The sequence below is a fragment of the Entelurus aequoreus genome, linkage group LG15, assembly GCF_033978785.1.
Source record: "Entelurus aequoreus isolate RoL-2023_Sb linkage group LG15, RoL_Eaeq_v1.1, whole genome shotgun sequence".
Lineage (NCBI taxonomy): Eukaryota > Metazoa > Chordata > Actinopteri > Syngnathiformes > Syngnathidae > Entelurus > Entelurus aequoreus.
In genome coordinates this window covers 7,924,574-7,996,662 of record NC_084745.1, presented here as the reverse complement: position 1 = coordinate 7,996,662, position 72,089 = coordinate 7,924,574, and the positions used below count along the sequence as shown (strand labels likewise).

At 36.3% G+C, this 72,089-nt stretch overlaps 2 protein-coding genes across 2 annotated transcripts in view; both read left to right on the top strand.

Annotated features, from left to right (window-relative positions):
• The window catches only part of LOC133630370 (uncharacterized), an 18,540-nt gene extending 10,894 nt beyond the window's left edge, over positions 1-7,646 (top strand). The window contains exons 6-8 of the mRNA XM_062021942.1: positions 2,429-2,577; positions 7,023-7,162; positions 7,234-7,646. Coding sequence (XP_061877926.1) covers positions 2,429-2,577; positions 7,023-7,162; positions 7,234-7,385 — 441 coding nt within the window. The 3' untranslated portion in view covers positions 7,386-7,646. The remainder of the gene's footprint in view (positions 1-2,428; positions 2,578-7,022; positions 7,163-7,233) is intronic.
• A 7,775-nt stretch (positions 7,647-15,421) lies between these two features.
• Positions 15,422-50,006, top strand: si:ch211-161h7.4 (muscle M-line assembly protein unc-89). The gene is made up of 16 exons (XM_062021941.1): positions 15,422-15,752; positions 15,946-15,989; positions 22,166-22,233; positions 22,307-22,434; positions 22,496-22,556; positions 22,637-22,805; positions 27,040-27,126; positions 30,280-30,414; positions 32,764-33,326; positions 33,389-33,829; positions 33,925-34,597; positions 37,137-37,198; positions 37,349-37,507; positions 43,337-43,497; positions 43,573-43,663; positions 49,837-50,006. Exons 1-16 carry the CDS (start codon positions 15,729-15,731, stop codon positions 49,917-49,919), a joined length of 2,949 nt encoding a protein of 982 aa, XP_061877925.1. The 5' UTR covers positions 15,422-15,728; the 3' UTR covers positions 49,920-50,006.
• The last annotated feature ends 22,083 nt before the right edge of the window (positions 50,007-72,089 follow it).

Sequence of the window (72,089 nt, the reverse complement as noted above, 5' to 3'; positions counted from 1 at the left end):
TTAGTATTATTAGTGGACCAGCAGCACGCACAATCATGTGTGCTTACGGACTGTATCCCTTGCAGACTGTATTGATATATAATGTAGGAACCAGAATATTAATAACAGAAAGAAACAACCCTTTTGTGTGAATGAGTGTGAATGGGGGAGGGAGGTTTTTTGGGTTGGTGCACTAATTGTAAGTGTATCTTGTGTTTTTTATGTGGATTTAATAAAAAACAAAAAAAAACAAAAAAAAAACGATACTGATAATAAAAAAAACGATACCGATAATTTCCGATATTACATTTTAACGCATTTATCGGCCGATAATATCGGCAGACCGATATTATCGGACATCTCTACAAAAAATATGAAATATCTTCCCCCCCAAAAAAAAATGTAAAAGTGGAATATTTGGTTTGAAATAATTGGATGTCAATAATTCACAACAACGTTGATTTTGATTCATTATTATTTTTTGAGCAATGACAATTTTAAAAAAAACGCCTGCATGGCAACTTTGTATTATTAGAACATTGCAACTTTTTCTTGTAACATTTCACTTGTTTGCTCTTTTATTACACTTTTTTATGTTTTACCTATAATTAGGGATGTCCGATAGTGGCTTTTTACCGATATCCGATATGCCGATATTGTCCAACTCTTTAATTACCGATACCGATATCAACCGATACAGATATCAACCGATATATACAGTCGTGGAATTAACACATTATTATGCCTAATTTGGACTACCAGGTATGGTGAAGATAAGGTACTTTTTTAAAAAATGAATCAAATAAAATAAGATAAATAAATTCAAAACATTTTCTTGAATAAAAAAGAAAGTAAAACAATATAAAAACAGTTACATAGAAACTAGTAATTAATGAAAATTTGTAAAATTAACTGTTAAAGTGTTAGTATTATTAGTGGACCAGCAGCACGCACAATCATGTGTGCTTACGGACTGTATCCCTTGCAGACTGTATTGATATATATTGATATATAATGTAGGAACCAGAATATTAATAACAGAAAGAAACAACCCTTTTGTATGAATGAGTGTGAATGGGGGAGGGAGGTTTTTTGGGTTGGTGCACTAATTGTAAGTGTATCTTGTGTTTTTTATGTGGATTTAATAAAAAAACAAACAAAAAAAACAAAACGATACTGATAATAAAAAAACCCGATACCGATAAATTCCAATATTACATTTTAACGCATTTATCGGCCGATAATATCGGCAGACCGATATTATCGGACATCTCTACAAAAAATATGAAATATCTTCCCCCCCCCAAAAAAAATGTAAAAGTGGAATATTTGGTTTGAAATAATAGGAGGTCAATAATTCACAACCACGTTGATTTTGATTCATTATTATTTTTTGAGCAATGACAATTTAAAAAAAAACGCCTGCATGGCAGCTTTGTATTATTAGAACATTGCAACTTTTTCTTGTTACATTTCACTTGTTTGCTCTTTTATTACACGTTTTTATGTTTTACCTATAATTAGGGATGTCCGATAATGGCTTTTTGCTGATATCCGATATGCCGATATTGTCCAACTCTTTAATTACCGACACCGATATCAAACGATACCGATATCAACCGATATATACAGTCGTGGAATTAACACATTATTATGCCTAATTTGGACAACCAGGTATGGTGAAGATAAGGTACTTTTTAAAAAAATGAATCAAATAAAATAAGATAAATAAATTAAAAACATTTTCTTGAATAAAAAAGAAAGTAAAACAATATAAAAACAGTTACATAGAAACTAGTAATTAATGAAAATTTGTAAAATTAACTGTTAAAGGTTAGTATTATTAGTGGAACAGCAGCACGCACAATCATGTGTGCTTACGGACTGTATCCCTTGCAGACTGTATTGATATTTATTGATATATCATGTAGGAACCAGAATATTAATAACAGAAAGAAACAACCCTTTTGTGTGAATGAGTGTAAATGGGGGAGGGAGGTTTTTTGGGTTGGTGCACTAATTGTAAGTGTATCTTGTGTTTTTTATGTGGATTTAATAAAAAATAAAAAATAAAAAAAATAAAAACGATACTGATAATAAAAAACCGATACAGATAATTTCAGATATTACATTTTAACGCATTTATCGGCCGATAATATCGGCAGACCGATATTATCGGACATCTCTACCTATAATGTTATTTTTTGGAATGTGTTAAAAAAAATTTGCAGTGAGCCGCACTTTGGACACCCCTGCTTTAGGTCCTTTGACAGCTCTTTGGTCTTTCCATGGAGCTTAGGTTGTTTGAATACACAAAAGTACTTGCTTGCTGGCATCAAATACTTATTTCTCTTTTCTGGATTGTAGGAACATTCTATTTCTCTACCATGGAATCAAAAATCAAATACTTAATGCCCTGTATTTTCATTTGAAAATGTGGTTTTCCCAGGTCCAGAACGGTGTGATGATCTACACAACCTGGACCACCATCGCCACGCTCATCAACCTGACCATTGTGCTGACGTACGAAGCCAAGATGGCACCTGCTGACGCCGCCACCGTCTCGTATTGCGCCCTCACCCTCGTGCTGCTCGTGTGGTGAGCGAACCCGTGCCCAGTTCTAGCTCAGGTGTTCCGAAAATGCAACGCTGTCAGGTTTGTTCTGAAATTGTTCCTAAAGACAGGTCCAGAGAAAGCTGAGGTCTTTCAAGTATTCCTTTTAGATCTCAAGTCAAATCAGTTGGCAGAAAAGAAAGTTCTGAAGAGACACAGAAATCTTCTAAACCCGCCTGGTTGTGAGAAAAGAGGGTTTGGCAAAGTGTCCCTTTTTGGAAAGAAACCTTTTGACCAAATAAAAATGAAGGAGTGATCTTCCAACATCGCAGCCATCTGTCCTATACGTGCAGAAGGTGGGGGTTTGGAGACATCTCCACCGGACTTCAGGAATGCACGAGGGCCATAAAAGTGTCTTACACACTAAAAAATGCTGGGTTATTTTGCTAACCCAATTTATGAGTTAAATTTTGGAGTTATTTCTATTTAGAGCAATCCATTTTTTGGGTTATCAGGGTATTATTTTACCTCAATTCCTGGGTTTTCAAAACTATGAACCATTTTGGTGGTTTTTCAATGAGTAACGCATTTTTGGGTAAAAGTCTTTTTTTTTTTTTAATTAAAAAGGTCCTTTTTTCTTGAAGGGAATTTTATTAAAGATTAATCTCATTGACATTATTTACTATTAGGGATGTCCGATAATGGCTTTTTGCCGATATCCGATATGCCGATATTGTCCAACTCTTTAATTACCGATACCGATATAATATCAACCGATATATACAGTCGTGGAATTAACACATTATTATGCCTAATTTGGACAACCAGGTATGGTGAAGATAAGGTACTTTTTAGAAAAATGAATCAAATAAAATAAGATAAATAAATTCAAAACATTTTCTTGAATAAAAAAGAAAGTAAAACAATATAAAAACAGTTACATAGAAACTAGTAATTAATGAAAATTTGTAAAATTAACTGTTAAAGGTTAGTACTATTAGTGGAGCAGCAGCACGCACAATCATGTGTGCTTACGGACTGTATCCCTTGCAGACTGTATTGATATATATTGATATATAATGTAGGAACCAGAATATTGATAACAGAAAGAAACAACCCTTTTGTGTGAATGAGTGTGAATGGGGGAGGGAGGTTTTTTGGGTTGGTGCACTAATTGTAAGTGTATCTTGTGTTTTTTATGTGGATTTAATAAAAAAAAAAAAAAAAAAAAAAAACGATATTGATAATAAAAAAAACGATACCGATAATTTCCGCTATTACATTTTAACGCATTTATCGGCCGATAATATCGGACATCTCTATTTACTATCACACATCTTATGTACGTGAACATATTTGAGCATGCTGTATAGAACTACTATGACCATACACAGCAATTCTTGTAAAGAGAGTGTCACTCATATTTTGCTTTTGAGTATATTTTAATGGAATAAAAATAATTCTGATGAGTAGTTGTGAAGGAGTAGGACAAACCAGCAGTAAAATTTATAATTTTAAACAAACTATTGGGTCAAGGAGCGCTAAATTGCGCAACCCAATGGTTGGGTTTGGAATAACCCAACATTGTAGTGAACGTAACTCAGCTTTTGTGTTAAATAATTTCAACCCAATATTTGGGTTATGACTCAACCAACATTGAGTTAGCGTAACTCAACTTTTTGGGTTAAATAATTCAACCCAATATTTTGGTTGGGAATAACCCAACATTAAGTTCTCATAACTCAACTTTTTGGGTTAAATAATTCAACCCAATAATTTGGTTGGGAATAACCCAACATTAAGTTCTCATAACTCAACTTTTTGGGTTAAATAATTCAACCCAATATTTTGGTTGGGAATAACCCAACATTAAGTTCTCATAACTCAACTTTTTGGATTAAATAATTCAACCCAATATTTTGGTTGGGAATAACCCAACATTGAGTTATCATAACTCAACTTTTTGGGTTAAATAATTCAACCCAATATTTTGGTTGGGAATAACCCAACATTAAGTTCTCATAACTCAACTTTTTGGGTTAAATAATTCAACCCAATAATTTGGTTGAGAATAACCCAACATTGAGTTATTATAACTCAACTTTTTGGGTTAAATAATTCAAGCCAATAATTTGGTTGGGAATAACCCAACATTAAGTTCTCATAACTCAACTTTTTGGGTTAAATAATTCAACCCAATATTTTGGTTGGGAATAACCCAACATTAAGTTCTCATAACTCAACTTTTTGGGTTAAATAATTCAACCCAATAATTTGGTTGGGAATAACCCAACATTAAGTTCTCATAACTCAACTTTTTGGATTAAATAATTCAACCCAATAGTTTGGTTGGGAATAACCCAACATTAAGTTCTCATAACTCAACTTTTTGGGTTAAATAATTCAACCCAATAATTTGGTTGGGAATAACCCAACATTAAGTTCTCATAACTCAACTTTTTGGGTTAAATAATTCAACCCAATATTTTGGTTGGGAATAACCCAACATTAAGTTCTTATAACTCAACTTTTTGGGTTAAATAATTCAACCCAATAGTTTGGTTGGGAATAACCCAACATTAAGTTCTCATACCGGTAACTCAACTTTTTGGGTTAAATAATTCAACCCAATAGTTTGGTTGGGAATAACCCAACATTAAGTTCTCATAACTCAACTTTTTGGGTTAAATAATTCAACCCAATATTTTGGTTGGGAATAACCCAACATTAAGTTCTCATAACTCAACTTTTTGGGTTAAATAATTCAACCCAATAATTTGGTTGGGAATAACCCAACATTAAGTTCTCATAATTCAACTTTTTGGGTTAAATAATTCAACCCAATAATTTGGTTGGGAATAACCCAACATTAAGTTCTCATAACTCAACTTTTTGGGTTAAATAATTCAACCCAATAATTTGGTTGGGAATAACCCAACATTAAGTTCTCATAACTGAACTTTTTGGGTTAAATAATTCAACCCAATAATTTGGTTGGGAATAACCCAACATTAAGTTCTCATAACTCAACTTTTTGGGTTAAATAATTCAACCCAATAATTTGGTTGGGAATAACCCAACATTAAGTTCTCATAACTCAACTTTTTGGGTTAAATAATTCAACCCAATATTTTGGTTGGGAATAACCCAACATTAAATTCTCATAACTCAACTTTTTGGGTTAAAAAAATTCAACCCAATATTTTGGTTGGGAATAACCCAACATTAAGATCTCATAACTCAACTTTTTGGTTAAATAATTCAACGCAAAAGTTGGGTTGCAAAAATTAACCCGAAATGTTGAGTTAAAATAACTCAAATAAGGGGTTCGTCCTTTTCTGAACTAGCCGTTGGGTTAAAATTGGGTACACACATTTTTTAGTGTATACCTTTGCGAAACTTGTTATTGAGTTGAGTTGAGTTGAGTTGAGTTTGTGTTTATTTGGAACATGCATGCATCACAATTTCCAGTTCCTCTATTCAACATGTTCGAAAAGGAGCAGGAAGAAGCAGAGCTTATTCAATCCTACCCCGTTTCCTTTACATAGCAGTTGCTAAAACTTTTGTTCACTTCCTTTTCTCAATATATTCACAATATACTAACCCACCAGTGCCTCCGTGGAAATGCCCCCCCTCTACCTCAAAGAACTACTCACCCCCAAATCCTCCACACGACACCTCCGCTCCGGACAGGCTAACCTCCTCCAACCTCCGAGGACAAAGCTACGAACAATGGGAGACCGGGCTTTCTGCTCCGCCGCTCCCAGTCTGTGGAACGCTCTCCCTGACCACCTGAGGGCACCACAGACTGTGGATGCTTTTAAAAAAGGCTTAAAAGCCCTTCTTTTAAAAAAAGCCTTTTTATTTATATATATATATATATATATATATATATATATATATATATATATATATATATATATATATATATATATATATATATATATATATATATATATATATATATATATATATATGCATACTAGTTCTAGCTATCAGGTTGTTCTAGTTTTTATTTTTATTTTTATTTTATTTATTTATTTTTTTAATACACTGTAGCACTTTGAGGTTGTTTGCTCAATGTAAAGTGATTTTTACAAATAAAATCTATTATTATTATTATTATTATTATTACAATATACTCTATAACTAATAACATTAAAAATAAATAATAGTTAGTGAAGTAAGTTATATTTCATAGGATGAGATAAATAAGATTATGCAGAAAATTAATGGTTAGATGTAATAAATTCAGAATGTTTATCATGGTTCTTCTTCTTTGTACTTTATGAACACTTTTAAGTTTGAAGAGTTTCTTGAAGTGGATCATATTCAAACATTGTTTGATTTATTTGCTTAATCCATTCCAGCATTTAATTCCACATGCTGATATACTGAAGGTCTTAAGTGTTGTACGTGCGTACAAAAGTTTTAAATGGCATTTTTCTACAGACAAGAAAATGACCAAAAATACAAATTTTGCCCACCAGGTTCTTCGTGGAGAACGTGGTCCTGGACAAACACGTGCGCTACATCCTCATAAACTACCCGGTGGTGATCTGGGCGCTGGCGGGGAACTTTGACAAGAACTACGACGCGGCGGCACCAAGTCGCAGTGGCATCTTCATCGGTAAAGTCGGTCGTCATGGCAACCACGCGGCCGGACGTCGGTGACAAAACGCTTCTCTTCTCTCGTTGCAGTCGTGCTGCTGGCCGCGGCGTCCTTCATGTTTGCCGTACGCCTGGTTCTTGTGTTTTGGCGTCACTGCAAACAGCCGCTCTACGACAACGTCAGGCCCGAGGCCATGGAGCCCATGGAGGCCGCTCAGAACCAAAGGAAGGCACTTCGATAGGTTCTGATAGAAGTAGCTGGCTACTTCTGTTTCCTAAACTCTTAATCATTAACAGGATATGATTATCTTACATGATCATTTATTGTTCCTGGATGATCTCTGAACCTTTATGCAAGTCTTACATACTGATCATAAACACTGCATGCCTATTCAATCACGCTCCAATTCTCATGTCAATGTATTTTTTTTGGAAATAAACCATGTCCAAGATACTGTTCTAAAAGGAGTATTTGCTCCTTTGTTTACAATCAAATGTTTACATAGGACACTCTTTCATAAAAACATCTTGAAAATAGGAAGTCCGTTTCAATGTTTGTATTCAAGTTGTACGGTGAAGCAGTACTTATGAAGTACTGCGGTAATGAATCAAAAAAAGGTACTAAACTGCCTCGTAAAAAACACCAGTACTTTATTTATGGACCGTGGTGACATTGCTGGTCGTATGAGTACACACACGCAGAGCACTTACAAGCAGAAACAGTGTTGAGACAGAATTTAGACTTAGACAAACTTTAAAGGCCTACTGAAATGAAATGTTTTTATTCAAACGGGAATAGCAGATCCATTCTATGTGTCATACTTGATCATTTCGCGATATTGCCATATTTTTGCTGAAAGGATTTAGTAGAGAAAATCGACGATAAAGTTCGCAACTTTTGCTCGCTGATAAAAAAAAAGCCTTGCCTGTACCGGAAGTAGCGTGACGTCACAGGAGCTAGTATTCCTCACAATTCCCCGTTGTTTACAATGGAGCGAGAGAGATTCGGACCGAGAAAGTGACGATTACCCCATTAATCTGAGCGAGGATGAAAGATTCGTAGATGAGGAACGTTACAGTGAAGGACTTGAGAGGCAGTGATGGACGTATCTTTTTTCGCTCTGACCGTAACTTAGGTACAAGCTGGCTCATTGGATTCCACACTCTCTCCTTTTTTTATTGTAGATCACAGATTTGTATTTTAAACCACCTCGGATACTATATCCTCTTGAAAATGAGAGTCGAGAACGTGAAATGGACATTCACAGTGACTGAACATGTAAATACACGATTAATAATATTCAGCTTTGCGAAGCTAAAAAAAAATAGAACCTAACCTAGCAACGTAGCCAACGTGATAGCATCAGTCTCAAATGCAGATAGAAACTAAATTTAAAAAAAACCCTGACTGGATGGATAGACAGAAGATCAAAAATACTATTAAACCATAAACATGTAAATACACGAATAATAATATTCAGCTTTTCGAAGCTAAAAAAATAGAAGCTAACCTAGCAACGTAGCCAACGTGATAGCATCAGTCTCAAATGCAGATAGAAACTAAATTTAAAAAAAACCCTGACTGGATGGATAGACAGAAGATCAAAAATACTATTAAACCATGAACATGTAAATACACGATTAATAATATTCAGCTTTGCGAAGCTAAAAAAATAGAAGCTAACCTAGCAACGTAGCCAACGTGATAGCATCAGTCTCAAATGCAGATAAAAACTAAATAAAATAAAAACCCTGACTGGATGGATAGACAGAAGATCAAAAATACTATTAAACCATGAACATGTAAATACACGATTAATAATATTCAGCTTTGCGAAGCTAAAAAAAATAGAAGCTAACCTAGCAACGTAGCCAACGTGATAGCATCAGTCTCAAATGCAGATAGAAACTAAATTAAAAAAAAAACCCTGACTGGATGGATAGACAGAAGATCAAAAATACTATTAAACCATGAACATGTAAATACACGATTAATAATATTCAGCTTTGCGAAGCTAAAAAAAATAGAAGCTAACCTAGCAACGTAGCCAACGTGATAGCATAGCAGTCTCAAATGCAGATAGAAACTAAATTTAAAAAAAACCCTGACTGGATGGATAGACAGAAGATCAAAAATACTATTAAACCATGAACATGTAAATACACGATTAATAATATTCAGCTTTGCGAAGCTAAAAAAAATAAAAGCTAACCTAGCTACGTAGCCAACGTGATAGCATAGCAGTCTCAAATGCAGATAGAAACTAAATTTAAAAAAAACCCTGACTGGATGGATAGACAGAAGATCAAAAATACTATTAAACCATGAACATGTAAATACACGATTAATAATATTCAGCTTTGCGAAGCTAAAAAAAATAGAAGCTAACCTAGCAACGTAGCCAACGTGATAGCATCAGTCTCAAATGCAGATAAAAACTAAATAAAATAAAAACCCTGACTGGATGGATGGACAGAAGATCAAAAATACTATTAAACCATGAACATGTAAATACACGATTAATAATATTCAGATTTGCGAAGCTAAAAAAATAGAAGCTAACCTAGCAACGTAGCCAACGTGATAGCATAGCAGTCTCAAATGCGGATAGAAACTAAATTTAAAAAAAACCCTGACTGGATGGATAGACAGAAGATCAAAAATACTATTAAACCATGAACATGTAAATACACGATTAATAATATTCAGCTTGGCGAAGCTAAAAAAACAGAAGCTAACTTAGATGCGGCGGCGGGCTTACTCACTGTAGTGCGTCTGTTATCCTGCTCAAAACACAACACAACCTCCTGGTGTTGGTGTTGCTGTAGTCCGCCGCTCCACCGATCGCACCTACAACTTTCTTATTTGCAGTCTCCATTGTCCATTAAACAAATTGCAAAAGATTCACCAACACAGATGTCCAGAATACTGTGGAATTTTGTCAAAGAAAACAGAGGTATTTGAATTGAGTCCAAACACTTCCCTAGACCTCGTGACGTCACGCGCATACGTCATCATACCGCGACGTTTTCAAGCGGAAGTTTCCTGGGAAGTTTAAAATTGCACTTTATAAGTTAACCCGGCCGTATTGGCATGTGTTGCAATGTTAAGATTTCACCATTAATACATAAACTATCAGACTGCGTGGTCGGTAGTAGTGGCTTTCAGTAGGCCTTTAATAATCCACAAGAGAAATTGGGAGAATTTATGTATTTTGGCTTCAAAACGGACAATAATGGTGAAGCTATAAACTCTTTGCTAGCGGCTAACGTCTCTCCACAGTGTTTTAGGCGACAAATAAAGTATTCCTATTGTAACATGTTGTGTAACATGTTGAATATTTTGGAACACGTTGAATATTTTGCAACACATTAAATATTTTGGAACATGTTGAATATTTTGCAACACATTAAATATTTTGCAACATGTTGAATATTTTGGAACATGTTGAATATTTTGCAACATGTTGAATATTTTGGAACATGTTGCTTATTGGGTTGAGTTTTTTCTTGCCCTGTTGTGGGATCACAACAATAACAATAACAACAACAACGAGCCGAGGATGTCGTTGTGGTTTGTGCAGCCCTTGGAGACACGTGATTTAGGGCTATATAAATATACTTTGATTGATAGGAAATACAATAGAGAGGGAAATACTGGGAAATAAGTTAGCGAAAGATAAGGTTGGGTTTGTAGTAGATATTTTAGGTTTACACTCAACACGTAGGATACAAAGCATTATATACATTTTTAAAAAAGACTGAGTTTCCCACCTAGGCCTTCAGTGGTGTCCGACTTCAATGATTAATCATTGAAGCTACAGGCTAACATTATATTTTTAACATCATGCTAGGTTAGCAACAATAGCAAAGCAATGTGAGCTACAGGCTAACAACATATTTTCACATCATGCTGGGTTAGCGACAATAACATGGCTATGTTAGCTACATGCTAACATTATATTTCAACATCATGCCAGGTTAGTAACAATAACAAAGCCGTGTGAGCTACCTGCTAGCATTATATTTTAACATCATAATAGGTTAGCGACAATAACGTACCCATGCAAGCTACATGCTAACAACCTATTTTAACATCATGCTGGGTTATCAACAATAGAATAGCTATGTGAGCTACATTCTAACATTATATTTTAAACATCATGCTAGGTTAGCAACACTAGCATAGCTGTGTGAGCTACATGCTAACATTATATTTTAACATCATGCAAGGTTAGCAACACTAGCATAGCTATGTGAGCTACATGCTAACATTATATTTTAACATCATGGAAGATTAGCAACACTAGCATAGCTATGTGAGCTACAGGCTAACATTATATTTTTAACATCATGCTAGGTTAGCAACAATAGCAAAGCAATGTGAGCTACAGGCTAACAACATATTTTCACATCATGCTGGGTTAGCGACAATAACATGGCTATGTTAGCTACATGCTAACATTACATTTCAACATCATGCCAGGTTAGTAACAATAACAAAGCCGTGTGAGCTACCTGCTAGCATTATATTTTAACATCATAATAGGTTAGCGACAATAACGTACCCATGTAAGCTACATGCTAACAACCTATTTTAACATCATGCTGGGTTATCAACACTAGAATAGCTATGTGAGCTACATTTTAACATTATATTTTAAACATCATGCTAGGTTAGCAACACTAGCATAGCTATGTGAGCTACATGCTAACATTATATTTTAACATCATGCAAGGTTAGCAACACTAGCATAGCTATGTGAGCTACATGCTAACATTATATTTTAACATCATGGAAGGTTAGCAACACTAGCATAGCTATGTGAGCTACAGGCTAACATTATATTTTTAACATCATGCTAGGTTAGCAACAATAGCAAAGCAATGTGAGCTACAGGCTAACAACATATTTTAACATCATGCTGGGTTAGCGACAATAACATGGCTATGTTAGCTACGTGCTAACATTATATTTCAACATCATGCCAGGTTGGTAACAATAACACAGCCGTGTGAGCTACCTGCTAGCATTATATTTTAACATCATAATAGGTTAGCGACAATAACGTACTAATGTAAGCTACATGCTAACAACCTATTTTAACATCATGCTGGGTTATCAACACTAGAATAGCTATGTGAGCTACATTTGAACATTATATTTTTAACATCATGCTAGGTTAGCAACAATAGCAAAGCTATGTGAGCTACATGCTAACATTATATTTTAACATCACGCAAGGTTAGCAACACTAGCATAGCTATGTGAGCTACATGCTAACATTATATTTTAACATCATGGAAGGTTAGCAACACTAGCATAGCTATGTGAGCTACAGGCTAACATTATATTTTTAACATCATGCTAGGTTAGCAACAATAGCAAAGCAATGTGAGCTACAGGCTAACAACATATTTTCACATCATGCTGGGTTAGCGACAATAACATGGCTATGTTAGCTACATGCTAACATTATATTTCAACATCATGCCAGGTTGGTAACAATAACAAAGCCGTGTGAGCTACCTGCTAGCATTATATTTTAACATCATAATAGGTTAGCGACAATAACGTACCCATGTAAGCTACATGCTAACAACCTATTTTAACATCATGCTGGGTTATCAACACTAGAATAGCTATGTGAGCTACATTCTAACATTATATTTTAAACATCATGCTAGGTTAGCAACACTAGCATAGCTATGTGAGCTACATGCTAACATTATATTTTAACATCATGCAAGGTTAGCAACACTAGCATAGCTATGTGAACTACATGCTAACATTATATTTTAACATCATGGAAGGTTAGCAACACTAGCATAGCTATGTGAGCTACAGGCTAACATTATATTTTTAACATCATGCTAGGTTAGCAACAATAGCAAAGCAATGTGAGCTACAGGCTAACAACATATTTTCACATCATGCTGGGTTAGCGACAATAACATGGCTATGTTAGCTACATGCTAACATTATATTTCAACATCATGCCAGGCTAGTAACAATAAAAAAGCCGTGTGAGCTACCTGCTAGCATTATATTTTAACATCATAATAGGTTAGCGACAATAACGTACCCATGTAAGCTACATGCTAACAACCTATTTTAACATCATGCTGGGTTATCAACACTAGAATTGCTATGTGAGCTACATTTGAACATTATATTTTAAACATCATGCTAGGTTAGCAACACTAGCATAGCTATGTGAGCTACATGCTAACATTATATTTTAACATCATGCAAGGTTAGCAACACTAGCATAGCTATGTGAGCTACATGCTAACATTATATTTTAACATCATGGAAGGTTAGCAACACTAGCATAGCTATGTGAGCTACAGGCTAACATTATATTTTTAACATCATGCTAGGTTAGCAACAATAGCAAAGCAATGTGAGCTACAGGCTAACAACATATTTTCACATCATGCTGGGTTAGCGACAATAACATGGCTATGTTAGCTACATGCTAACATTATATTTCAACATCATGCCAGGTTAGTAACAATAACAAAGCCGTGTGAGCTACCTGCTAGCATTATATTTTAACATCATAATAGGTTAGCGACAATAACGTACCCATGTAAGCTACATGCTAACAACCTATTTTAACATCATGCTGGGTTATCAACAATAGAATAGCTATGTGAGCTACATTCTAACATTATATTTTAAACATCATGCTAGGTTAGCAACACTAGCATAGCTATGTGAGCTACATGCTAACATTATATTTTAACATCATGCAAGGTTAGCAACATTAGCATAGCTATGTGAGCTACATGCTAACATTATATTTTAACATCATGGAAGGTTAGCAACACTAGCATAGCTATGTGAGCTACAGGCTAACATTATATTTTTAACATCATGCTAGGTTAGCAACAATAGCAAAGCAATGTGAGCTACAGGCTAACAACATATTTTCACATCATGCTGGGTTAGCGACAATAACATGGCTATGTTAGCTACATGCTAACATTATATTTCAACATCATGCCAGGTTGGTAACAATAACAAAGCCGTTGGAGCTACCTGCTAGCATTATATTTTAACATCATAATAGGTTAGCGACAATAACGTACCCATGTAAGCTACATGCTAACAACCTATTTTAACATCATGCTGGGTTATCAACAATAGAATAGCTATGTGAGCTACATTCTAACATTATATTTTAAACATCATGCTAGGTTAGCAACACTAGCATAGCTATGTGAGCTACATGCTAACATTATATTTTAACATCATGCAAGGTTAGCAACATTAGCATAGCTATGTGAGCTACATGCTAACATTATATTTTAACATCATGGAAGGTTAGCAACACTAGCATAGCTATGTGAGCTACAGGCTAACATTATATTTTTAACATCATGCTAGGTTAGCAACAATAGCAAAGCAATGTGAGCTACAGGCTAACAACATATTTTCACATCATGCTGGGTTAGCGACAATAACATGGCTATGTTAGCTACATGCTAACATTATATTTCAACATCATGCCAGGTTGGTAACAATAACAAAGCCGTTGGAGCTACCTGCTAGCATTATATTTTAACATCATAATAGGTTAGCGACAATAACGTACCCATGTAAGCTACATGCTAACAACCTATTTTAACATCATGCTGGGTTATCAACACTAGAATAGCTATGTGAGCTACATTTTAACATTATATATATATATATATATATATATATAGAGAGAGAGAGAGAGAGAGAGAGAGAGAGAGAGAGAGAGAGAGAGAGAGAGAGAGAGAGAGAGAGAGAGAGAGAGATCAGTGCAATCTACTAATAAAAGTTTCAATCAATCAATCAAAGGCTGCTCCCCGGCTCCTCATCACCACTTCAAGATGGCGGCCGAATTTCTCGCGTCACAGCCACCAATGCTGCGTCTACTTATAAGATGTCTATGGTGCTGTCACGCCAAATTTCTTCCCCCTACAACCCCCCCCCCCCCCCCCCATTTACTTCCGGGGCTGCGTCCAATAAAATCACAAAGTTGCCGGGGGTCCTTAACCGGCACGCGACTGTCCTGTTTCGCGCCTGTACAAATTAAAACAATAATCGATTTCTTCAGATTCCAGCAGCTGTCAAAGACGAAGTATCCTTCCAGCGACGGGCAGTCAAAGCCGAAGTGCTATCGATCGCTGTCAATGACGTAAGAGGAAACATGACCACGGAAGTAAATGGGGGGGGTTGAGAGAAATTTGGCGTGACAGTTCCATCTCGGTCCACACTCCATGTCGGAAGGTGGCGGTAATGCACACCATTAAACCAAAGAAGAAGAAGAAGATCGAGCTCAGGGCCGGAAGTTGGAGTAAAGGCGGGCATTTCTAGTGAAGCGGACACATAGCCGTTGTTGTTGTTATTGTTATTGTTGTGATGCCGCCATCGAAACACCACTTTTGTCTGTGAAGACTTTGAACAAACGCACGCATGCCGGACACGCCTTTACTTCTCGACAATGCACGACGTACGTACAGTCTCGTGTTGGCGTTCAACACACGAACAAATGGCAGCCGGCAGCTAGCTCACGTCGTGTTAGCTTTGTGACAAAGTGGCTCAAATGGAGAGTAATCATCCAACTTTGGTAAGTCAACTCCTCTTTTTCCTTCGTCCTCGCGGCTTTTCTGTCCGCTTCCCGGATTGCGTGATGTGTCCAAATATATGCTGCCGTTAATCGTACTGTAGTTACAGCCTTGTTATCTTGTATCAACATGGTCAATCTGCAACTCCTCACTAATTCAGCCTCAGTGTTTAAATGTCGAACCGTCTGTCTGCAGAAGAGACCGAAGAGGAAGCTGCACTTCTTGACGAGCACACACAAGTAAGTTCAACCGCCTTCACTTCACTTTACCATGAATTGATTTACGTGGACCCCGACTTAAACAAGTTGGAAAACTTATTCGGGTGTTACCATTTGGTGGTCAATTGTACGGAATATGTACTGAACGGTGCAATCTACTAATAAAAGTTTCAATCAATCACTTGTCTGGAGACAACACTTAGTTGAAGTAGGGCTGGGCGATATGGCCTTTTATTATTATCTCGATATTGTTAGGCCATGTCACAATACACGATATATATCTCGATATTTTGCCTTAGCCTTGAATGAACACTTGATGCATATAATCACAGCAGTATGATGATTCTATGTGTCTACATTAAATCATTCTTGTTCATACTGCATTAATATATGCTAATTTTAAAGGCCTACCGACCACGCAGTCTGATAGTTTATATATCAATGATGAAATCTTAACATTGCAACACATGCCAATACGACCGGGTTAACTTATAAAGTGCAATTTTAAATTTCCCCCTAAACTTCCGGTTGAAAACGCCTTTGGATGATGACGTATGCGCGTGACGTAGCCAGTGAAACAGGAGTATCGGTAGCCCATTGAAGCCAATACAAAATAACTCTGTTTTCATTTCATAAATCATACGTATTCTGGACATCTGTGTTGGTGAATCTTTTGCAATTTGTTTAATGAACAATGGAGACTGCAAAGAAGAAAGTTGTAGGTGGGATCGGTGTATTAGCTGCTGGCTGTAGCAACACAACAAGGAGGACTTACTTGGATAGCGCTAGCCGCCAACCGCATCTGTGATCGGGTGAAGTCCTTCGTCGCGCCGTCGATCGCTGGAACACAGGTGAGCACGGGTGTTGATGAGCAGATGAGGGCTGGCTGGCGTAGGTGGAGCGCTGATGTTTTTATCATAGCTCTGTGAGGTCCGGTTGCTAAGTTAGCTTCAGCGTCGTTAGCAACAGCATTGTTAAGCTTTGCCAGGCTGAGAATTATTAACCGTGTAGTTACATGTACATGGTTTAATAGTATTGTTGATCTTCTGTCTATCCTTCCAGTCAGGGATTTATTTATTTTGTTTCTATCTGCATTTGAGCCAGATGCTATCACGTTAGCTCAGTAGCTAAAGAGCTTCGCCGATGTATTGTCGTGGAGATAAAAGTCACTGTGAATGTCCATTTCGCGTTCTCGACTCTCATTTTCAAGAGGATATAGTATCCGAGGTGGTTTAAAATACAAATCCGTGATCCACAATAGAAAAAGGAGAGAGTGTGGAATCCAATGAGCCAGCTTGTACCTAAGTTACGGTCAGAGCGAAAAAAGATATGTCTTGCACTGCATTCTAGTCCGTCACACTAACGTTCCTCATCCACGAATCTTTCATCCTCGCTCAAATTAATGGGGTAATCGTCGCTTTCTCGGTCCGAATCGCTCTAGCTGCGTTGAAAACAATAGGAAAATATGAGGAGACGAACAACTGACTACGTCACGCTACTTCTGGTAGGGGCAAGGCTTTTTTTTATCAGAGACCAAAAGTTGCGAACTTTATCGTCGTTGTTCTCTACTAAATCCTTTCAGCAAAAATATGGCAATATCGCGAAATGATCAAGTATGACACATAGAATGGATCAGCTATCCCCGTTTAAATAAAAAAAAATCATTTCAGTAGGCCTTTAAAGTTTCATGCAGAGAGGGAAACCACAACAGTCAATTCACCAAAAGTGTATTTATTAAACAGTTATTAAGCAGTGGCACAAACATTCATGTCATTTCCAAAACGGAAAGTGCAAGATTGTCAGAGACATTTTAAAACAAGCTATTAGTGCACTTTTTGTGCATGATGTCACTAAGATGACATATCAAAACAACACTAAATTAAAGTGCACTTTTTGTACAGAACGCCACTACAATAGTTTAAAACAAATAAAGTGCACTTTTGTGCATGATGTCACACAAGATATTTCAATAACTGTCAAATAAAAATGAGCTGCATAATAGGAAATCAAATAGTGCAGTGGTCCCCAACCACCGGGCTCCGCGGACCGATTGGTACCAGACCGCACAAGAAATTAAAAAAAATATATATATATTTTTATTTTTATGAAATCCTCATAAAAAACACAATATATACATTATGTATCAATATAGATCAATACAGTCTGCAGGGATACAGTCCGTAAGCACATATGATTGTATTTATTTATGTAAAAAAAAAAAAAAAAAAAAAACTTTTTTTTTTAAACCCCCCCACCGGTCCGTGGGACAAATTTTCAAGCGCTGACCGGTCCGCAGCTACAAAAAGGTTGGGGACCACTGAAATAGTGTATGTCCTTCGCTATGTGGTAGGTTCCTGCGGACATTATCTCCTGTTTTTGACTATTTGTTTCATACGGTGTTGATGTGGAAATGGTTGCTTGGGCATTTTGTGGGTGTGGCACCGAACGGAGATGTTGACATGCAGAGTTTCAAGCACTCTTCATTCTCTAGCGGGTGACTTTTCAAATGATGCTACACATTAGCAGTGCTGCTACTTTTTGTAGCAACGCTTTTGCCGCATACTTGTTCAACATATTCCCGCTTGAAGCCAAACTAACGCCATATTCCCTGCTGTTTTTCTTGGCAATTAATGATTCCTTCATTTGTTACCAGATTCGCACCTTCTCTCTCTCGTATTACCGCTAGCATCACAGCTAACGTTACTATGCCGCTACCTCTCTGCTCCGCGAGGGCGTATGACGTTGCACGCGCGACAGTATGTGACGTATGTAAGAAGGTGCGCTTCTTTTATGTCTCTGTGAGGAGAGACAAGAAAGAGTGAGAAGAGCCTGTAGTGTAATGCCCGCAGCTAAAAGCAACTGCGTGAGAACGTATACTCCAATATCACGATATACAGGTATTCATTTTCTATATCGCACAGAGACAAACCCGTGATATATCGAGTATATTCCATACATCGCCCAGCCCTAAGTTGAAGTTTAATTGGAACATGGAAACAGTATTAATATGATCATTCACATATTTTCATTTCTTTTTGCAACATGTCCGAAAAGGAGGAGGAAGAAGCAAAGCTTGATTAACCCTACCCCTTTTCTACTTCATAGCAGTTACATACCAAAGACTATAAAAATGGGACCCATTACTTCCCTGCTTGGCACTCAGCATCAAGGGTTGGAATTGGGGGTTAAATCACCAAAAATGACTCCCGGGCGCGGCCACCGCTGCTGCTCACTGTTCCCCTCACCTTCCAGGAGGGTGATGGGTCAAATGCAGAGGATAATTTCGCCACACCTAGTGTGTGTGTGACAATCATTGGTACTTTAACTTTAAGAGTGGATATAAAAAGTCTACACACCCCTGCTCAAATGCCAGGTTTTCTTGATGTAAACAAATGACCGCAGGACAATTGAATGTGACCTATAACCAGTACAATGCAATCAATAACAAACTGAAACCTTTGAAGGGGAATAATATAAAATACAAAACTTAAAATAGCCTGGTTGCATGAATATGCACACCCTTACATAGGGCTGGGCTGGACGATACATCAAAATCAGAAGCAGAAATACTTTAATAATCCCCGTGGGGAAATTAACATTTTCAGCACAATCCCATTCAAGAGCAGACAAACATTACAGGGAGACAGAACAGGATCGCTGACGGGTCTGCCAAATTCCGGCAGCCCTTACAAAAAAGGTAAACGCTGGGGACGTGGGGGGAAAGAAAAAAAAATTCTGCCTAAGCCTCCAGTCTCTCCAAACGGACTATGGTGTGGCCGCGACCCGGCAGCTGGTCTCTATGGCCAAAAGGCTCCCGGGAGGCAGATCCAGAAGTTCACAAAAAGCACCGCAGAAGTATATATCGAGTTTGTAAGATATATCGATATATTTTTAAACAAGATATGAATTAAGAAAATATCCATCCATCCATCCGTCCATTTTCTACCGCTTGTCCCTTATATCGTATATCAATATAACCTACTCAGTGGCCTAGTGGTTAGAGTGTCCGCCCTGAGATCGGTAGGTTGTGAGTTCAAACCCCGGCCGGGTCATACCAAAGACTATAAAAATGGGACCCATTACCTCCCTGCTTGGCACTCAGCATCAAGGGTTGGAATTGGGGGTTAAATCACCAAAAATGATTCCCGGGCGCGGCTACGCTGCTGCCCACTGCTCCCCTCACCTCCCAGGGGGTGATCAAGGGGATGGGTCAAATGCAGAGGACAAATTTCACCACACCTAGTGTGTGTGTGTGTGACAATCATTGGTACTTTAACTTTAACTTTAATTTATTTCACGCTGAAATGACGAAACGCGCTTATTTGTTGTGTTCCTTGTTCTCCCCACACCCTCTCATGGGCTACTAAACCCCTCCTCTTCCTCCTTCCAAGACTTGCTTGCATGTATAAGAACATCCATGATTGGTTGGTTGTTTAACTGTGATGAGTCACAATTGGTTGAGATTAGGCCAATCAGAGGAAAGATAGGGCGGGTCATCGAACCAGGAAGAGAAATCACAACAGACATCCCAAATTACTACGAGAGTCGTAGGAGAGAAGAGTGATTTATATATTAAACAACTAGTGGAAGATGGCAGAGGGATTCTCATCTTTAGATTTAGCGTTGTAGACCACGTCCAGGAAACCCACAATGCGTCTACTTGGCCACATTTGGACAAATGTGTGCGTCTGGATGAAACATTAATTTGAGTTGTTTACCATTAGAGATGTCCGATAATATCGGTCTGCCGATATTATCGGCCGATAAATGCGTTAAAATGTAATATCGGAAATTATCGGTATCTGTTTTTTTATTATCAGTATCGTTTTTTTTATAGTTTTTTTTTTATTAAATCCACATAAAAAACACAAGATACACTTACAATTAGTGCACCAACCCAAAAAACCTCCCTCCCCCATTTACACTCATTCACACTCATTCACACAAAAGGGTTGTTTCTTTCTGTTATTAATATTCTGGTTCCTACATTATATATCAATATATATCAATACAGTCTGCAAGGGATACAGTCCGTAAGCACACATGATTGTGCGTGCTGCTGGTCCACTAATAATACTAACCTTTAACAGTTAATTTTACAAATTTTCATTAATTACTAGTTTCTATGTAACTGTTTTTATATTGTTTTACTTTCTTTTTTATTCAAGAAAATGTTTTTAATTTATTTATCTTATTTTATTTGATTCATTTTTTTAAAAAGTACCTTATCTTCACCATACCTGGTTGTCCAAATTAGGCATAATAATGTGTTAATTCCACAACTGTATATATCGGTTGATATCGGTATCGGTTGATATCGGTATCGGTAATTAAAGAGTTGGACAATATCGGCATATCGGATATCGGCAAAAAGCCATTATCGGACATCCCTATTTACCATGTAAGCCCAAATCCAAACTGCTCCCGGGCATATTTGGCACGAGAAATTCTGCCAAAAATGTATTCTTTGCAAAGCTATGTTATTTATTTTACGTAGAAAGAATATTTTTCTATTTTATTTATGTTATGTAATTCTGTGCTACTTAAACAGTTTCTTTTCTGTGCTGTTAATACCTATCTTGATTGACTGGGTTAATAAAAGTGCCACTGACTGCTTACAGTACACTTGTCATTCACTTCAATTTCAGTGACTGTCACTCAAAAATGAATATCTTTATATGTATACTTTCACTGGAAAATATATCGAGATATATATCGAATATCTCCAGCAACCCCCGCGACCCGAAAGGGACAAGCGATAGAAAATGGATGGATGGATGGAGTTTAGGTAAAAATATATCGAAATATACTTTTTCGTCCATATCGCCCAGCCCTACCCTTAAACTGATACTTTGTTGCAGCATCTTTGGCTTTTATTACAATAGGCAGGAGCCTATCATTGGCACATCTTAATGTGGCAATATTTGCCCACTCTTCTTTGCAAAACCGTGCCAAATTTGACAGATTGTGAGGGCATCTCCTTTGCACCATCACCCCACATATGTTGCATCGGGTTCAGGTCTGAACTCTGGCTGGAAGAGCATTATTTTAGTTTAACTTAGATTCAAACAGTCTGTTTTGGCCCAGCCATCTTTTTAATGTATTTATTTTCTTCTGTTATTAATTGTATTCGCTTCTGTGTGTTCTCTCCTGCAGTCGTGTACCGCTAACTGAGAGTTTGAATTGTGTCATTTCAGTCCACTTAAAACAAAATGGACGGGCGACCTGTCATTAGAAGACGTCGACAGGATGTTTGATGACTTGGGTGAGTTTGTGTGGTGGATTTATTATTGTATTTTAGTATCAGTATGTTAATGTCTTCATGTTTTTATGCACAGAGCCTGACTCTAGCGTTGAGTTACCTTCCACATCCTCAATGCTGGAGGATAGCGAGGAAAGCCAGAAATCCGTAAGAGCTTCACCAATCTCACTGCGTCTGACACCAAGAACTGCTAAATGTCAAAATGTAAGTTCTGCTCAACAACTCTTGCTTTGGTGCACAACTTCACTTTTCTGTATCTCTTTAGCTTCCAAAAAAGGCTCAGTTCCGTCTTTCAGCACCGTCATCAAGTCCCCAGTTACGCCCCCGTAAGAGACGCGTTTACAATCCAATCTGAAGCGTTTCTGGCTTTCTTCGATAGCTACTGACTTGTTTCTACGTGCCTCAGATGCAGACACTCCTTTTCAAGGACATGGGCCGGTGACGACTTCCAGTCCCATCAAAGAGGGCAGGGATTTACCGCAGACGGACAGCAAAGCCAAAGACCGAGCAATGTCGCCGATCCTCTTTGACAACCGAGAAGAAGCGGGGAGGACACAGCCTTCATCCTCCATTCAGTAAGGATTGATCGACAAAATACTTCCTTATGCTACGTGTACAATACAGGTACTGCGTCGCTACACGGCAACGTTTAATCATTGAAATATACAGTGGTACTTCAACTTAGTCATTTGAGATACAAGCTGTACGATGTAACGATATGAACATTTCATACCACCGGTTATCCTCATTATCATGGCATTGTTGAATGTGCTCAAAAAGTAACTTATTACCAAGTTTTATGAAAACAATACATCGCAATAAATAAAAAGCCACACAATATATTTTTATGGCAAAAGAATTAGGGCTGTACGATTATGGCCAAAATAATGATCATGACTATTATCAATATTGATATCACAATTATTAATCCCGATTATTTACTATGTTATGTAAAAAAAAAAGATTGCCCTTTTTGGCAGAAGAAATAGGGCTCCACGATTATGGCCAAAATAATGATCACGACTATTATTATCAATATTGATATCACGATTATTTACTATGTTATGTAAAACATTTCTTGCCCTTTTTGGCAGAAGACATATAGGGTTGCACAATTATGGCCAAAATAATGATCATGATTATTTTTATCAATATTGAAATTACAATTATTAATCATGATTAATTACTATGTTATGTAAAACCATTTTTGTATTTCCTCTTTTGGCAGAAGAAATAATGATCATGACTATTATCAACATTGAAATCACGATTATTAAGCATGATTATTTACTATGTGATGTAAAATGTTTGATTGCCCTTTTTGGCAGAAGAAATAGGGCTGCACAAGTATGGTCAAAATAATCATCACAATTATTTTTATCAATATTGAAATCCTGATTATTTACTATGTTATGTAAAACATTTTTTTATTGCCCTTTTTGGCAGAAGACATAGGGCTGCACGGTTATGGCCAAAATAATAATCACAATTATTTTTATCAATATTGAAATCACATTTATTAATCACAATTATTTACTATGTTATGTAAAGCATTTTTTATTGCCATTTTTGGCAGAAGAAATAGGGCTGCACAATTATGGCCAAAATAATAATCACGATTATTTTTTATCAATATTGAAATCACGATTATTGATCATGATTATTTACTATGCTATGTAAAACCATTTTTGTATTTCCCTTTTTGTAAGAAGAAATAGGGCTACACGATTATGACCAAAATAATGATCACGATTCATTTTTTCAATGTTGATTATTAATCTAGATCAGGGGTCACCAACCTTTTTGAAACCAAGAGCTACTTCTTGGGTACTGATTAATGCGAAGGGCTACCAGTTTGATACACACTTAAATAAATTGCCAGAAATAGCCAATTTGCTCAATTTACCTTTAACTCTATGTTATGTTATTAAGTGATATTTACACTTCATTGAACGGTTTAAAAGAGGAGAAAACACGAAAAAAAATGACAATTAAATTTTGAAACATAGTTTATTTTCAATTTCGACTCTTTAAAATTCAACCGAAAAAAAGAAGAGAAAAACTTAAAAAAAGAATTTATGGAACATCATTAGTAATTTTTCCTGATTAAGATAATTTTAGAATTTTGATTAAATAGGTTAAAATCCAATCTACACTTTGTTAGAATATATAACAAATTAGACCAAGCTATATTTCTAACAAAGACAAATCATTATTTCTTATAGATTTTCCAGAACAAAAATTTTAAAAGAAATTCAAAAGACTGAAATAACATTCAAATTTGATTCTACAGATTTTCTAGATTTGCCAGAATAATTTTTTTGAATTTTAATCATAATAAGTTTGAAGAAATATTTCACAAATATTCTTCGTCGAAAAAACAGAAGCTAAAATGAAGAATTAAATTAAAATGTATTAATTATTCTTTACAATAAAAAAAAAAATTTACTTGAACATTTATTTAAATTGTCAGGAAAGAAAAGGAAGGAATTTAAAAGGTAAAAAGGTATATGTGTTTAAAAATCCTAAAATCATTTTTAAGGTTGTATTTTTTCTCTAAAATTGTCTTTCTGAAAGTTATAAGAAGCAAAGTAAAAAAATTAATTTATTTATTTAAACAAGTGAAGACCAAGTCTTTAAAATATTTTCTTGGATTTTCAAATTCTATTTGAGTTTTGTCTCTCTTAGAATTAAAAATGTCGGGCAAAGCGAGACCAGCTTGCTAGTAAATAAATAAAATTAAAAAAATAGAGGCAGCTCACTGGTAAGTGCTGCTATTTGAGCTATTTTTAGAACAGGCCGGCGGGCTACTCATCTGGTCCTTACGGGCTACCTGGTGCCCGCGGGCACCGCGTTGGTGACCCCTGATCTAGATTATTTACTATATTATGTAAAACATTTTTTATTGCCCTTTTTGGCAGAAGACATAGGGCTGCACGATAATGGCCAAAATAATGATCACGATTATTTTAATCAAGTTTGATATCACGATTATTAATCCCAATTATTTACTATGTTATGTAAAATATTTGATTGCCCTTTTTGGCAGAAGAAATAAGGCTGTGCGATTATGGCCAAAATAATGATCATGATTATTTTTATCAATATTGAAATCCCGATTATTAATCAGGATTATTTACTTTGCTATGTAGAAAAATTGATTGCCCTTTTTGGCAGAAGAAATAGAGCTGCGCGATTATGGCCAAAATAATGATCACTATTATTTTCATAAATATTGAAATCATGAATCTTAATCATGATAATTTATTATGTTATATATAAATAAATAAAAAATTGTCCTTTTTGGAACAAGAAATTGGGCTGCACAATTATGGCCAAAATAATAATCACAATTATTTTTATCAATATTGAAATCACAATTATTAATCACGATTATTTACTATGTTATGTAAAACATCTTTTATTGGCCTTTTTGGCAGAAGAAATAGGGCTGCACGATTATGGCCAAAATAATAATCACGATTATTTGTATCAATATTGAAATCACGATTGTTATTCACAATGATTTACTCTGTTATGTAAAACATTTTGTTGCCCTTTTTATTTCAAACAAACAGTACGTGAACAGGGCTTTCATTTCAAAATTAAACTTAAAAAAAGGAGCCCTTCGTTTGCTCACCCTATCACATTGTTGGGTCTCAAGCGCCCCCTGCAGGACTGCCAAAAATGTGTTTCTCAGCTGTGGTCAGGAAGGGCCGTAGTGGGAGTCAGTTATAATACACTTTTCCACCACTTGTGGCAGTAATGACAATATCAAAGAAAGTGAAGAAGTCTGGAGTTGAAGTCATAGAAACGTTTCTGAAGTGCAAAAATGATGACTAAAATGGTGAAGCTGTGTTTTCATTTGCACTTTAATATTATTGACAGTTTAGTTAAGAAACATATTAACTACTAACTAGTTTATTTCAGCACAACATAATTGTGAATGTGAGTGTGAATGTTGTCTATCTGTGTTGGCCCTGTGATGAGGTGGCGACTTGTCCAGGGTGTACCCCGCCCACCGCCCGAATGCAGCTGAGGTAGGCTCCAGCACCCTCCGCGACCCTGAAAGGGACAAGCGCTAGAAAATGGATGGATAGATAATTGTATGTAAATGTATTATTCCATCAGTTACAAAAGAGTCCCTTCTTATGTAGTATATTTGGTTAGTTGGTTAGTACTTATTTGTCTAATCAGCCTGACTTAAGCCTAAGGTTTATGTGTTTATAATAAATAATAACCTTTGTGATGAACACATGCTTTCATACAAACAAAAAACAATGAAAGTGTGAACTGTACATGGCTTGTATATATGCATTTTCATGAAAGGAATACAAAGAAATGATGATGATGATGATATCATTTGACAAAACTGTAAACCGTAAGTAGGTTAGATATCATTGAATATGATTCAAATCAAGATGACTAATTCTGCTGTACTATTTCATATTCATCCATCCTTGCACATTAATCATCCCTCCAGGACCCTTTTTTGTGATTGTTGCAGCCAAAAATGCTGGATTTGTGGCATCCTTTTTTTCACAAAGTTGCTGTGAAACTCGCGATGACAAGACTTTGAAGTAACATTGCAACTTTATCAACTTAGCCCGAAAAGCACAGGATGTCATCAAATCAAAGAAAATATGCTTTATTTGCAGTTTTTTGAACATTGCCAATCATTTACCAGCCATCTGTCTTGCTGTTCAGAGTGTCGTGTAAAAGCATGAAAAGTGCTATATGAATAAAGTTAGATTTGATGTAGATGCCAAGATGTTTGTTGTGACAGCTATGCACTTTTATTCCCTTTAGACATGGTGACTCTGACTTGGAGTCGCCACCCAGCCAGATCTTCCTCAGCAAGCGCATAGCCCCTCTCCAGAACAGAGCGGCACGAATGTAAGTTTTTATTTTATATGGATTTTTACCCCCCACCCCTAATTCCTTATATGGCAGTAAAACGCATTACATTTGATGTTTAGAGACATAAAATAGGCCTTGGCTAATAGTCAATGAGTCAATAAATGAAAGGGAAGGCTAACTTAGCCGTCTTCGTCTCTGGCTTTCAAATTGGATACAAGAGGGTTCACTCTGTGCATCGCTCTCAGCACCTAAGCAGGTTTATTCCACAGTAGAATTACATGAACAAAGTGAGATTCTTGTCAGTCATCCACAATCCTTTTCCACACATTTTCCTGTGTGGAAAATAATGACTTTATTGATCCACAAGGGAAATTGTTCCACGCAGTAGCTCACTTACAAAGGATGAAAAGGATAATGCACACAAGGGCACAAAAAGAGGGCAAAAACAAAAGGTTAGACTAAAAAGTAGACTAAAAATGTTCCCTTAGTAGTAGGGATGTCCGATAAATGCGTTAAAATGTAATATCGGAAATTATCGGTATCTGTTTTTTTATAATCTGTATCGTTTTTTTTGTTTGTTTTTTTTATTAAATCAACATAAAAAACACAAGATACACTTACAATTAGTGCACCAACCCAAAAAACCTCCCTCCCCCCATTTCTTTCTGTTATCAATATTCTGGTTCCTACATTATATATCAATATATATCAATACAGTCTGCAAGGGATACAGTCCGTAAGCACACATGATTGTCCGTGCTGCTGGTCCACTAATAGTACTAACCTTTAACAGTTAATTTAACTCATTTTCATTAATTACTAGTTTCTATGTAACTGTTTTTATATTGTTTTACTTTCTTTTTTATTCAAGAAAATGTTTTTGATTTAGTTACCTTATTTATTTTTATTTTTTTTTAAAAGTACCTTATCTTCACCATACATGGTTGTCCAAATTAGGCATAATAATGTGTTAATTCCACAACTGCATATATCGGTTGATATCGGTATCGGTTGATATCGGTATCGGTAATTAAAGAGTTGGACAATATCGGAATATCGGATATCGGCAAAAAGCCATTATCGGACATCCCTACTTAGTAGTAATATTAGAATATAACACATTTGTAATATTTACATATTATATATACAGTATATAATATATACTGATATATATTATATTACCTTGTTATATAATATATACAATATATAACAAATCCCAATTATCATGCACCGTATTTTTCGGATTATAAATCGCTGTTTTTTTCATAGTGCGACATATACTACGGAGCGACTTATGTGTGAAATGATTAACACATTACCGTAAAATATCATCTCATTCGCGTAAGAGACGAAGCAAATGTCAGCAATCGTCACACACACGTCAACCAATAAGAATTCGGCGGGGGGCGGGTCATGGCAGAGTGCATTGTGGGTCATGGCAGAAGTACATTGTGGGTCATGGGATGCTACATGCTACCATGTCCGTAGCTATTAAAATGGCTCATTCCAACATTGGCGGTAACTTATAAAAACTGAGAAGGGCTGAACAAAAATGGCACCGAAAAGGAAATCATATACTGCTGATTGCAAGCTGGACGTAGTGAAATATGCAGCAGAAAACGGCGATCGAGCAGCAGAAAGAACGGACGCTAGCGGCGCATACCAGGAGCGACAACGAGGAAGAAGATTTCATGGGATTTAGCGATCAGGAGTGACGGATTGGTAAACATATAGCATGTTCTATATGTTATAGTTATTTGAATGACTTACCATAATATATTACGTTAACATACCAGGCACGTTCTCAGTTGGTTATTTATGCCTCATATAACGTACACTTATTCAGCCTATTGTTCACTATTCTTTATTCATTTTAAATTGCCTTTCAAATGTCTATTCTTGGTGTTGGATTTTATCAAATACATTTCCCCCCAAAAATGCGACTTATACTCGAGTGTGACGTATACCGGTATATGTTTTTTTCCTTCTTTATTGTGCATTTTCGGCCGGTGCGACTTATAATCCGAAAAATACGGTACAATATTACAGTATATGTAACAGCTGCAGCAAAAAAAAAAGGGCAGCATAAAATAAAGAGTAGATCCAGTAGAAAATATACATTATAAACAAAGAGAGGTAGCTAACATAGAAGCGGTCAGGTAATAGACAGATATCATCTTTTGCTGTATGGCGAGTGATTATACAGCTGGATGGAGTGCGGAATGAAGGAGTTCCTGAATCGCACACTGTGGGAACAAAGCTGAAGGAGCCTGTTGGACTATGAGCCTCGCTGTCCCTCAATTGTCTTGTGGAGTGGGTGGGCAGGATTGTCCATGATGCGAGCAGTTTGTCCAGTGTCTTCCTGTCCCTCACTGACACAAACGCCTCATAAGTTTGTCAATCCGGTTTAAGTCCCTTTTGCTGGTGCTGCTCCCCCAACAAACCACTGCAAAGTACAGGGCACTGGCCACAACAGACTGATAAAAGGACCTAAGCTTTCTCAGGAAAAAGAGTCTGCTCATGCCCTTTTTTAATGTGTGAGCTGGCCTGGAACTAATCAATTCAATAATACGGTCACTTTTAAAGTACACCTCGCGAAGAGACGTTTGCAAAGGTGGGCTGTGTGAACCCCGGAAATTATGTTGTCATGAGCTGACTAATCACAGCTCCTTTGATTTCTAACTTTTTAAAATTCAAACATACAAGTAAACATGTCTCCATAGATTTTTTCAAAATATGTACATAGGAAAAATGAGTAACAATAATTAAGAAATGTAATCAAAACTACCATAAGGAAAAAATAAACAAAACAAACATGAATTATGTGCCAGGGATAAGAAAAGAAAATAGAAAAAAATAAACGCATATCCATCCCATCCATTTTATACCGCTTGTCCCTTTTGGGGTAGCGGGGGGTCGCATATGTACAATTCAAAACATTTTTGGTCTTTGGTGTAAATTGTATGTATACAAACATACATATTTAAGTGGCATTAAAAAGCATTACATTAGATGTGCTGGAAGCTGCAGAAACCCTGTCTCTGTATGATATGATAATGCTCACGCCAGTCATAACGAAAGCCTGCAAAATAAAGAACATGTCAAGATTGGTTGTGTTACCGCTTTGAGACGACAGGTGGCAGTGTTGCAACATCTGTAACTGCAGAACATATGCTGTTGTGATTTCAGCAAGTCAGGGCACAAGGAGCCCCAAGCGTCCTGTTCTGAGAGGGAGTCCACGGCCAAGATGTCGGGCGATGCAAGAAAAGATATGTTGGCGTTTCTGCAGAAGCTTCGAGCTGCCGGGCAGCCCAAAGCCTCAGCGTGAGTTTGCCTTTAAGGACGCGTTCAATTGTTTGTTTGCTCCCATGGTTACTAAGTGTCATGCACGTAAGAACCATCTGGATTATTATAGGTGCAAAGTGTAAAAGCCAGCATGTGTGATGGTATGGGGGTGTATTACTGCTCAAGACATGGGTAACTTACACATCTGTGAAGGCACCATTAATGCTGAAAGGTACATACAGGTTTTGGAGCAACATATGCTGCCATCCAAGCAATGTTACCATGGATGCCCCTGCTTATTTCAGCAAGACAATGCCAAGCCACGTGTTACATCAACGTGGCTTCATAGTAAAAGAGTGCGGGTACTAGACTGGCCTGCCTGTAGTCCAGACCTGTCTCCCATTGAAAATGTGTGGCGCATTATGAAGCCTAAAATACCACAACGGAGACCCCGGACTGTTGAACAACTTAAGCTGTACATCAAGCAAGAATGGGAAAAAATTTCACCTGAGAAGCTTAAAAAATGTGTCTCCTCAGTTCCCAAATGTTTACTGAGTGTTGTTAAAAGGAAAGGCCATGTAACACAGTGGTGAACATGCCCTTTCCCAACTACTTTGGCACGTGTTGCAGCCATGAAATTCTAAGTTAATTATTATTTGCAAAAAAAAAAGTTTGAGTTTGAACATCAAATATCTTGTCTTTGTAGTGCTGAAAAGTATTTGCAAATCATTGTATTCCATTTATATTTACATGTAACACAATTTCCCAACTCATATGGAAACAGGGTTTGTATATATATATATATATATATATATATATATATATATATATATATATATATATATATATATATATATATATATATATATATTTAACGGGTTATGTTTAAAAGCTCATACCAGCATTCTCCAACACGAACATGATTGTTTTTGCACTTTTTGGCATCTTATTAAATAACTTTTTTAAATAGATTCAATCTTGCACGTGGAAAGTTTAAGTGTGGGCTTTAGTTGATATAACACTCCCGTCAGGGGGTGCATTCTACGGCGGGAGTGCATTCTCTACCACCAGGAGGCGGGATTACTGCGAGCCTCAGCCAGTGCGTCTTCGCAGCAGTTTTATGATTGCTCAGCACAAGAAATACTTACACACATACAGTTGTTGACAAAATACACTGTACATTATATACTTTAGCTAACTAAACTATGGAAATGTATAATATAGTTCATATAGCAATACGGTCTCACTGCACAGCAGGCCAGCAGTTAGCCGAGTCCGCAATCCATGGTGAGGCACAACTGAGTTACGTGCCTCAACTGGCTGCTGATCACAGCAAGTCTCTTTTCAGTATTTGAACGGCAAATGTGAAAATTCAGCGATTTTTAATAAAAATAATCTAAAACTTGTGAAGTTAAATGGAAAATAACTTTATAGTATAATCACTGGATACATACAACAATTTAATTATTGTTTTTTCTTTTTACATTTTTTTTCTTTCCATGATGGCACGTGAGGCCCCGCCTCACCTGCCTCCACTGACTGCATGTCACTGATATATAATATATATATATATATATAATATATATAATATATATATATATATATATATATATATGTATATATATATATGTATATATATATAAATAAGTAAGTATATATATATATATATATATATATATATATATATATATATATATATATATATATATATATATATATATATATATATATATATATATATATATATATACCGGTATATATACATATATATATATACATATACATATACATATACATATACATACATACCGGTATGTATATATATATACTGGTATATATATTTATTTATTACAGGTAAAAAATTGAATTATTACTTACCGGTAAGTATTTCAAATAATACTTAATTATTGATAAGCCTATAACAATGTTTTTCCAATTTCCATTTCTTGTAATATTTTATCATTTAAGTATATCCATTTTGCCAGTCTCAAGTCATATTGAGACTTCTCCATGAGATAGGATTTAGAATTTTGTTGAATTAGGACACTGAAATATTTCCCAACGTTATTTTTTGATGCTGTAAGAATTTAATTTTTATTTTCGTTAAAAAACTTCTGTGAATTACTGTTGGTGTTGGCAAGTTTTGAATTCAGCCAAAAAATTTTTTTTTTTTTACAAATAAATGCTCCATGTGGGGAAAAAATAAAGTTATAAAATATTTCATTGGTATTTAGCGCTGGTTAGAACAGTGATGGGGATTAAAATTGAATTAATTGTGCAGGCTGACTCACATGACATACTTTAGACACACCTGGTTTACAATGTCAGCATCCGTCCACTTACCAGGTTCCACACAAGACAATGAGGCCCTCCATTTTTTCTTTTCAGGGTCAGGAAGTCCCTGACACCAGTCAAACATGTATCTTCTGAGAGTGAGGACGAGTTCCTCATTGTGGAGGAGGAAGTGCCCTTCTCCTTTTCTAAGAGGAGCAGGAAGTCCAAAAGCGATAAAGACGGCTCGACAGACAAAGGGTCAAAGGACGACGCCGCAAAACAGCCACAGGCAGATGTGGCCGGCAGGACTCCTCTCAAAGATCAGACTGTTAAGCAGAAAGCGTCAAAGAAAAGGAGGGAGAATAAGAAGAAAGCAGCAGAGACCAAAGGTGACCAGGCTTTAAGTCCTGATGACCTTGCAGATGCTGAGCGTGAGCCTCGTAAAATCAAGGGGAAAAAAGCGCCTCCACGGGAGAAAGTGCTGCCTGATGCCGCAGAGGAACAACTTGAAGAGACCCCCAGCAGACCAATATACAAGGAGAAAGGCCAGAAGTTGTCTGGAATCAGGAGGTTCAAGTTCATTAAAGACAAAACCAAGACCAGCGGGAAGGCATCAGAAGCAAAGAACCGTCAGAAGTCGAGCAGCAAGGAACATGCAGACCTGAGTTCTCCTTCAGGTAAGTGGAACTTGTCATCAAGGGTCACGGTGAAGACTAACACCCTTTCTGTCTTCACGCAGACTTGAAGAAACTCAACGTAGATTTAGCAGATGGAAAGCCGGAGCAAAACGAATCCTTCAGTTTCGGTGCCAGTTCCTCCGAGGAAAAGCAGGTGGTGGGGAAGAGGAAAAGAAATCCACCCGGTGAGTGGTGGGTGAGTTCCCCTCAGAACACCGAGCAGCCCGAGCTGAGAGACCGGCCGCCTGGCGTCAAGAAGTCCAAACAGATGGAACCCAGCACAGCTTCCCCTGTCAAGGCCCAGAAAGAGCGCATCCTCAAAAGAAAAACCAAGGAGTCTAAGAAGACCAAGGAAGCAAAAGTCAAGATAACGAAAAGATCTGGAGGAGGTGAGACTGACAACAGAGAGGATGCAGAGCTGAGGAGCCCTCAGGAGAAACAGGAAATACTGCAGCAGGACTTGGAGCCTCAGTTGTCCAGTCCTCTGGAATTCAACCCCTCAGGTACACGACACACCTAAAGCCTAATTTAAAGGCCTTTTTCCAGAATTACACCGTTGGACCTGGACCATCTCATTGTTGATTGTTGTGTCCTACAGAGCACCAACTTTTCCAGCGAGTCTATCAGAAACCGAGCAAGAAGGAAGAGTCCCGCAGCCTCGGAGGACCTTTGGAGCAGCTGAGTAGAGCACAAGTAGACAAACGCAGAAGGAAGCCACCAGGTGAGTGGTGGAAGTCCACCAACACACTTGAGGACATCGAGGCCTTGCCGCCTGAGCCTCAACACCCAGGTCTCAAGATGTCCCGGGCTCGTAAGACCAAGAAAACCAGGTCCAATCAAAGCGGAACTCCTGCAGCAGGGGGCGCTCCTGTATCTCCACCCGACAACAGGGTGCTGAGGGTCTCAGAGACAGCAGGGGGCACTCCTGTATCTCCACCCAACAACAGGGTGCTGAGCGTCTCAAAGACAGCAGGGGGCACTCCTGTATCTCCACCCAACAACAGGGTGCTGAGGGTCTCAAAGACAGCAGGGGGTGCTCTTGTATCGCCGCCCAACAACAGGGTGCAGAGGGTGCCAAAGAGCATCAAATCCTCCTTGGGCACTTTTAAGGATATTTTCTCCTCATGTACAAAGTCCCCCGCCGTACTCTGCTATGACGACACGGAGCAGGATAATGAAGTCCAGTCAACGCCCACAAACGCCCACCAGGCAACATTCAGTATAGAGGAGGACCAATTAAACCATGAGAGCCTGCTGGACTCCGAGAACAGGCAAGTCAAACACACAATGTGCCGTCAGTCTAGGGCCGGAGGCCTATGGCAAAAATAATAATCAAAATTATTTTGGTTGATCATTTAAATCATAATTAACGACATGATTATTCACTAATTTGAAGAGATGAATATTTATTTATTGAGTTTATGTAACAAAATTTCGTTCTTATCTGTGCTGTAAAGTTTAAATTTGAATGACAATAAAAAGGAAGTCTAAGTCTAGTCTTAGTCTAGTCTATTTATTGCACCATCAAAACTCAACTTTAAAAAATATGATTTAAAAGAACAACGGATATAAATGAGCAGGGTTGTCAAAACATTTTAATGAATTGCAATTCTTATTTGTAACGATTCTTAATCGATTTAATAAAAATAATTTGATTAATATTATTATTATTATTATTGTAATCTCTCCTGTCCAGCCACTCAGACAAATCATATTGTTGATGTAGATAATCTATATCTGCCGTATAGATTTGCTTTACAAAAGAGATGTCTGGGATACTTCTCTTGTTGCCTTATTTGTATTTGACTCTAATAAATGTTTGGATAGAATTTTATGAAACAAATTCAGTGTTCTTTTAATGAATATAGCAATTGATCAGAGCTGTTTTATCTATTTTACCGAGGAATCATAGAACTAGCATTTAGGATTATTAGAAAAATACTGATTTTGAATCGAGAATCGGTTTGAATTAGAGATGTCCGATAATATCGGTCTGCCGATATTATCGGCCGATAAATGCGTTAAAATGTAATATAGGAAATTATCGGTATCGGTTTTTTTAATTATCAGTATCGTTTTTTTATTTTTTTTATTTTTATTTTTATTTTTTTTTATTAAATCCACATAAAAAACACAAGATACACTTACAATTAGTGCACCAACCCAAAAAACCTCCCTCCCCCATTTACACTCATTCACACTCATTCACACAAAAGGGTTGTTTCTTTCTGTTATTAATATTCTGGTTCCTACATTATATATCAATATATATCAATACAGTCTGCAAGGGATACAGTCCGTAAGCACACATGATTGTGCGTGCTGCTGGTCCACTAATAATACTAACCTTTAACAGTTAATTTTACAAGTTTTCATTAATTACTAGTTTCGATGTAACTGTTTTTATATTGTTTTACTTTCTTTTTTATTCAAGAAAATGTTTTTAATTTTTTTATCTAATTTTATTTGATTCATTTTTTTAAAAAGTACCTTATCTTCACCATACCTGGTTGTCCAAATTAGGCATAATAATGTGTTAATTCCACGACTGTATATATCGGTTGATATCGGTATCAGTTGATATCGGTATCGGTAATTAAAGAGTTGGACAATATCGGCATATCGGATATCGGCAAAAAGCCATTATCGGACATCCCTAGTTTGAATCATATCGTTACCCCAAGAATCGAATCGTGTGATACCCCAAGATTCACAGCCGTATCCATTGGTAATGAATAAACAACAATTGAAATGATAAGAAAAGCAGCAATGAATTAAAATAACAATAGCAATATAAACATTTGTTTACACTTTTTCCGGTTTGTTTTTTAATTCAGACTTTTACCCTTAAGACTTATTTTACCACCATAGCATGTGTGCATTTTGTGTCCAATAAAATTTAATAAACAATTGTTAATTAAATGTAAAAATCCTCACATATATTGGTGCAATACATTTTAGGATCATGTTGGCCAATATTTTGGATCAAAGCCTAATAATTGTGTATCAATAAGGGCTTTAAGTACATTATGCTTGTGTAAGGTACTTTTCAAACCTTTATTTTGTTAGCGCAGTCACACCGGATGTTGCGTACAGCGCTGTTATTGTGAAAAAGGAAGTGTGCTGCTGTTCTCAGTTTGACGAGTAAGGAGACGACTTGAAGCTGTTTAAAAAAAAAGAGCGCGCCTCTCAAGTTGCGACTGCTGTTTGTACATTGATGTTACATCCATGATGTCGTTCACAACAACACAAGCAGATGCCGTGTTGTGGGTGCATGGATTGTTTTTGCTAGCTTTAGCTTCCTATTTTTCAAGCGGCCGTCTCCACTTTGTTTAGTTCAGGACGTGTTTCAGGGATGAGTAAGAGGTATCGGACACATTCTTCCTTCTCTTCACAATGACAACATTTCACTCACATTTATGTCAATTTCCCTGATATTCTGCCTTTAACAGTTGATTCGGTTTTATTGGACAATTCTGTGGTTACGTTAATGCAAAAATCATATGGCTTACTTTTATTGTTGAGTTCACTGAGGATTGATTACGGTAGGTATACAAGTGTTGTGTCAAACAAATGGTGACATCTCAAACTTCTAGTAAACGTGAGCCTTCTAACACTAAAACGTTCACTCATCAGCTCAGGAATTTGCATACACGTTGACTCAACATCTCAACATTAATTGTTTTTTTTCCCCCGTTTATAATATTTTTAGGATCGTGAGAAGCCATAATCGAAATCAAAATTCTATTAATTGTCCAGCCCTTTTCCAGTCCATCTCTTAGCTTATGTTTTGTCTTTCCCCCCACACAGATTGGGTGTGTTCAGAAGCGGGCCGTCGTCCCTAATTCATCAGGAGATGCCCAACAACATGGGTCAGTGTGTACAACTTTGAAAGTCTGCCACATTTGCCAAACAGACAGACTTGTGCTTCTGTTGGTTATTTGCTGGTGACATTCCACTTCCATGTAGGAGAGCAAAACAATCACATCTGCATGTTTTAAAGCAAGCCGTCTCGGTTGCAGGCCCTTTATCGTCCAGTCCCGTGGCTGCTGAGCTGTCGGTGCGCGACCTGTGCACTCCTCCTCTCAAACCTACCGTCCTGGAGGCCAATGACCGCGCCCTCATCACCGAGTGGCTCAGGACTCTGTGGCCCACCACCTTCGGAGGAAACGAGGGAAACGGTAAGAACGGCGTGTCTGCTTGCCTCAGGCCGAATGCTTTGCACAAAAAAATAACCACGTCCTGCTGTTAGGTGCTTTGAGAAAAACACAAGGTGGCGCTGTAACCCAAATCTATATCTAGCCGAACAGACAGCAGCAGCAATCATAGATGTGCAGAGCTCATTAAGTTGAAGGGGAACTGCACTTTTTTTGGAATGTTGCCTATCGTTCACAAATATTTTGAGGACAAGAACACATTCTTTTTTTGTAGGATTTTAAAGATGATAAAAAACTTGGAAGATGCATCTGATGGGCGTCACCGTTGTAGCTTTAAAGTCTCTGAACAACTTTCAAACCCTCCATCAACGTTTTATATACACACTGCAAATATATATATATACTGTAGTAACAGACATCTTCTTAATAATATGTAATATGTTTTATATACACACTGCAAGTATATATATAATGTAGTAACATACACCTTCATAACAATATGTAATATGTACAATATACACACTGCAAGTATATATATATATATATATATATATATATATATATATACACACTACTGTTCAAAAGTTTGGGGTCACCCAAACAATTTTGTGGAATAGCCTTCACACAAGGGTTTTCTAATCATCAATTAGCCTTCTGAGCCAATGAGCAAACACATTGTACCATTAGAACACTGGAGTGATAGTTGCTGGAAATGGGCCTCTATACACCTATGTAGATATTGCACCAAAAACCAGACATTTGCAGCTAGAATAGTCATTTACCACATTAGCAATGTATAGAGTGTATTTCTTTAAAGTTAAGACTAGTTTAAAGTTATCTTCATTAAAAAGTACAGTGCTTTTCCTTCAAAAATAAGGACATTTCAATGTGACCCCAAACTTTTGAACGGTAGTGTATACATATATATATATATAAGGTAGTAACAGACACCTTCAAAGCAATATGTAATATGTATAATATACACACTGCAAGTATATGTATATAATGTAGTAACATACACCTTCATAACAATATGTAATATGTACAATATACACACTGCAAGTATATATATAATGTAGTAACATACACCTTCATAACAATATGTAATATGTACAATATACACACTGCGAGTATATATATATATTAGGGCTGGGCAACAATTAAAAAATGTAATCAGAATTAATCGCACTATTTCTCCGATTAATCACGATTAACTGCATTGTATACGCAAAACCCAATAATGAATTCAAAAGTAGTGTGTAGTGCACCTTTATTGGAATATTCTCCCATATGAACAAAAGCGCCAAAACATTTGTTGTGCAAACACAATTTAAATCAGTACTTGTTAAACAGTAGCAGTTAAATAGCATATTTTATGAAAATCAACTCAAACAATGTAAATACAAACATTCAAGCGTATTGCCACTGCCAGGGTATTTAAGTTATCCAGTTTGTTATGGAAAATAAATATAATCTACATACAAATCCCTGAGCCACGATCATAACATCCGAACAGGCAATTTCTGAGGTAACAGCAGAAACATTTTCTCTTATCAGGGAGAAAGAAAAGAATGGGTGAAGCACAAAACACTTCACTGCTGGGATTTCCTTTACAGGGGACTAGAATGTAAAGTCCATGTTAATAATGGAGTTCCTTCAGAGAATCTCACTAAACTCAGTGCAGTTTGTTCATTCTTAGAACTTGACGGCCATTAATTTTAAATGTACTGCCCTATGAATTAAAGTGCCATAACATTTACAGTGCAAACACACTTTTAACAGCATTTTTAAACAGTTAGCAGTTAAACAAAATATTTGTAAATCTTCAGCCTCAGCTTCAACAATGTTATCAAAGCAAATACAAAATTAAAGCTTATTGCCACTACCTGGGCGTTAATGTTATACTGTTCCTTATGAAAAATAAAGCAATCAATATAATGCACTGTAACTCCGAGGTAATTATGGTTACTGATTGATGTCCAGTAGTCCCCACTGAGAGCAACTACAGCTGCATGTTGTAAAGTTGTCACTTTTACAGTCCTGTCCTTTTCATACAACTGGTGTATTCTTCGTGCGATGGTGCGTCTTGATGGCGGCTCATACGTGCTGTCACTTGTTGCGATTCGCACAATGTTTCTCAGGCCTACAGTCTGTAACTATCCACTTCGCTATGGCATTTGTTAGCTTCTCTTGCTCTCATTTATCTGTACTTCTCCCGCACGCTGCATTTAACGTAGTCTGCCGAAGCCTGGCTCCCATTTTCTGCTTTGTTGAATGGTTTGCTCACATCAACAGTGTGGTTTGCGTTAAGGTGATATTTTAGACTGGAAGTACTCCTGTGATAAGAAAATTCAGCTTGGCAGTGGCTACAAACGACTTTGCTTCTGTCAAATCCGCAGCCTGGAAGTACTTTATAATGAAAATGACCCTGTAAAAGTTCTGTTGAGTTACCCTTCTTCTCCATGCTTGTTTTGTTTTCTTCCGCGTTCTCCTTCCTTTTCCGCAAGAGCCAGCAATAGGCGTTAACAAAATAAAAGCATGTAAACAACATACGCAAATGCGCGATAAAATAATTGTCGGCGTTAATAGATTGATGGGTTAACTCGAAATTAACGCATTAACTTGCCCAGCCCTAATATATATACAGTATATAAGGTAGTAACAGACACCCTCATAGCAATATGTAATATGTATAATATACAATATACACACTGCAAGTATATATATAATGTAGTAACACACACCTTCATAACAATATGTAATATGTACAATATACACACTGCAAGTATATATATAATGTAGTAACACACACCTTCATAACAATATGTAATATGTACAATATACACACTGCAAGTATATGTATATAATGTATTAACAGACACCTTCATAACAATATGTAATATGTACAATATACACACTGCAAGTATATGTATATAATGTAGTAACATACACCTTCATAACAATATGTAATATGTACAATATACACACTGCAAGTATATATATAATGTAGTAACACACACCTTCATAACAATATGTAATATGTACAATATACACACTGCAAGTATATGTATATAATGTATTAACAGACACCTTCATAACAATATGTAATATGTACAATATACACACTGCAAGTATATGTATATAATGTAGTAACATACACCTTCATAACAATATGTAATATGTACAATATATACACTGCAAGTATATGTATATAATGTAGAAACATACACCTTCATAACAATATGTAATATGTACAATATACACACTGCAAGTATATATATGTAGTAACAGACACCTTCATAACATTATGTTATATGTGACCTGTGCTGGCAAAATGAGTCACAATGAGGAAATTTTAAAAACTGAGTTATTGTTATTTACACATTCTCCATCTAAATACCTTCAAAATGATATATGGTATGTTGGAATCGGACAGAAAATTACCAAGTTACATCCGATTGAAGTCGACCAAGTTTGAGGGTCCGTTTTGAGAAAAAACAGCTTAAAGTTTACTGTTCCAGAACAGTGTTCCAAAACAAAACTCCATAGCAACCATACCTTAAAAGTCCTTGTAGCAACACCAAAATTGGTACAATTAAAGTCAAATCCCATGTCTAAAGGAAAAATATATATTCAACTCTATTGAAAACGGTTATGTACAAAAATTTCAACACTGTTATGTCAGTTTTTTTGTTCACTGGTCAGCTGGTCAGCTGTCTGTAATATTCCTGACCAGCAGCACTAAGAAGATTCGCCGACTGCAGTGAATTTAGTGCACTTGCAACCGCCTGTGTACCCTCTCCACCTTCTAAATCCATTACGGAATGTAAAACAGTCTAACTTATCCACAAAAATAATAATTAAATGTTCGAAAATCACCTTTTTTCACATAATATTCCGCTCGAATTACTGTGTTGTTTTTTATCAGGGCGCAGCCATGATACCACAATGCACCGCGCGGGGGGATTCAACCAATGAGGGTACGCCTCACAGCGACCCTTAGCAACAAGCGGGATTTGTTTACGTCGGGACAGGTTTAAAAACTCGAATTATATTGGTTCAGAATGGCGTCATCGGGAATTCCATGCTCATTTTTAGAAAGTAGGTAAACTTGGCGTCACAATGATACCAAATATGGCTAGGGGGATTCCCCCATATTGCGGCGAGTGAGCGTTGAAAACACTGGATTTTCTCAAGGAATTTTAACACAAAGGACTAATTTCTGAAGACATACCTCGTACAAAACCTTCAAATAAAGGTGATTTAAGATGTTTTCTTGCTATTTCCATGATTGGGGTCGCTAGATTGTGGCTTTATGGACTCGTTTTTGTGAAAATCTCAATTTCAACCAAGATACTTTTTTTTCACTTATTTGCCTGTAGCTCAAAATTAGCCTGTGCGCATTCCGACTCATTTTACGTCCGACTTCCGGAAACAAACGTGTGCCTGTGTTGTAATCATGGCAGACTTGGTAACAGACTACAAAGACGGCTATTTTTGGACGAATGAGGATTCACAACCTTATCTTTTTGGAGGTGAATATACGGAGGATGAACTACTGCTTCTAGGAGCGAGCACAAAGAAATTCTGAGACGTTGGAGCAGAGAGAGTGAGGTGAAAGTGACGACGCTGTAAATGTAGAACTTGGAGTCAAGCTATTGTGACATAAATGAAGTGCTTACCCAAATAAACCGGAAAAACGTCCCCAGCCAGCTGGACTAAACGCACAACAGTCCATCGAGTGAGTCACACTTTATATTGATCGTGATACACACAGCACGTCATGCGTGTTATTACTGTCTGGCTAGCTGTGTACAAACAAAACATGAAATAATACTTTACAGATACTGTAATATGATTGTTCATGTTTTTCAGTCAGTAGTGATTGGTGTTCTATCAGTGTTGTGTATTACAAAGTCAAACGCAATTAATATTGACGTAGAAGCGAGCTTATCGCTCTCCCGAGTTAGCTTTTACGGCTAATACATTAGTACGCTAGAAAAAGAGTTCCTCAGTGTTCTCTCTTACAATAACAATGTTGCTACAGCTTGATTATTATACAGGTTACAGAACGTAAATGAAGTATTGTTGATGCTTTTTGAATGCATCTTTAAAGTGCTATAGAGGTAGAAATGATTGCTCCCATTAGCCATTGCTAGCCACCAAGAAGAAACAATTTTTACACGTTAAAAACAAACAAAAAACTTGTGTCTCATAAAGATTGTGAACTTTAGGCAAAATTTTACAAAAAATTGCAGTTCCCCTTTAAAACCTCTAAAGGCCTTGGTGGCCACATACGTGGCCAGCACCTTTTAGCTTATTTCCAAAATTGTGTAAACTACTAAATTTGGGTCTTATGCCGACATATGGACACTTATACTGCTATATGGTGGTGTCAGAAGAGTATAACATACAATGGAATTTGAAAAAAAAGTGTAAAAATACAAATTAGCATGTCACTACACATGAAGTACACATTTGTGTACTTATGGACTAAGTACATCATATCAAAAGATCATTTTTAGTTTTTATTCTAATTAGGGTCCAATAAGCCCAAATAGCAAAGAGAAATAAAAAAAGCATGTAAACAAACAGCTTGGGCCTTAAGAGGTTAACCACACATGAGCAAACGAGACTCTCGCAGTGTGCGCACCTCATTGAAAAGTGCATAGACAGCATTTTTCGTCACAGCTCCATCTGCTGGATGTGGTTGTTCACTGCGGCCCACAATCAACAACATGGTTGATTTCTGTGAAATCCAATAACTGCAAAATAACTCTTTCAGAGAAAGAAAGCGACCCAACAAATATCCTTAAAAACCTTATTTTTCTTGGACAACCCTCGCTCTGGCAGGTGTTTGCAAGTTCCTCCCCGACCACTTTGATTGGTATAACCATCGCGACAGACTCATAGGCGTCATGGAGGACCTGCACTGCGGGAACATCTCTAACGGGAAGATGCTGCTGGGCTCCTTCATGAAGAAACCTCTGTGGGTGGACCACAGCGCCACCATGGTCAGCAGACATGTCCCACACGCTTAAAACAAGACGACTTCATCCTATCGACTGATGTTTTGTTGGCCCCTCAAGGTTTTCAACCTGCTCACGAGCACCGTCAAAGTCTCCATCAACTGCCAGGAGTCCTGTTTCCACGCGGGGCAGTCCTTCATGGTGCCATGTGGTAAGAATACACGCCTAAATTATTTGCGGACTTTACGATGTAGCCAAATATGCCTCCGTGTGTGAACCATGTCTCTGTACGGACGCTTCATTCACTCGTTTTGTGTTCCGCCTGCAGGCAAAAAGCAGGGCGCACATTAGGGCTGGGCGATATGACTAAAAAATGTATCACAATATAAGTGTTTCATATCAGTCGATATCGATAATTATTGATAAAAACAAAACAAAAAAAACTATTCTAAATAAAGACCAGGAGAAAAAAGGCTGAATTTAAATACTTTTATTTTAAATATAACCTTTAACCTTTAGAATGAGGTCAGCATTATGAAAAACAGTCAAATAAATGAAAATGCTGGCTGATGTGCAAATATTGACATTAAATAAATGCTTAATCCAACAAAATGTGCAAAGTATTGTATTTAAGTAATTAGTAGTGTACAACTCAGGCTTTAAAGCCATATTGGTAACAATATATGCAAATAAATAACAGTCACATTAAGCAAGCAGAAACAAACATGTCTTACAGAATATTGTAAACATCGGAATAAACTTGCGTCTGAACATCTGTGACAAAACAAACCTGTTACCCTCTTCAGTCATTTATGGAAATATCAAACCAACTTCAGTACCTCCCGTTCCACGGATTCCCTGCACATTGTGTAAAGCTTAGCTGTCTTGGAAAAGTGCTTTCGGCCAGGTAGAACATAACGGGGGTCGAGCATGTGTATGAGATTCTTGTACCCAGACTTCTCAACTATGCTGAGCGCTAGCATGTCCTTCGCTAATTGATACACCACTGCATCCGTTATTTCTTTATAAAATTTTGAATTTGTGTCGTATGGCATTGCTGCCGAGTAATACTGTCTGCGGCAACAACAGACCACCATCGAGACGATGGTGGTCTGTTGTTGCCGCTTCGGTGCTGTTCCACTTGCACCGGCTGATGTAGATGGTTGTGGCTGTTTGATACTGCTGTACTCCAAAAGCGGCTCAGGTGCTAAAATAAGTTTGTCGTGTTCCCAGACTTGGTCGGGACGACGACCTTGCAAAGTTTGCAGAAAGTATTACTCTGATTCGTATCGGATTTTAAAAAATCCAAAACACTGCCAAAGTGGTGACGTGACGTTTCCTTTTTTATTTACAATTTCCTCTCGTGCTGCCGCGCTCATATTCCCGTTTCGTTTCACTCCTCGTCGTCAGCTAGCCGTTGTTGCTTTTTTTTTTTTCCTGTTGCCCAGAATGCCTTGCGGTTCAGGCTCGGCCGTGATAGGTCGAGAGGCCAAAGCCCTTCCTCTGCCTACACCCCCCAGAATGCCGTGCGGTTCCGGTTCCGCCTTTCTTCCTATTTTTTTCTAACAGCAGTCAGTGAAATTATCGAACGTTCTATCGACCCCATTTTCTATTGATATCGATCACATGTCTATCGCGATATATATTGTTATTGTTTTATCGCCCAGCCCTAGCGCACATTTTAGTGAGGAGGAGCAGCGTTACAAAAAAAGACATTAATGGTGCTCACAAGTATGGAAGAATTGACCAAGCAGCTTCGTACTACAGCACGATTTAACTGTGACGTGACCGCACTTTTCTGGACAAAGATGCTAAAGCAGACTTATTTCTTGAGGTGGGGAAATAATAGATTTTTAGATGCATCGCAGTTTAGACATGACCGGTTGTAAAATCTATTAGTGAATCTCAGTAATCGATTATTTATTCATTCTAATAACGCGTCTTCTTTTTCTCTTCTTCTTGTTATGGGGCATTCATCCTCTGCTGTTGCCATTTCTAATATGAAGGAGTGTAAAGTTCTAACTTGCATCTCGCTATGGAAGCGCTAAAAATTACTGGTGTAGTGGGTTTAGATCAGGGGTCACCAACCTTTTTGAACCAAGAGCTACTTCTTGGGTACTGATTAATGCGAAGGGCTACCAGTTTGATACACACTTAAATAAATTGCCAGAAATAGCCAATTTGCTCAATTTACCTTTAACTCTATGTTATTATTAATAATTAATGATATTTACACTTAATTGAACGGTTTAAAAGTGGAGAAAATACGAAAAAAATGACAATTAAATTTTGAAACATAGTTTATCTTCAATTTCGACTCTTTAAAATTCAAAATTCAACCGAAAAAAAGAAGAGAAAAACTAGCTAATTCTAATGTTTTTGAAAAAATAAAAAAAATAATTTATGGAACATCATTAGTAATTTTTCCTGATTAAGATTAATTTTAGAATTTTGATGACATGTTTTAAATAGGTTAAAATCCAATCTGCACTTTGTAAGAATATATAACAAATTGGACCAAGCTATATTTCTAACATAGACAAATCATTATTTCTTGTAGATTTTCCAGAACAAAAATGTTAAAAGAAATTCAAAAGACTTTGAAATAAGATTTAAATTTGATTCTACAGATTTTCTAGATTTGCCAGAATAATTATTTTGAATTTTAATCATAATAAGTTTGAAGAAATATTTCACAAATATTCTTCGTCGAAAAAACAGAAGCTAAAATGAAGAATTAAATTAAAATTGATGTATTATTCTTTACAATAAAAAAAATAAATTTACTTGAACATTGATTTAAATTGTCAGGAAGGAATTTTAAAAGGTAAAAAGGTATATGTGTTTAAAAATCCTAAAATCATTTTTAAAGTTGTATTTTTTTTCTCTAAAATTGTCTTTCTGAAAGTTATAAGAAGAAAAGTAAAAAAATTAATGAAATTATTTAAACAAGTGAAGACCAAGTCTTTAAAATATTTTCTTGGATTTTCAAATTCTATTTGAGTTTTGTCTCTCTTAGAATTAAAATGTCGGGCAAAGCGAGACCAGCTTGCTAGTAAATAAATACAATTTAAAAAATAGAGGCAGCTCACTGGTAAGTGCTGCTATTTGAGCTATTTTTAGAACAGGCCAGCGGGCTACTCATCTGGTCCTTACGGGCTACCTGGTGCCCGCGGGCACCACGTTGGTGACCCCTGGTTTAGATCATTCACCCATGGAACTTTAGTTATTAGAGAGTTCAGGTTGGACGTTTTTTCACGGCACACATTTCCGGCGTTGTTGTTGCACTAGTGAGCCACGGATGAGGAGATGCTGCTCCGTTACTGATTGAAGTAAAGTCTGAATGTCATTAAAACGGTTAGCTCCATCTTTTGACACTTCTTCCACTCCCGTCTTTGCACGCTACACCGCTACAACAAAGATGACGGGGAGAAGACGCTGTCGAAGGTGAGCCACGTAAATAAGACTGCCCACAAAATGGTGCATCCTAATGCGACTGTCAGAAAGCGACTTTAAGATGATCTGTAAAACATCACCTATGCAACATTTTGACCAAAGAACCACCATTACATGTTATGTAGATCACAAGGAAGTCTTTTACATTTAGAAAACAAATCATAATTTGACTCCTTTAATGCGCCTTTTAATCCGGTGTGCCTTTTGTATGAAAAAAGATCTGAATAGACCCGCTTATCGGCATTGCGCCCTATGGTCTGGAAAATACGGTACATTAAAGATGCATCAATCGTCAAATTTTTATTGAACTGTAGCTCCTAAATCGTAATAGAATCGTGAGGTGCCCAAAGATTCGCACCTCTACTTATTTCACAGTGGAGGAAAAGACACTACCTCTTGTTCAGCAGTGCAAGAGCGCACGCACGCCCCCCCAAATCCCCATCCCATCCTCCTCACCGCCACCTTCCTTCTCCCTCCGTCTGCGGCTTTCTCCTCAGCTCCTTGCCGATGTTAATGTGGGTGGATTTTGTTTTTTTTAAATGTTCAGTATTGCAGCAATATGGTCGTTAAAGTTAGAGATTTTGTGATTTCTGATCGTTTGTGAGGGCACCAAAGATACTTCTGTGTGTGCGTGTTGGCAGAGCAGCGCATACAGTATAATTTAGTATGTTAATAAACAGTAAGTTGATCCATCCCCTATATGGTCGATAAAGTTAGGGATTTTTGTGATTTCTGATCGTTTGTGAGGGCACCAAAGATACTTCTGTGTGTGCGTGTTGGCAGAGCAGCGCATACAGTATAATTTAGTATGTTAATAAACAGTAAGTTGATCCATCCCCTATATCAGGGGTGTCAAAGTCAAATGGACGGAGGGCCAAATAAAAAATTTAGCTACAAGCCGAGGGCCGGACTGTTCGAATGTTCATTGAAAAAATTTTAAATGACGCATATAGTCTAGTGAACCTAATTGAACCTACTGAAAACCTAACAAATATATTCCAATATGATCAGATAAATAAAGCAATATTTTCTTATGGCTCTGTCAGTAATCTTTAATTTTCAACAGACACAAAAGACAAATTTCCTTTATATAAAAATCCCCATAACATGAACATTAAATGAAAGAAACCGGTATTCAAGGCACCATCAGTAGCCTATATTTTCTATTTTAGCAAAAGTGGGCTAAATTTACTTCAAAGAAAAAAACAATAATAGCAATTTTCTATCATCCACTCAACTGAAATATTTTTAAAATATAATTAAATTGAAATACAATAAAATAAAGTGCAAAAATCTATAAATCAAAAACAACACTTTGTTTAAGGAGAAGTAACATGCAGTGAAAACAAATATTAAACTTTAACTTTTAAACTTGAATTGAGTAAAAACTCTAAATATGTGATTGCACAGTAATGTTCACATTAAACCCCCCTCCTCCCTCCGTGGGAGGGAGGCGAGTTGGGTGCCCGAAACCCCCCGCTGGTTTCGGCCCGCCCCTTGGCGCGCGTGGCACGGCGGGCTCCGCGACCCGACGGCTGGCCCTCGTGGCTTGACGGCGGGCGCGTCCCGACGGGCCGCGCGTAGGGGTCAAACGCAGAAGTCTCAGGGCCTCGTGGTGAGGGGGTGGCCTGCGGGTTTCGGCCCGCTTGACCCCCCCGCTCCGCTTGGCGCGCGCGGCACATGACGGGTTCCGCCACCGACGCTCGGGCTGCAGCCCGACGGTGGTGCGGGCCCGGCGGTGACGCGCGGTTTGGGGAAACAAAGCAGAAGTCTCAGGGCCTCGGGGCCGGGTTTCGGCCCGCCCCCTTGGCGCGCGTGGCACGGCGGGCTCCGCGACTGACGGCCGGGCTGCAGCCCTTCGGCCGGCAGGCGCGTCCCGGCGGGCCGCTCGCCCCCTTTCGGAACCTTGGACCGGCATCCGCTTGGTGCGTGTAAAAGATCTGCGGTCTGCGGGCCGGTTCTAATAATAAATCAAGATCATCCCAAGGGCCGTAAAAAACCTTCTCGCGGGCCGGATATGGCCCGCGGGCCTTGACTCTGACATATGTGCCCTATATGGTCGATAAAGTTAGGGATTTTTGTGATTTCTGATCGTTTGTGAGGGCACCAAAGATACTTCTGTGTGTGCGTGTTGGCAGAGCAGCGCATACAGTATAATTTAGTATGTTAGTAAACAATAAGTTGATCCATCCTCTATATCAGTGGTCCCCAACCTTTTTGTAGCTGCGGACCGGTCAACGCTTGAAAATTTGTCCCATGGGGGGGTATGTTTTTTTTGTTTTTGTTTTTTTTGTCAGAAAGAAATACAATCATGTGTGCTTAAGGAGTGTATCCCTGCAGACTGTATTGATCTATATTGATATATAATGTATATATTGTGTTTTTTATGTTGATTTAATAAAAAAATAAAAAAGAAATTATTTTTATTTTTCTAAATTTTAAATTTGGCTCGGTGGGTGGGGACCACTGCTCTATATGGTCGCTAAAGTTAGGGATTTGGGGGATTTCTGATCATTTGTGAGGGCACCAAAGATACTTCTGTGTGTGCGTGCTGGCAGAGCAGCGCATACAGTACAGTTAAGTTTGTTAATAAATAGTAAGTTGATCCGTTAAAGTTAGGGTTTTTTGTGATTTCTGACCGTTTGTGGGGGCATCAAAGATACTTCTGTGTGTGCGTGTTGGCAGAGCAGCGCATACAGTACAGTTTACTTTGTCAATAAATAGTAAGTTGGTCCATCACCTCTTTATGTTGTCGAGGTTGGAAGCCTTTATTCATATTTCCATCGTTTCTTAAGGTAAAATAGCTTCAACGTTTCAATTTAAAAACCTCGTTCAAGGATCAATTCAGTTGGTCAATGGAGGTTCCACTGTTAATGATTTGTGTTAGCATTCGTGGGCATCATTTGAAAGTTGCATCTCTGCCCACAGGCCACGCCTACAGCCTCCACAACCTGGTGGCCATGCCTGCAGTTCTCACCTTCACCAGAATGGTGGCAGAGAGTCCAGACTGAGGAGTGTGTATTATTTTTTGATACTTAAAAACTCTTTTCGGAGCTCATGTGAATATTTTTTATGAAATGATAGTAATAAAATGTGTTACTTTTTGTCGCAATATCTGTTTTTTATGCAGGATTTTGTTTGACACCAACATTTGAATGTGCTTATTGCATTTTGTCTTCCGCTGCTGTCTACCATGTTTTGTTTTATATTAGTTACCACAATCTTATTTCATTTTTATTATTTAACATAATGTTATATTTAATATTGTTTACCATAATTTTGTATAATTCATATTTACCATAACGTTTTATTTTATATTGTTTACCATAATTTTATATCATTTATATTAGTTACCATAATGTTATACAATTTATATTATTTACCATGTTATATTTTGTATTATTTACCATAATTGTATATAATTTATATTAGTTACCATAACATAATATAATTCATATTGTTTACCATAATGTTATATATTTTATATTATTTATCATGTTTTATTTTATATTATTTACCGTGTCATCATTTAGAGTTACATAATGTTATATAATTTACATTATTTACCACAATATTTTGTGTTATTTACCGTAATGTTATATCCATTATTTAGCATTATGCTATTAAATTACATTAGTTGCCTAATCTTAAAAAAAAAAAGACAGAATGTTATATTTTATATTATTCACCATAATTTTATATAATTTAGATTAGTTAAAATAATGTTAGAATTGATATTTACCATAATGTTATATTTTATATTAACCATACTTTTATGTAATATATTAGTTACCATAATGTTATATTTTATATTATTTACCATAATTGTATGTATTTTATATTTGTTACCATAATGTTGTATCTTATATTAGTTACCATAATGTTATAATTTACATTTGTTACCATAATGTTATATTTTCTATTAGTTACTATAATGTTATAATTAATATTAATTACATAATGGTATAATTTAAATTAGTTACCATAATGTTACAATTATTATTAGGTACATAATGGTACAATTTATATTAGTTACCATAATGTTATAATAAATATTAATTACATAATCATATAATTTAAATTAGTTATCATAATGTTATATTTTAGATTAGTTACCATAATGTTATAATTAATATTAGTTACATAATGGTACAATTTATATTAGTTACCATAATGTTATCATTAATATAAATTGCATAATGGTATCATTTAGATTAGTTACCATAATGTTATAATTAATATTAACGTAATGGTATAATTTACATTAGTTACTATAAAAGTTCTAATTAATATTAATAACGTAATAGTATAATTTACATTAGTTACCATACTGTAATATTTTACATTAGTTACCATAATGTTATAATTCATAATAATAACATAATGGTATAATTAATATTAAGTACATAATCATATAATTTAGATTAGTTACCATAATGTTATAGTTAATATTAATAAAGTAATGGTATAATTTACATTAGTTACCGTATTGTTATAATTTACATTCGTTACCATAATGTTTTATTTGATATTAGTTACCATCAATTTATCATTTAGATGAGTTGCCATAATGTCATGTTTTGGATTACTTACCAAAATTATAGAATTTAGATAAAGTGCACACAAGCATCAAAATGGTAGGAGCTCTTTTTAAAATATTCAGTCTGCGGTGATGTCATTCATTGTGTGCTCATGAAACATTCACTGACCTACTTCAGTTAGTTGATCCACTTTGAAGACTTATGATGCACAGACAACATGTCCTGTACAGTTTACACTTTACCACTTTCTTAGCACAGCTTACCTTATGTTGCCTGAAAAAACAGAGACAGAATTCAATTTAGCTCAATTGAGGAGAAACGTCTGGGCTGTACTCTTTGTACAGTCTCCCACCACGCTCTGACGAAAGATTGTACACCTCCTCTTTTATTTGAACTTTCCCATATTACATGGCAACAGCTGTTTCTAAAGGAAGGGGGGTCGTAAACAGCCGTCGCCTTTGGTTACAAAACAGTTCAAAAGAAAAGGTGCCTGGAGGGGGGTCAGGTCCTGCTTCCTCTCCGCTTTGTAGACCTCGGGTCAAGACAATCTTGCTGTGGATTACAATACATCAAAGAAACCAACACCTTCATGTCGCTTCCCATCCTACACAGTGGAGTTTTACAAGCCTTTTGATTGGTAAGATCAAAGACAGGTTTTGTCTGCTCGCCAGGAACTCATTGAAACACAGAGTTTTGTGATAACTTAGATACAATTATTCTGACAGAAGCTACTGAAGGTGTGTTTGACCGAGAAGCAGCTGGAATGAGATACCGTAGAAATCCACTCTCCAAGGTAAACACTATTGTTATTATTATTATATTACTTTATAAAACTGCTGTACTACATTCTACTGCAGTGGTCCCCAGCCACCGGTCCAGTGACCGGTACAGGTCCATGACGCATTTGCTACCGGGCCGCAGAGAAACCTGAAATAATTTATAAACGACTGCATTTTCTCCGACTTACCTTTCGCCTTTCCCACTAGACCTGGGGTGTCAAACTCCTTTTCATTGAGGGCCACATCGCAGTTATGGCTGCTGCTTTTAACAGTGAATAATTGATGAATTTGCCTATGCATTTTATTATTAAATATATATTTTTTACGTACACTGTAAAAAAATAAATAATTGTATTTCACAGTAAAATTCTGGTCACCATTTTTAATTTGAAATCTACACATTTTTTAAACATTATATTACAGTAAATTGAAAAATAGTACCCACATTTATAGATCAATTTAAAACGGTACCACAGTTATTTTACAGTAAAATACTGGCAGCTTAGTTGCTAGAATCTTACTGCGAAATAAAGGTAGTTTTTACAACATATTACTGTAAATAGAAAAACACTACCACTGTTTTGTTTTTTTTGATTCTGGCAACTGAGCTGCCAGTTTTTTACCGTAAAATAACTGGTAAAGTCATGAATTGTTACAATAATATTCAATTAATGAATTATGCTTTAATATTGTTAAATTCATGAATTGTTACATCGATATTGTTAAATTCATGAATTATGCCTTATTATTGTTAAATTCATGAATTTTACAATACTATTGTTAAATTCATGAATTAGGCATTATTACTATTGTTAAATTCATGAATTGTTGCCTTAATTTTGTTAAATTCATGAATTGTGCATTATTATTGTAAAATTAATGAATTGTTACATTAATATGGTTAAATTCATGAATTGTTGCATTAAAATTGTTGAATTATGCCTCATTCTTGTTAATTTAATGAATTATGCATTAATAATGTTAAATTAATCAATTGTTGCCTTAATATTGTTACATTTATAAATTGTTGCATTTATAAAACTACTATATTTGTTTGTAGTCGGCAAAATGTTTTAGTAAAAACGGTGGAGTTTTTTTTCCGATTTACAGTTTTCAATTGAATATGCTGTAAAAAACACTACATTTTACCGTAAAATCAATTATCCTTATTACAGTGTACAATTTCATGGATAACTTGCTTTGAAACCATAAGTCAAGCAGATATTGAAGATATTTATTTTAAATTTGAACTAATAAAAATGTGTGGAAACTATGGTAATATATTATTTGTTGCAATATTGCATAATATTAACATTTAAAAGGTATGCAATTTAATGCAGTGCATAAATATATTTTTTTGTCAAAATGGAAAGAACATATCCCTGAAAATAATGCCTATGTTAAACCAATGAAAGTTGTATTGTGGAGTGTAATAATCCTAGTTTTGCATGTATAAAACAATGCTCGACCGTAACTGAGATGGTAGACATGTTGGCAAACTTGGCAAAGAAAAAGTCAAAAGACCCCAGATGGAGAAAAGAAGAAACTTTGAGAAGGAGGGACTTTCTTTCCAGGGTGAGTGGCTGCAATACATGTACTGAATTGTTGCATGAATATTCTTACGTTCATGAATTATATTGTTACATTCATGAATTGTTGCGTTAATAATGTTAAATTAATTAATTGGTACAATAATATTATTAAATTCATGAGTTGTTTCATTAATAATGTTAAATTCATGAATTATGCATTAATGTTAAATTCATGAATTTTTACATTCATATTTTTTTTATTAATTATTAATTAATATTGTTAAATTCATCAATTATGCATTAACATTGTTAAAAGAATGACTTATGCATTAATATTGTTTATTACATGAATTGTTACAATAATATTGTTAAATTCATGACTTATACATTAATATTGTTAAATTCATGAATTTTTACATTAATGTTTTTAAATTCATGAATTATTCATTAATATTGTTAAATTAATCAACTATGCATTAATATTGTTAATTTAATGACTTATGCATTAATATTGTTACTTGCATGAATTGTTATAATAATATTGTTACATTCATAAATTATGCTTTAATATTGTTAAATTCATTACTTTTTTACATTAATATTTTTAAATTCATGAATTATTCATTAATATTGTTAAATTCATCAATTATGCATTAATATTGTTAAATTAATGACTTATGCATTAATATTGTTAATTACATGTATTGTTGCCTTAATATTGTTAAATTTGTGAATTGTTGCATTAATATTTTTTTATTCATGAATTATACATTAATATTGTTAAATTCATGAATTATGCATTAATATTGTTAAATTCATGAATTGTTACATGAATATTGTTACAATCATGAATTCATTAATATTGTTAAATTAATGACTTATGCATTAATATTGTTGATTACATGAATTGTTACAATAATATTGTTAAATTCATGACTTATGCATTAATATTGTTAAATTCATGAATTTTTACATTAATTGATTAATTATTCATTAATATTATTAAATTCATCAACTATGCATTAATTTCGTTAAATTAATGACTTATGCATTAATATTGTTAATTACATGAATTGTTACAATACTATTGTTAAATTCATGAATTATGCATTAATATTTTAAATTAATGAATTAATCATTAATATTGTTGAATTCATCAACTATGCATTAATATTGTTACATTAATTGTTGCCTTAATATTGTTAAATTCGTGAATTGTTACATTCATATTTTTTAATTCATGAATTATACATTAATATAGTTAAATTAATGAATTATGCATTAATATTGTTAAATTCATGAATTGTTACAAGAATATTGTTAAATTCATGAATGATGCATTAGTAGATAATAATTCATTAAGTGAGAGTCTAGTCCTTCTGGAAGCCAACAGGTAGTCCAATGGGGATCTTCTTCCAGACTCAGCCAGGTCATCCCACAGCTGTGCCTGGAAGAGCGATCCACCCCAGGTCACTACTTGGCTCAGCTAGCACCTCTTCCAGACTGGTTCCTCCAGAAATAAACTGACTGTGGCATGTAGTGTCCTCCCCAGGGGGAGATCAGCTGGTCTAAGAATCTAAAAGATGGATTATAGAAAGTAGTTTCAAGGCGGGACTTGAGTGCATCTACTGAGGGAGCATCTTAAACTTCTGCAGATAAGACATTCCACAGGAGTGGATCCACACTGGAAACACTCCAAAGCCTGCAGACGTTTAAGGTAACTGGGGCTCACTAATAAGCCGGCGCTTTTTTGGAACGCACATATTTACACTGACTTGTATGACGTGTTCCACATGGAACATCTCCAGTTTGGACTGCATCTTACTAACTCACTTGTCGCCTCAGGGGCAGAACCCCCCACCCACCTCCCACAGAAGCAGCTGTTGAATTATGAAGCACAACATCTGTGCACCAGGATGATGCTGGGGTTACACTGTAAACAGGACATAATTGGGGTTACATTGTAAAACAACAGGACATAAGTGGGGTTACACTGTAACAAAATAGGACATAAGTGGGGTTACACTGTAAACAACAGGACATAAGTGGGGTTACACTGTAAACAGCAGAACATAAGTGGGATTACACTGTAAAAAACAGGACATAAGTGGGGTTACACTGTAAAAAAAACAGGACATAAGTGGGGTTACATTATAAACAACATGACATAAGTGGGGTTACACTGTAAAACAGGACATAAGTGGGGTTACACTGTAAAAAACAGGACATAAGTGGGGTTACACCGTAAACAACAGGACATAAGTGGGGTTACACCGTAAAACACAGGACATAAGTGGGGTTACACTGTAAACAACAGGACATAAGTGGGGTTACATTATAAACAACATGACATAAGTGGGGTTACACTGTAAAAAAAGGACATAAGTGGGGTTACACTGTAAAAAAACAGGACATAAGTGAAGGTACACTAAACAACAGGACATAAGTGGGGTTACACTGTAAAGAACAGGACATAAGTGGGGTTACACTGTAAAAAACAGGACATAAGTGGGGTTACATTGTAAACAACAGGACTTAAGTGGGTTTACACTGTAAAAAACAGGACATAAGTGGGGTTACACTGTAAAAAAACAGGACGTAAGTGAAGGTACACTGTAAACAACAGGATATAAGTGGGGTTACACTGTAAACAACAGGACATAAGTGGGGTTACACTAAAAAACAGGACATAAGTGGAATTACACTGTAAACAACAGGACATAAGTGGGGTTACACTGTAAACAAAAGGACATAAGTGGGGTACACTGTAAAAACAGGACATAAGTGGGGTTACACTGTAAACAACAGGACATAAGTGGGGTTACACTGTAAACAACAGGACATAAGTGGGGTTACACTGTAAACAACAGGACATAAGTGGGGTTACACTGTAAAAAAAACAGGACGTGAGTGAAGGTACACTGTAAACAACAGGACATAAGTGGGGTTACACTGTAAACAACAGGACATAAGTGGGGTTACACTGCAAAAAACGACATAAGTGAGGTTACACTGTAAACAACAGGACACAAGTGGGGTTACACTGTAGACAACAGGATATAAGTGGGGTTACACTGTAAAACAGGACATAAGTGGGGTTACACTGTAAAAAACATGACATAAGTGGGGTTACACCGTAAACAACAGGACATAAGTGGGGTTACACCGTAAAACACAGGACATAAGTGGGGTTACACCGTAAACAACAGGACATAAGTGGGGTTACACTGTAAACAACAGGACATAAGTGGGGTTACATTATAAACAACAGGACGTAAGTGGGGTTACACTGTAAAAAAAAGGACATAAGTGGGGTTACACTGTAAAAAAACAGGACATAATTGGGGTTACATTGTAAAACAACAGGACATGAGTGGGGTTACACTGTAACAAAATAGGACATAAGTGGGGTTACACTATAAACAACAGGACATAAGTGGGGTTACACTGTAAAAAACAGAACATAAGTGGGGTTACACTGTAAAAAACAGGACATAAGTGGGGTTACACGGCCACCGCTGCTGCTCACTGCTCCCCTCACCTCCCTGGGGGTGAACATGGGGATGGGTCAAATGCAGAGGACAAATTTCGCCACACCTAGTGTGTGTGTGACTATCATTGGGACTTTTAACTTTAACTTTTATGTTGTTGTCATCCTTATTTCATGCTATTGTTATTACTATGAGCTGTTATTATTATGATTACTATGAGCTGTTATTAATATTATTATAATTACTATTATAATGTATTTTATATTTTTATGATTACTGTGAGCTGTTATTACTTTTATGATTACTATGAGCTGTTGTTACTTTTATGATTACTATGAGCTATTATTATTATTATTATGATTACCATAAGCTGTTATTATTTTTATAATTACTATGAGCTATTATTATGATTACTATGAGCTGTTATTATTATTTTTATGATTACTATGAACTGTTATTACTTTTATGATTACTATGAGCTGTTATTATATATTATGATTACTATAAGCTATTATTATGATTACTATAATCTCTTATTATTTTTATGATTACAATGAGCTATTATTATGATTACTATGAGCTGTTATTATTACTTTTATGATTACTATGAGCTGTTACTTTTATGATTACTATGAGCTATTATTATTATGATTATTATTATGATTACAATGAGATATTATGATACTATGAGCTGTTGTTACTTTTATGATTACTATGAGATATTATTATGATTACAATGAGATATTATGATTACTATGAGCTGCACTTTTTTATTCACGCACCCAATCATGTGTTCACACGTGTCATTAGTTTGGATCACAGTGAGACTTACACATGTGTTGTTATTGTGTCAACGTCTCCATAGCAACCATTTCCTGACCTGGGGATAGGTTGATTGGCAACATTAAATGGGCCATAGTGTGTGAATGTGAGCGTGAATGTTGTCTGTCTATCTGTGTTGGCCCTGCGATGAGGTGGCGACTTGTCCAGGGTGTACCCCGCCTTCCGCCCGATTGTAGCTGAGATAGGCTCCAGCGCCCCCCGCGACCCCAAAGGGAATAAGCGGTAGAAAATGGATGGATGGATTGAACACATGGTGACAATTTGAAGGTTGTTTGTTGGATCCTCAGTCACAGCGTGTTGATGTACCCTTGAGCAAGGTGTTGGAGTCCAAACATTTGTCACCTGCCATGCTTTGGTGGTGTCCGCAGTCCTAGCATGATGCTCAATCATTTTAGTGATGGAGGCAAGGAAAAACTCACTCAGGTTGTGAACGAGTGAGTGAGTGACTGGAGTGAATGAGTGAGTGAACTGAGCACATGACTGAGTGAATGAGAGTGAAAGACTGAATGGGTGGGTGAATGAGTGATTGAATGAAAGGGTGAGTGAGTGAATTGAGTAAATGACTGAACGAGTGAGTGAGTGGAGGAATGACTGACTATATGAGTAAGTGGGTGAATGACTGACTGAATAAATGAGTGAGTGAATGACTGAATTAATGAATGAGTGAGTGAATTGAGTAAATGACTCAGTGAAAGACTGAATGAGAGTGTAAGTGGGAGAGTGAATTGAGTAAATGAATGAGTGGGTGACCGAGTGACTGAATAAATGAGTGAGTGAGAGTGAATTAAGTAAATGACTGAGTGAATGAGGGTGAAAGACAATGAGTGGGTGGGTGAGTGAATGATTGAAAGGGTGAGTGAGTGAATTGAGTAAATGACTGAACGAGTGAGTGAGTGGATGAATGACTGACTATATGAGTAAGTGGGTGACTGACTGACTGAATAAATGAGTGAGTGAATGACTGAATTAATGAATGAGTGAGTGAATTGAGTAAATGACTCAGTGAAAGACTGAATGAGAGTGTAAGTGGGAGAGTGAATTGAGTAAATGAATGAGTGGGTGACCGAGTGACTGAATAAATGAGTGAGTGAGAGTGAATTGAGTAAATGACTGAGTGAATGAGAGTGAAAGACTGAATGAGTGGGTGGGTGGGTGAATGATTGAAAGGGTGAGTGAGTGAATTGAGTAAATGACTGAATGAGTGAGTGGATGAATGACTGACTATATGAGTAAGTGGGTGACCGACTGACTGAATAAATGAGTGAGTGAATGACTGAATTAATGAATGAGTGAGTGAATTGAGTAAATGACTCAGTGAAAGACTGAATGAGAGTGTAAGTGGGTGAGTGAATGAGTGGGTGACTGAGGAGTGAGTGAGAGTGAAAGACTGAATGAGTGGGTGGGTGACTGAGTGAATTGAGTAAATGACTGAACGAGTGAGTGAGTGGATGAATGACTGACTATATGAGTAAGTCGGTGACTGACTGACTGAATAAATTGAGTAAATGAATGAGTGGGTGACTGAAGAAATGAGTGACTGGGGACTGGAGTGAATGAGAGTGAAAGACTGAATGAGTGGGTGGGTGGGTGAATGATTGAAAGAGTGAGTGGATGAATGACTGAACGAGTGAGTGAGTGGATGAATGACTGACTATGAGTAAGTGGGTGACTGACTGACTGAATAAATGAGTGAGTGAATGACTGAATTAATGAATGAGTGAGTGAGTGGATGAATGACTGACTATGAGTAAGTGGGTGACTGACTGACTGAATAAATGAGTGAGTGAATGACTGAATTAATGAATGAGTGAGTGAATTGAGTAAATGACTCAGTGAAAGACTGAATGAGAGTAAGTGGGTGAGTGAATTGAGTAAATGAATGAGTGACTGAAGAAACGAGTGACTGAGCAGTGAACGAGAGTGAATTGAGTAAATTACTGAGTGAATAAGAGTGAAAGACTTGGGTAAGTTGGCGGGTGGGTGAATGAAAAAGTGAGTGAGTTGAGTAAATGACTGAATGGGTGAATGACTGACTGTATGAGTAAATGGATGAGTGAGTAAATGACTGACTGAATAAATGAGTGAGTGACTGATTAAATGAGTGTGTGAATTGAGGAAATGACTGTATGAGTGAGTGAGTTCATGGATGAGTGAGTGATTATTGCAGTAAAAAGGTAGAAGGGGTGTAATTGAAAGAGTGTGCCCACGTGTGCCAAGAAGACAGTGAGAGTGGTGGCCCCCAGGGGACACATGTTGGCACCACAAGGCCAACCCTGACAACCATAAAGACAGCAATTTGTGGAAAAGCTTGGTGGATCACCTTGGAAGCGCCACAGTTGGAACTTTTATCTTTTAGTGTTTTGATTCACAGCCAGCTTGGATATAAAGTGCGGAAAAAACTCTGACTCATCCTGTCTGATACAGACACCGACACACTGATACACTTTGCATGCAGTCTGATACATACACAGATGCACTGATAACTTATTTGCATGCTGTTTGATACATACACAGACACACTGATATTACTTTGCATGCAGTCTGATACATACACAGACGCACTGATAACTTATTTGCATGCTGTTTGATACATACACCGACACACTGATACTACTTTGCATGCAGTCTGATACATACACCGACACACTGATAACTTATTTGCCTGCTGTTTGATACATACACCGACACACTGATACTACTTTGCATGCAGTCTGATACATACACCGACACACTGATAACTTATTTGCCTGCTGTTTGATACATACACCGACACACTGATACTACTTTGCATGGGATAACTTATTTGCTTGTTGTCTGATACATACACCGACACACTGATACTACTTTGCATGCTGTCTGATACATACACCGACACACTGATACTACTTTGCATGCTGTCTGATACATACACCGACAAACTGATCCTATTTGGCATGCTGTCTGATACATAAACCGACACACTGATAACTTATTTGCCTGCTGTCTGATACATACACCGACACACTGATACTTTGCATGCTGTCTGATACATACACCGACACATTTATACTACTTTGCGTGCTGATACTGTGTGAAACATTGATACAACTTTGCGTGTTGATACAGTGTGATACATTGATACTTCGTTGCGTGCTGATAGTGTGATACATAGATAGTACTTTGCATGCTGGTACAGTGGGACACATTGATACTACTTTGCATGCTGATACAGTGTGACACATTGATGCTACTTTGCTCACTGATAGTGCGATACATTGATGCTACTTTGCATGGTGATACAGTGGGACATATTGATATTACTTTGCAAGTTGATACAGTGTGACACAATGATACTACTTTGCATGGTGACACATAGATACTATGCATGTTGATACAGTGTGGCACATTGATACTACTTTGCATGCTGATACATACTATGATACATTGATACTACTTTTCATGCTGATACAGTGTGACACATTGATACTACTTTGCATGCTGATACAGTGTGACACATTGATACTACTTTGCATGTTGATACAGTGTGACACATTGATACTACTTTGCATGCTGATACAGTGTAATACATTGATACTACTTTGTATGTTGATACAGTGTGACACATTGATACTACTTTGCATGCTGATACAGTGTGACACATTGATACTACTTTGCATGGTGATACAGTGTGACACATTGATACTACTCTGCATGCTGATACAGTGTGACACATTGATACTACTCTGCATGCTGATACAATGTGACACATTGATACTACTTTGCATGCTGATACAGTGTGACACATTGATACTACTCTGCATGCTCATTCGGTGGGTCATATTGATACTACTTTGCATGTTGATACAGTGTGATACTACTTTTCATGCTGATACAGTGTGACACATTGATACTACTTTGAATGCTGATACAGTGTGATACTACTTTGCATGCTGATACAGTGTGACACATTGATACTACTCTGCATGCTGATACAGTGTGACACATTTATACTACTCTGCATGCTCATACGGTGGGACATATTGATACTACTTTGCATGTTGATACAGTGTGATACTACTTTGCATGCTGATACAGTGTAACACATTGATACTACTTTGAATGCTGGTACAGTGTGATACTACTTTGCATGCTGATACAGTGTGACACATTGATACTACTCTGCATGCTGATACAGTGTGACACATTGATACTACTTTGAATGCTGATACAGTGTGATACTACTTTGCATGCTGATACAGTGTGACACATTGATACTACTTTGCATGTTGATACAGTGTAATACATTGATACTACTTTGCATGGTGATACTGTGTGACACAATGATACTACTTTGCATGTTGATACAGTGTGACACAATGATACTACTTTGCATGGTGATACAGTGTGACACATTGATACTATTCTGCATGCTGATGCAGTGTGACATTGATACTACTTTGTATTCTGATACATACTATGATACATTGATTTTACTTTTAATGCTGATACAGTGTGATACATTGATACTACTTTGCATGCTGATGCAGTGTGATACATTGATACTACTTTGCATGTTGATACAGTGTGGCACATTGATACTATTCTGCATGCTGATGCAGTGTGACACATTGATACTACTTTGCATTCTGATACATACTATGATACATTGATACTACTTTTAATGCTGATACAGTGTGATACATTGATAATACTTTGCATGCTGATACAGTGTGATACATTGATACTACTTTGCATGCTGATACAGTGTGACCCATTGATACCACTTTGCATGCTGGTACAGTGTGACACATTGATCCTACTTTGCATGCTGATACAGTGTGACACATTGATACTACTTTGCATGTTGATACAGTGTGGCACATTGATACTACTTTGCATGCTGATACATACTGTAACACATTGATACTACTTTGCATGCTGATACAGTGTGACACATTGGTACTACTTTGCATGGTGATACAGTGACACATTGATACTACTTTGCATGCTGATACAGTGTGACACATTGGTACTACTTTGCATGTTGATACAGTGTGGCACATTGATACTACTTTGCATGCTGATACATACTGTAACACATTGATACTACTTTGCATGCTGATACAGTGTGACACATTGGTACTACTTTGCATGCTGATACAGTGTGATACGTTGATACTACTCTGCATGCTGATACAGTGTGACACATTGATACTACTTTGCATGGTGATATAGTGTGATACATTGATACTACTTTGCATGCTGATACAAAACAACCAACAAATGCCTCTATTATTATTATTATTATTATTATTATTATTACATGATGTTAATAAAAGGTGCCCCTCCTTCCCTTGTAAAATGAAAATGTTGCCTCTGGTTGTCGCTGACGAAGCAATTTAGTGTAACTACTAATTTATTCATGTAATGTTTACAGTAAAAATGGCCCCCCAGGCTGCACTTTGTTGAACAACATTCTACTGTTTTGCTGGCCTTAACTATTTGTGTCATAAAGTTTGATGTCTTCAGCGTTCTTGCAGTGAATATTTTAACATTTTCACAACGTCCGCATGATTTATTATCCACGGTTTGTTAGTTGGAACTTTGAAGGAGAATGAAGTCCCGTCTTAGAACAGTGGACATTGTCAGCAATATGATGCATACAAACACAAACATGCAGCACGGTGGCAGAGGGGTTAGTGCGTCTGCCTCACAAATCGAAGGTCCTGTGTAGTCGTGAGTTCAATCCCGGCCTCTGGATCTTTCTGTGTGGAGTTTGCATGTTCTCCCCGTGACTGCGTGGGTTCCCTCCGGGTACTCCGGCTTCCTCCCACCTCCAAAGACATGCACCTGGGGATAGGTTGATTGGCAACACTAAATTGGCCCTAGTGTGTGAATGTGAGTGTGAATATTGTTTGTCTATCTGTGTTGGCCCTGTGATGAGGTGGCGACTTGTCCAGGGTGTACCCCGCCTCCCGCCCGATTGTAGCTGAGATAGGCTCCAGCGCCCCCTGCGACCCCGAAGGGAATAAGCGGTAGAAAATGGATGGATGGACAAACACAAACATACCCCCCCCCCCCAGGGTTATTATGGGCCTGCTGCAATGCAAGCGCCCGAGATTTTGTGATGCTAAAAAATATTGATGTAATCATAGTAGTATCGACTAAATACGCTCCTGTACTGGTATCATTACAGTGGATGTTAGGTGTAGATCCACCAATGGCGTTTGTTTATATTGTAGCGTCCCGGGAGAGTTGCTGCTGCAGGGAATTCTGGGAATTTGTTGTGTAGTGTTTATGTTGTGTTGCGTTGCAAATATTCTCCCAAAATATGTTTGTCGTTGTTGTTTAGTGTGGTTTCACGATATGGCACATGTTTATGACAGTGTTGTTTAGTGTGGTTTCACTATATGGCACATATTTATGACAGTGTTGTTTAGTGTGGTTTCACTATATGGCACATGTTTATGACAGTGTTGGCATTGTTCATACTGCCACCCATAGTGTGACATGTATGGCTGTTGACTAAGTATAAGTAAAATTGTTTTTATTCAAATTTATTTTTATATTGTTTTTATATTGGTTCTATATTTATTTATTTTTTGTTTTTATTCAGTCATTGGTGGAGCTAAGGATAATATTTGATTATTGTTTTTAATATTGTTTTTAATACTCTTATTAATATTGTTTGCAGCACTTTGGAAACATTTTTGTTGTTTAAATGTGCTATATAAATAAAGTGGATTGGATTGGATTGGATAAGTATGCACTTTATGCACATAGGACTAGTGTGGTCAAAGTTAAGTCAATCTTCTTAATGGCCAATGATAGTACATGTTTAAGTCTTGTCTTGAAATTGTCAACTTTAGACAAATTTGAACACCTTCATTATCTTGACCCCAGTTTGCTGAGGTGTGCAGTTTGGCATGCATGGCTATCACTCTTCCTAAATGGTTGATATTTGACATTAAAGCACTTGAATTGTCTCCATGGAGACAAGTAGTAGTCACGGGTGTGGGACCGGTACTTTTTAGAGGCGGTATAGTACCGAATATGATTCATTAGTACTTTTTAGAGGCGGTATAGTACCGAATAGGATTCATTAGTACTTTTTAGAGGCGGTATAGTACTGAATATGATTCATTAGTACTTTTTAGAGGCGGTATAGTACCGAATAGGATTCATTAGTACTTTTTAGAGGCGGTATAGTACCGAATAGGATTCATTAGTACTTTTTAGAGGCGGTATAGTACCGAATATGATTCATTGGTATCGCATACTTATTAGAGGCGGTATAGTACCGAATACGATTCATTAGTATCGAAAACTTTTTAGAGGCGGTATAGTACTGAATACGATTCATTAGTATCGAAAACTTTTTAGAGGCGGTATAGTACCGAATACGATTCATTAGTATCGCATACTTTTTAGAGGCGGTATAGTACCGAATATGATTCATTAGTATCACATACTTTTTAGAGGCGGTATAGTACCGAATACGATTCATTAGTACCGCATACTTTTTAGAGGCGGTATAGTACCGAATATGATTTATTAGTATCGCATACTTTTTAGAGGCGGTATAGTACCGAATATGATTCATTAGTATCACATACTTTTTAGAGGCGGTATAGTACCGAATACGATTCATTAGTACCGCATACTTTTTAGAGGCGGTATAGTACCGAATATGATTTATTAGTATCGCATACTTTTTAGAGGCGGTATAGTACCGAATATGATTCATTAGTATCGCATACTTTTTACAGACAGTATTGTACCGAATATGATTAATTAGTATCACATACTTTTTAGAGGCGGTATAGTACCGAATATGATTAATTAGTATCGCATACTTTTTAGAGGCGGTATAGTACCGAATATGATTCATTAGTATCGCGTCATTTTTAGAGGCGGTATAGTACCGAATACGATTCATTAGTATCGCATACTTTTTAGAGGCGGTATAGTACCGAATATGATTTATTAGTATCGCATACTTTTTAGAGGCGGTATAGTACCGAATATGATTCATTAGTATCGTATACTTTTTACAGGCAGTATTGTACCGAATATGATTAATTAGTATCACATACTTTTTAGAGGCGGTATAGTACCGAATATGATTAATTAGTATCGCATACTTTTTAGAGGCGGTATAGTACCGAATATGATTCATTAGTATCGCGTACATTTTAGAGGCGGTATAGTACTGAATATGATTAATTAGTATCGCATACTTTTTAGAGGCGGTATAGTACCGAATACGATTCATTAGTATCGCATACTTTTTAGAGGCGGTATAGTACCGAATATGATTTATTAGTATCGCATACTTTTTAGAGGCGGTATAGTACTGAATATGATTCATTAGTATCGCATACTTTTTACAGGCAGTATTGTACCGAATATGATTAATTAGTATCACATACTTTTTAGAGGCGGTATAGTACCGCATATAATTAATTAGTATCGCATACTTTTTAGAGGCGGTATAGTACCGAATATGATTCATTAGTATCGCGTCCTTTTTAGAGGCGGTATAGTACCGAATATGATTCATTAGTATCACATACTTTTTAGAGGCGGTATAGTACCGAATATGATTCATTAGTATCGCGTCCTTTTTAGAGGCGGTATAGTACCGAATATGATTCATTAGTATTGCATACTTTTTAGAGGCGGTATAGTACCGAATATGATTCATTAGTATCGCGTACATTTTAGAGGCGGTATAGTACCGAATATGATTTATTAGTATCGTATACTTTTTACAGGCAGTATTGTACCGAATATGATTAATTAGTATCACATACTTTTTAGAGGCGGTATAGTACCGAATATGATTAATTAGTATCGCATACTTTTTAGAGGCGGTATAGTACCGAATATGATTCATTAGTATCGCGTACATTTTAGAGGCGGTATAGTACTGAATATGATTAATTAGTATCGCATACTTTTTAGAGGCGGTATAGTACCGAATACGATTCATTAGTATCGCATACTTTTTAGAGGCGGTATAGTACCGAATATGATTTATTAGTATCGCATACTTTTTAGAGGCGGTATAGTACTGAATATGATTCATTAGTATCGCATACTTTTTACAGGCAGTATTGTACCGAATATGATTAATTAGTATCACATACTTTTTAGAGGCGGTATAGTACCGCATATAATTAATTAGTATCGCATACTTTTTAGAGGCGGTATAGTACCGAATATGATTCATTAGTATCGCGTCCTTTTTAGAGGCGGTATAGTACCGAATATGATTCATTAGTATCACATACTTTTTAGAGGCGGTATAGTACCGAATATGATTCATTAGTATCGCGTCCTTTTTAGAGGCGGTATAGTACCGAATATGATTCATTAGTATTGCATACTTTTTAGAGGCGGTATAGTACTGAATATGATTCATTAGTATCGCATACTTTTTACAGGCAGTATTGTACCGAATATGATTAATTAGTATCACATACTTTTTAGAGGCGGTATAGTACCGCATATAATTAATTAGTATCGCATACTTTTTAGAGGCGGTATAGTACCGAATATGATTCATTAGTATCGCGTCCTTTTTAGAGGCGGTATAGTACCGAATATGATTCATTAGTATCACATACTTTTTAGAGGCGGTATAGTACCGAATATGATTCATTAGTATCGCGTCCTTTTTAGAGGCGGTATAGTACCGAATATGATTCATTAGTATTGCATACTTTTTAGAGGCGGTATAGTACCGAATATGATTCATTAGTATCGCGTACATTTTAGAGGCGGTATAGTACTGAATATGATTCATTAGTATCGCATAATTTTTAGAGGCGGTATAGTACCGAATATGATTCATTAGTATTGCTACACTAATACCGGTACAACCCTAGTTCATAGTTAATATTGTAAATCCCACTTTCTTTATTTTCATGTACATTTTGGGCGTCTCAGTTAGTAAAAAAACTGTAAAAATTCCATTCCGCTTTTTTGAGGTGGTCTGTCATAACGTTTTTTATTAGTGGTATTATTGTTCCTGAAAAAAAGGGAGCCAAACACACATACTGTACAGCAGATTGTTTACATCTAAATGTGTAAATATCATTTATACACACATACACATTGGCCCCCCACGGACACTTGTTTCCTCTCAATGTGGCCCCCCGAGTCAAAATATTTGCCCAGCTCTGATCTACAACAAAATGACTCACACATGAAATTAGAATGTTATTTCAACATATTTATGTGCGCCCACATAATGTGTCCCCGGTCCTCTATATTAACAGGCACATAGCTCCGCCCACTCTGAAGTCAGGAGATACAAATAATTGCTGTTGCGACATTTAGAAGAGCAGTTTCTTTCATTCCAAAATTTCAGCTAATTTTTATACTTTCCAAAATCATCTCGCGGGCCGGATAGAACCCGTTCGCGGGCACCTTTGCTCTAATCCATTTGTGCTCTTACAAAAACGCAAGCAGGCAAAAGATATGGCGTGAATGCATAATAAAATAAGAAAATCCTGCCGGTAGCAGTCATTAATGACATGAAATAAGATACATTTGTGTGACAACCTGACTGATGTAGTCATGAAATAAATGAACTATAATAAAGTCGTGAATTCCGTCCGTCAAAAAAAGGACAGAGAATCATTTCAGCTGACGCTTTTGAGACAAACGATCTTTGTGTTGTGACAGCTAATCACTTCTCTTCTGACACGACGTCACAAACGCTCAAGTCACCAAAACTCAAGTCCGAGTGCAGGGGAATTGTTGAAAGAACCATATTGGACCAAAAATACAAAAAACAAAATCTGTCTGTAGCCGCAAAAAATGAAAAGCCGTATATAAGTGTGATAATGAAGGCAACACATGACGTAAGTGTCTATATTAGCTATATTAGCCTACTATCAAAATGACTTTAAAAGTCTTATATAAGTGTTATAATGAAGGCAACACATGACGTAAGTGTCTATATTAGCTATATTAGCCTACTATCAAAATGACTTTAAAAGTCTTACATAAGTGTTATAATGAAGGCAACACATGACGTAAGTGTCTATATTAGCTATATTAGCCTACTATCAAAATGACTTTAAAAGTCTTATATAAGTGTTATAATGAAGGCAACACATTATATTAGTGTCTATATTAGCTATATTAGCCTACTATCAAAATGACTTTAAAAGTCTTATATAAATGTTAGAAGGAAGGCACCACATGACGTAAGTGTCTATATTAGCTATATTAGCCTACTATCAAAATGACTTTAAAAGCCTTATATAAGTGTTATAATGAAGGCAACACATGACGTAAGTGTCTATATTAGGTATAATGGCCTACTATCAAAATGACTTTAAAAGTCTTACATAAATGTTACAAGGAAGGCAACACATGACGTAAGTGTCTATATTAGCTATATTAGCCTACTATCAAAATGACTTTAAAAGCCCTATATAAGTGTTATAATGAAGACAACACATGACGTAAGTGTCTATATTAGCTATATTAGCCTACTATCAAAATGACTTTAAAAGTCTTATATAAATGTTAGAAGGAAGGCACCAGATGATGTAAGTGTCTATATTAGCTATATTAGCCTACTATCAAAATGACTTTAAAAGCCTTATATAAGTGTTATAATGAAGGCAACACATGACGTAAGTGTCTATATTAGCTATAATGGCCTACTATCAAAATGACTTTAAAAGTCTTATATAAATGTTAGAAGGAAGGCAACACATGACGTAAGTGTCTATATTAGCTATATTAGCCTACTATCAAAATGACTTTAAAAGTCTTATATAAATGTTAGAAGGAAGGCAACACATGACGTAAGTGTCTATATTAGCTATAATGGCCTACTATCAAAATGACTTTAAAAGTCTTATATAAGTGTTATAATGAAGACAACACATGACGTAAGTGTCTATATTAGCTATATTAGCCTACTATCAAAAGGACTTTAAAAGTCTTATATAAATGTTAGAAGGAAGGCAACACATGACGTAAGTGTCTATATTAGCTATATTAGCCTACTATCAAAATGACTTTAAAAGCCTTATATAAGTGTTATAATGAAGACAACACATGACGTAAGTGTCTATATTAGCTATATTAGCCTACTATCAAAATGACTTTAAAAGCCTTATATAAGTGTTATAATGAAGGCAACACATGACGTAAGTGTCTATATTAGCTATATTAGCCTACTATCAAAATGACTTTAAAAGCCTTATATAAGTGTTATAATGAAGACAACACATGACGTAAGTGTCTATATTAGCTATATTAGCCTACTATCAAAATGACTTTAAAAGCCTTATATAAGTGTTATAATGAAGGCAACACATGACGTAAGTGTCTATATTAGCTATATTAGCCTACTATCAAAATGACTTTAAAAGCCTTATATAAGTGTTATAATGAAGGCAACACATGACGTAAGTGTCTATATTAGCTATATTAGCCTACTATCAAAATGACTTTAAAAGCCTTATATAAGTGTTATAATGAAGGCAACACATGACGTAAGTGTCTATATTAGCTATATTAGCCTACTATCAAAATGACTTTAAAAGTCTTATATAAGTGTTATAATGAAGGCAACACATGACGTAAGTGTCTATATTAGCTATATTAGCCTACTATCAAAATGACTTTAAAAGTCTTATATAAGTGTTATAATGAAGGCAACACATGACGTAAGTGTCTATATTAGCTATATTAGCCTACTATCAAAATGACTTTAAAAGCCTTATATAAGTGTTATAATGAAGGCAACACATTATATTAGTGTCTATATTAGCTATATTAGCCTACTATCAAAATGACTTTAAAAGTCTTATATAAATGTTAGAAGGAAGGCACCACATGACGTAAGTGTCTATATTAGCTATATTAGCCTACTATCAAAATGACTTTAAAAGCCTTATATAAGTGTTATAATGAAGGCAACACATGACGTAAGTGTCTATATTAGCTATAATGGCCTACTATCAAAATGACTTTAAAAGTCTTACATAAATGTTAGAAGGAAGGCAACACATGACGTAAGTGTCTATATTAGCTATATTAGCCTACTATCAAAATGACTTTAAAAGCCCAATATAAGTGTTATAATGAAGACAACACATGACGTAAGTGTCTATATTAGCTATATTAGCCTACTATCAAAATGACTTTAAAAGTCTTATATAAATGTTAGAAGGAAGGCACCACATGACGTAAGTGTCTATATTAGCTATATTAGCCTACTATCAAAATGACTTTAAAAGCCTTATATAAGTGTTATAATGAAGGCAACACATGACGTAAGTGTCTATATTAGCTATATTAGCCTACTATCAAAATGACTTTAAAAGTCTTATATAAATGTTAGAAGGAAGGCAACACATGACGTAAGTGTCTATATTAGCTATATTAGCCTACTATCAAAATGACTTTAAAAGTCTTATATAAATGTTAGAAGGAAGGCAACACATGACGTAAGTGTCTATATTAGCTATATTAGCCTACTATCAAAATGACTTTAAAAGTCTTATATAAATGTTAGAAGGAAGGCACCACATGACGTAAGTGTCTATATTAGCTATATTAGCCTACTATCAAAATGACTTTAAAAGCCTTATACAAGTGTTATAATGAAGACAACACATGATGTAAGTGTATATATTAGTTATAATAGCCTACTATCAAAATTATTTTAAAAGCCTTATATAAGTGTTATAATGAAGGCAACACATGACGTAAGTGTCAATATTAGCTATAATAGCCTTTTATCAAAATTACCTTTAAAAGTCTTATATAAGTGTTACAATGAAGGCAACACATGATGTAAGTGTCTCTATTAGCTATATTAGCCTACTATCAAAAGGACTTTAAAAGTCTTATATAAATGTTAGAAGGAAGGCACCACATGACGTAAGTGTCTATATTAGCTATATTAGCCTACTATCAAAATGACTTTAAAAGCCTTATATAAGTGTTATAATGAAGGCAACACATGACGTAAGTGTC

Excerpts from the sequence above, each read along its gene's own strand:
- si:ch211-161h7.4 (XM_062021941.1), top strand. The coding sequence starts at position 15,729 with ATGGAGAGTAATCATCCAACTTTG. Across the intron at positions 34,598-37,136 it reads CTGCTGGACTCCGAGAACAG|ATTGGGTGTGTTCAGAAGCG; the intron begins GCAAGTCAAACA and ends CCCCCCACACAG. Across the intron at positions 43,498-43,572 it reads TGGACCACAGCGCCACCATG|GTTTTCAACCTGCTCACGAG; the intron begins GTCAGCAGACAT and ends TGGCCCCTCAAG.